Source organism: Corylus avellana, chromosome ca10 (assembly GCF_901000735.1).
Source record: "Corylus avellana chromosome ca10, CavTom2PMs-1.0".
NCBI classification, from domain to species: domain Eukaryota; kingdom Viridiplantae; phylum Streptophyta; class Magnoliopsida; order Fagales; family Betulaceae; genus Corylus; species Corylus avellana.
In genome coordinates, this window is record NC_081550.1 from 18,361,154 (window position 1) to 18,425,481 (window position 64,328).

A 64,328-nucleotide genomic window follows, 5' to 3' on the forward strand; every position below is an offset into this window, starting at 1 on the left:
AAGGCACAAACATTTGTTGCACATTAAAACAAACCAAATACTTTCCATTTCAACTATATAAATTAGTACAAAGCACTTCTTAAATGATATTTCATCATTCTATATAAACATTAAAATATTATAAGCTGCGGGCTACAATCTTTTGCAGCCGCTTCAGCCCTAATTTTACCCTACAACCTTCTCATTTTGCTTTTTACCTTAACCAGTTATACTACAGTTTCACACCCCCACTCAGTCACACACCCCCACCCCCCAAAAACCCATCAATCAAAAAAAGTCAACAAAAAAAAAGAAAAGAAAAAACTCCCACTCACCCACTCTTTTCCCTACCAAAATCCTCCCCAATCTCACTCTCTTATTATTAGCCCAATAATACTTTTACGTTCCCCAACAACCCAGTCAAAAACAACTTCCCAAAACTGGCGCTAATGAGGGTAAAAATGGAAAAGGGTCATGGCGGGACTTCTAAAATCTTGACTTTTTTTTTTTTTTCTTCGATTTCATCAAACCCTAAAGTTCTTTCCTGTGAAAGTTTGACCGAACTGCCAATTGGCTGGGGCGATGTTCCACGAGGTTGAGGTGCGCCTGTCGCTCCCCGTCACCCTAAATGACAATGGTTGTCCCACCAACACTGCGTTTGACTGCCAGTTTTGACCCCAGTTGCGGCTCATGGTCATCCAGCCAGTCTTGGACCCCTTCACCAGCACGCGCACGATATCCCCTGCACCCGCGACGTTGGAGACCAGGACCAGGTTGAAGTAGCGGAAGCCGTTGATTGTGAACCTGATCCCACCGTGCTTGCGGCATTGCACCCTGCGCAAATAAGTCGAAAACCGTCAGGCCATTTGGTCATTTAATAAAAGTAAATATATTTTGTTCTTTTTGTTAGCGTGGAACCCGGTGCGTGATTTTAGGGTGGGGCACAGTGGGGCGTGAATTAATCAGAAACCTTTTCCACATCGATCAACGAGTCTCATACGTTGGAGACTGTGCTTGGGTGTTGTGTTTGATTGATTGGGCATGGAAGACCACCCAACATGCTCATGGTCAAGTGTGCGTCTCTGATTTTGTTGTCAAAAAGTACGGAACGGTCCAGATCTTCTGAACAGATCAGACACGTCAATCGAGGGTCAAGGAAGGTGGGCGTCAGACACATGCCACGGGCCCACGACCATACCGTTCCATGAAACGGCAACGTTTTTGCTTCTTAGTGCAAATATAATTTTGGCGTGCATTTTAAAAGAATAATTGAAAGCTAGAATGGTTGTTGAACGTAGGGTTATAAAGTCGGAAAATGGATAATGGATTAGGGACCAGATGGGTACATACAATTATACAAACCACCGAAAGTGACCAAAATGACGCAGAAGCACCAAACGGTTATAACTAACCAAGTGAGGACAATTACAATTAAAGAAGGAATCAATATCTACACCTGGAGAGTACTAGGGGGGGTTTGGTAAATTTAAGGGACTGAGTAAAAGTCCCCACCAAATATCTGACAAAGGCAATAAAGATCCGCACCAGAATCCGGCCCATATGGACAAATAACCTGACCCACAAGCCACTACTAGCATAAAAGCACCATAAAGTGTTTTCAGTTTAGTTAGCTCCATTATTTATTTTCTCTAATACTTTATTTCTCATTACGAAAATGCAAGATTTATTATTATTATTATTATTTTATATGTTCACGTAAGAGGAGAATGAAAAATTTAAGCGTGGTCTCTTTAACGGATTAAATTACTTTTTGAAAATACAAGGTTTAATATTCTTCTACTTGACATGCATGTGCATATAATTAATATTTTTTTAATGACTGACGTGGCTTCAATTAACATGTGTCATCGAACTCTGAAAAAAATTATAAGCGTGATATTATTATTATTTTTTTTAAAAAAAAACTCAATTTGGGAAAAGGGAATATATTACAACAAAAAGTTGACTTGTAGGTAAATATATTACAAGTTATTTTACTACAATTATGTCATGCATGAATATTATGGCTGTTTATGTCAGTTAAGCACAGCACCTATCGAGGGCACAGTGTTCGAATTCATAGATAACGACTTTACTGTCACATGATATTTTTTCTATACTTTCAAGAGTTAGAAAAAAAGTAAAAAAATAAAAATAAAAAAGAAGAAAAAGGAAAAAGCTGGAGACATGAGTAGAGAAGAGGCTTACCGGCGGAAGGCGATGGGAACAATTCCGGCACGGTACTCGGCAATCTTGAGGAACATGGGCATGGCGAGGTCGAAGTGAGGGCGAGGAGGGTTGCACCAGCCGCCGTTGTCGCTGGGTTGGGCAAAGTTTGGCGGGCAAAAGTTAGTGGCCGTAATGAGGATTGATGGGCTGCCGGCGTGGCACCACCTTGGGTCATTTGCGCACTTGATCTCGAAGCAGGCACCGCAGCTCAGGCCATTGTTGAACAGTGCTGTGCTCAGGGCAGCCGTGTTCACGCCGTAGCCTTGGCTGTACAGGTTGCCGTATCCACAAGCTCCACCTGTAGAAGAGTGCACACTTCATGAGCTCTAAGCTTTCTATTTAGGAACATTAATAGTTTAATTGACAATGACACAAATTTTTTACAATTTTCAAGATGGGATTTCAAAGTTGGACCGTGGAATTATGGAATACAGATTTATTACACGTGGGGTCCTCCTGTTTCCTTGATTTCCTCGTCTAACAAGGAATTACTGTAGATTTCCTGGGTGAGTAGGAAGTTGTAGACAGAAAAAAACTTGCAAGAAGCAAAATGTGAACTTTCGATGCCAACCCGAGAACTAGAACAGCCTAAAGTAAGATAAACAGAGAGCAAAAACAGGGGGCTCTGTTTTCTCTTGGAAAATGAAATAATGTAGTGAAAATGGTTAACATTTTCCCGGAAAACTTGTGCTAGTTAGAAATGGAAAGGGAGAAAGAAAGACGGTGAGTTGGATTACATACCCATAGTGCCAGAGGCATCAGAGCCTCCATAGAAGGTAGCATGGGCGCTCTCCCACGCTCCCCCAGAGTAAACCCCAGGGATTCTGGCTTCAGCCATCCACATTAATGAGATCAGAGAGGCAATGCACACCACACTCACCACAGCCATTGTTTTCTTCTCTCTAACACTAGAAAACAAACTGAGAGCAAAAGAGAAAGTGAGAAAGATTGGGGATGAGGAGTTAGCGGGGAGGAAGGTGGACTACTTATTGAGGCCCGGTGGGGACTTCAGGGGCAACAATTGAAATTTTTAAACAAACCCATCATTTTCCCTTCTTTTGTTTTGTTTTGTTTTTTTTTTTTTTTGGGTAATGGTCAAAACGCATTGCTAATGTTCTCCTTGTGTGAAGTAAAAGTTCGATATTTAGTCCAAAAAAACAAAATCCTAAAAAGGATTGATGCTGTCCCATCCTCTTTCTGCAGCGCGTATATTTTACACTCCAATTGTATTAAATTTTGTACGGATAAGATGGGGTCCACGTGAAACAAACCAAATTGATGGAGGACATGTGTTGTGCACGCCGTCTAGGCGAGTGGAAGATGCGTTGCTCATTTTCCCTTTCATTAATTTAGTAGATCTTTTTTCTTTTTCTTTTTTTTTTTTTTCTAAAAAGGTTCCCAATTTTCTTTGTTCCACACCCAACGCCGAATACGCGTTTCACATTGTCGTTTAGCAGACGTAACGGCATTTAAAAAAAAAAATAAACTGGAATTAGGGAAATATATAAAAATAAAATCAGGACAAAACGACTTAGCAAATCCTCGAGGAATATCCATATTTCGCTCTAACTTTTTCCCTTCCGGACATAAATGCCCTTGGGAAGCAGCTGAGGTGATGTGACATCACATAATGGTTAAAGGGCAATACGTGGAAAGAGAAGTTAGAATTGTACGAGTCGGTACACAAAAAGATTGCAGGGAAAAACGCCAAAGCCTAAAGGGATTAGATCTAGAGAGTGAACTTTGCGTCAATCGAAAGTTAAGGCGTGATGAGCGGCTGTGATGCGAGCACACTTTGGTGGTCCGCGAAAGACTAAGATTTAATGGGGGTATGAGATGGATACGATCAAAGCCCCAGTAATCAGTTAACGCTTTTTTTTTTTTTTTGAAGTTGGTTCCCAGAGAAGCAAAGTAAGACTGGGGCAGCCAACTAGAAGACACTGAGAGAACGAGCATCCAACGTGGGTGTCGGGACCCACTTAACCCCGTAATCATCGGTCCATATGCCCCGCCCTGATTCAACTGTAAGTGGGCCACACTCACACGATCTCGAGCCACACGCGCAACACACAATCCCCTCTCTCTCTACCTTTTACTTTACCATTAATTACATGCATGCATGTTGTTTGAATCATTTTAACCTAACTTTCTTTTGGAGTGACTTCTCTTTACATTTTTCTACGTCTTCTACGCGTTTCGCTACGGTGGATGCATTGGATGCATTGGTCGCCTCCTTTGTTTTGTCTTCTTTTTCATCTAGGAACTTTCTTTGTTTGTCAACACATCATACTAATGTACAAGAAAAGTAAAGAGACTTGCTTTTTGTGCCACACAAATTAAGTTAGACCAAAATTCTAATTTGATTAGGCATCTCATATAGTCATATATGCTCATTTTGGGTGAGAAATTTGTATTTAGTAATACTATTCTTTACAACCATTTATCAGATTTGCTTACGTAATATGTTTTAAATAATTTTACATGTCAATCACTTTAAAAAACTAAAAAAAAAAAATTAAAAACACTTTACTTTATCGATATAAAATGAGTGACAGGTTAAAAGAGGTTGTCATTATAGCAGACATTGGTTTAGTATTAAAGTTGAGCTGAAAAATCAAGAAGTTCGGCAAATATGAATAAAGACAAAGTAAATATATATATATATAAAGAGAAAATTGTCGATTTAAGTAGTCAATTGGCTACTCAATCAAAGGGTAAAAAACTTCACGACGAGACAGGAATCGAATATATAAAATCTCTTCTTCAAAGCTCAATAAAGCAAGAACATTGGAGTATAATTAAACCACCCCCCCTCCTACACAAACTTGGAAAAACCAAATTATATCGGATATCACAATGGCGTTAAATCAAGTTATGGCGTTCAATCAAGTTATTTCATATCACAGAAAAGACTAAATTGGCATATATGGCACTAATGATGATTTTGATTTATAACCCCACTTCCACCCCGCAATGACTTTGAGGTGTGATTCGCAGATCTTGTTAGCTGTGACCCACTACTTTTTTAAAATTCTCCATTACTTGACCTTTGGCGCGCTCCAAGCTATTCTAACACAAGAGCATTGTTAGGGATATTGCAGGTCTTTTTTCACGTGTCTTATTATATAACACGACACTTTTTATTTTTTATTTTTTTTTGACATGTTCATACAAGAAGAATGATTCGAACTAGTGACATACGCTTCATAAGAAAAAGATCATCGATCTCCATTTCAAATTTTTTCAATTTCTTCCAGTTAGTGTATTTAAAATGACAAAATTGTCCAAATTTTTTTGAGGTTAAAATTTTAGACAACACTACTCTTCTAAATACACTAACTAGAGAAAATAGAAGGGATTTGAAATAGAAATGATCATTTTTTCGTTTTATAAGACGTGATCATAAGCCGATTGAGCTACCACCCCTTGGGACATTTATACTTAATATTAAAGAGTATTAAAATACAAACAAATAGGTGTAAATTTAATAAGGTATTAGTGCACGAGCTTTTATCAATATTGCCTATATACAAAAATTGCAGAGACAAATGCACGAGTAATAGTGTAATACAATAAAAAAAAAAGTGGGGATGCAATTTATACTTGTGAAAGAAGGTAGGTCATGCGTAAAGGACACCGAGCCAATCCGGTAAAAAGTGTGGGCCGCGTGACCCACGCAGCGCTGGCTTGTAACTTGTGACTGGTGAGGTTGTCAACATCCGTGAATCTCCAAACCCCCCATGTGCTCTCCACGCCACCGACCTTCTTAACAGATTTCTAAACAGAAATAGTACACGTGGCGAAGCGCGAAACCATCTCAGCGAAGCTTCGTTTTGTTTTTACAGGTTTTCACTGCATTGCTGCCACGTTGACAAGTTCGGGAAAAATAAAAAGATTAAAAAAAAATAATAATGTCAAAATAGAAATAATGCAGAGAGATTGTTACGACAGGTTGGTGAAAAAATTTGATGCAGGAGGGACCGTCATGATTGCTTCTGAATTCTGATCATCATCATAGAGGGCTCCTTGCGACCATGTGATCGTTAATCATTTCTCATTTGATTCATTGTTCTCCCAAGTCAAATACATTAAAAAGGAAAACATGTCAGGTCGGTCCATTTCAATATTGTCTTTGCTCTGTTGCCAGCTTCTCCCTCCTATTTATTTTTTTGGTGGTTAGGAGTTTTAAATAAATTAACCTATCCAATTTGCTAAGTATGAGTAATTTTTTTTTTCTTTTTGATAATGATTAATGAATAGAGCCAATTAATAAAGCACCCCACATGCATTTTTTTTTTTCTCAAATTTGAACCACCACGTTTAATAATTTTTTTTAGTTTGTAATCATGGCAATTTTCTTCTTTCATTATAATGCTTTATAAAGTTTTCTATTTCCAAACAAGGTAATCCCCCATTGATGATCAAGGTTTTGAACCTTGAACCTTCATCATCAATGGGGATAAACCATGGCACTAGTATTTGTCGTAAACAATTATAGGTTTAAGAAATTCACAATTTTGGTATTTGATTAAAAAAAAAAAAAAACTAATGTAATATGTGGAAATCCATAGACAACTCAAATTATATATATAAGAAAAATGATTTGTGTCAACAAATTAAATACCAAATTAAATAGATCAACCATTAGATTTGTGTGGTCAACATTGATTTATGTGGAGTCCACAAATCTAATGGTTGACAAAAAAAAAAAAAGTATTTACAACGATCATTTCTCTATATATAATGCCAGATGTAGATTCGATATCCATATATAAGAAAAGAAAGAAAAAAAAATCATTGTTTAAGTTCTTTATATTATTGCTCATATTTTGTGTCTGATTCAATCCAAGTCCTACCCGGTTGACCTTTAAATACTGCAAAAAAAATATTTGACCCCGATTATTATAGTCTTGGGTGCAATGAATATGATTTTGTCTTATAATATTGTTTTTCTAAGAAATTATTGTCACCCTAATCCGTGTTTATTAAAAAGTGTTTGATGTGCACCTACTCTTTTGGAATGCTCTATTTGGCTAGTAATAGATTTGAGCATTTCAGATATCATATTCTTTTAAATCGACTTCCTATTGTTGGTTCTTTCCTACTTTATTATCTTTGTTTTATTTATAAACTAGCTCGGGACAAATGTTCACAATGGGTTATTATATATGTTATTATGCTACAAAATCTCTTAACTTTTGAAGAATCAGTTGGTTGGATTCTGTATTTCATGCTTACGAAACATGCAATGAAAAAGACAATAAGCACATATGACTTTATTAGATGCACTGATGCCTAAATTAATATTTAGTAAGGAAAGAAGAATATAAAACCTTTTTTTTTTTTTCTTTTTCTTTTTTTAGTGGAGAAGAATATGAAACTTAGAAAAATTGTTTCATGGTGATAGAATGGATGATTTCATTCCTCTCGAGTCTCGATAGCTTGTTTTCTTCACATCACGAATTCTCTCTCTTTTACATTTGCTCCAATAGGTGTCTCCCTACTTTTGGGCAATTCTCCCACTGCGCGTGATGTTTGACAACTAACCTTGACGAATCACATCTTATGTCATGTTTAACATTTCAGTGTGATACTGTTATGGGAAAGTAATGGTGTCGAATTAAATGTCACTTGGTACTATTGCATGGAGCTCAGGTATGTCACATTTACAAATGTACTAAGGTATGACGTTGTCTAACATTCTGCCAAAAATATGATAGGTGATTAAAGTGACACAATGTAGCAGGATGACGCTCCTTAAAATTATTATGTATTGAGTTGTTGAGCTCTCCAGAAACCTGATTGGGTTTAACTTGCTTTTCGTATTACCTGTCGGGTAGGCCTTATTAAGTCGACCTCTGGCGGAATGGCCCACTAACTTCTATCAGTCTATGTCCTCGTCCGAAGGGAAAGTATGGTCAAGTTTAAAGACCTAAATCGCATTAATAGATCTGCCTTCATGTCAAAGTTAGCCTGATTTTCGAAATCTGTTTTGCAACTGGTTTTTAGGTTGCATTTATTTTGATGTATAAAATAATTTATTTTATGTTGTATAATTTAGACCTTGAAAATGATATTTCAATAATACACCAAAACAAATGGAGATAACACTAGAGCATTTAATATTGTATTTAGTGGGGGCAGTTTGCTCTTAAAGTAGTGTTTGAATTATGACAACAAACATGTAGTGGAAAATCATTATTGGCCAACCACAAAAATGCTACATTGACTCGCCCATGCACCTACCCATTGTATTCAAATTCTTCAAGATTGATATCAACTCTCACTAAGCATATGCAGTTTATATATATATATATAATTCTTTCATCCGAATTTTGAAAAAAACTTTGCCCATTTGACAATATTGACAGCCAAAGTAAATTAAAAAATTAAGTAATAGAAGTAATTATGATTTTCTTGAGGCGATTTAAACGAAAAGATCGAGGTGGGTATCCTGTCCTTGATCATCATAAAAATTGATATCCAAACCGGTAAAATATACCAATACATATACCTTTCTTGAAGTTGACTCCATATCACACGTTTAAATATTGCAAGTATTATGCCGTACCACATTGATTAAAGTTTAAGGAATACAATTTATACACGGATCACTTGGGTGACTAGAAGAATGAAAGTTGGATAAAAAGTATGGTGTGAAGAATGAAAGTTGGATAAAAAGTATGGTGTGTAAACTGTAGTGTTTCTCTTTTGACAGGTAGTAATGCCATGAAAATATGGTGACATAGTAGGGTGAGTAGCTGGGGTGTACGGGCATACCCTTTATATATATATATATATAATAAACACCAAAATGATGTCAGTTTGAATTAGGTAGGGAGTCATATTATATTTACATTGTTTTTTTTTACATGTTCACATAAGAGAAAGGGAAGGAGAATTCGACCTGGTGATCACCGCTTCATGAGACGTTGTTCACAACTGATTGAACTATTCCTTAAAGACTACATTGTTTTAATAACATTGTATTTGAAGTGTTATGTCAACATAATGAAACAGTGATGTAATTTATAATAGGGAAAAATATAAAAAAGCTCCACAAACTATCGGTCATTTTTGATTTAGCTCCCTAATGTTTCAAAAGTGATAAAGTAGCCTCCCAAACTATCAAACTATTGCATTTTGGCCACTCCGTTAGTCAAAACCATCAGTTTGGACGGAGATTGCAAAACGACGTCGTTTTGTTGGGGGGCTACGTTATCACTTTCTGAACATTATAGGGTTAAAATGAAAACAACTGATAGTTTGGAGGGCTTTTTTATATTTTTCTCAAAAAATTTTTTTTTTCATAAAAGGGCATTGTAGTAACTTACCCATAACAAAACGACGTCGTTTTGCAGTTTTCGTTCAAACTGACGGTTTTGACTAACAGAGTTGCCAAAATGCAATATTTTAGTAGTTTGAAAGTTACTTTATCACTTTTGAAACATTAGGGAGCTAAATCGCAAACGACTGATAGTTTGAGAGATTTTTTTTATATTTTTTCCTTTATAATATTTCTCATTTATCGTTAATATAATAATTGTACAAATCTAATAATAAATTTACGAAAGTTGAAAAGAGAAAGATGAATAACACGTATACTCTCTTAAATAAGAGGGAGAAAGATAATTATGTGGTGTGGTATATGACATTAGTTTTTTTTTAAATAAAAAAAAAAAATTAAAGGTTGTGAAATAGCCGGTCCCATCACTCCCATGTGCATAACTAAGACTAAAAGAGGACGGCTGATTAGGTAGAGACTAGAGATAATACTGTGTACCTGCTACTTTAATTTGCTGACTTTGATTTTTCCGTTTATTGGTAGACTAGACGACTTTGAATATTTTATGTTTGGTGAGTCTCATTCCACAACCACCTTACTCCACAGAATCGTGCATGGGGGATAAAAATGGCATGTCGGAGATCTAATGCCATTAAACTCGCCCTTGATTGTCGCAAAATATATATATATATATATATATATATATATATTGAGTTTAATAATTTTTTTTTTTATTTTTTATATTTTATATTCTTTTAAAACTTATGTGACGTAATTCTTTATAGCATTCAATGTATAAAAATTAATTTTTATTTTTTATAATTTATATTTTTTTATTGAAAAAATCACACCACAACTTTAAAAAGATAGCGGGTGTGAAAGGGGCTGAGAAGGGATCCTATAATTCCTATCACATGCCGTGTGACATATACGTGAGAGTGAGAGTGAGAGGGAGAGGGAGATCTAGAGAGGCCATAAAGCTGCCTTTGGAATACTGCATGTGGGCGAGAAGATTTAGAGATAAACGTACGTAGCCATATATATAAGCATGTGGCCTGTGGGTGGAAGAAAGCTTTGCCCACCATTTTCTAATCCTTATCCATCTTCCCTTCATTCCATGTGATCATCCTTAGTTAAATAATCCCTTTATACATCAAAGGTTTCTTCAAATTCTGAGGGCCATGCTCCATGGATGTGACCTCCTCATATATAATTATATAAATCAAGGTTGAAATAATTTTTTTTTTTTGTTCCTATAATTTTATATAATGAATAGGCATGCAACTCCGTTTATAAATATCTTTGTAGTAAAAGAATAAATGTTGTAGTACTCCAAGTATTTTTTGCAACTTAATTCACAATTGATGGAGAAAATAATGACCGTAATTAATTACCTCACTTTGAATTATTCAAATATCAAACTATTTTATTATTATTATTTTTAAAAAAAAAAAAGAAAACTAGACACAAAAGAGTACTTTAAGCCAAATTTCATATACCAAAAGTAATAAATTAGTAAACATGTCAAATAATGCAAGAAATTACATTTTTATCAAACTACAGAATAATTTGATTGGTCAGGTAAATATTATAGAATAATTAAAAAATAAAAATATAGTGCTAAGGCATTTCTCTAGAACATTTCTTGGGGCACATTGAAGAGATGAGAAGAAACAATGATGAGTTGTTTCCCATTGATGCACCACATAAAACCCACCATTATGCAGGTGTTCAGCTGATAGGCTGCAAAAGCCTCATCGAGTAATGAATTTTCTGCGTTAAAATCCAACAGTGCGGAATAAATAGACAGAGACTGAGCGACATGGGGGCTTTAAGCCTGTTTTTTTTTTTTTTTCTTTTACTAAAGAGAGGGGGACAAGGTTGTCAGCAAATTAAGTGGATATGTCATTGGTGAAAAAAATAAATAAAGTCATTATGGAATATGTTTTATTTCTTTCCGAAAGTAGATCTGTGACATAATCAGATTTGAGATTAAATTGATTCTAAAACTTAATGTTAATCAGTATCTAAAACGAAAATTAGAGTAAATGTTTCATCTGAGAAAACATGCTTTGTTTTATTTTTTTCTTTGCCATGATAAATTTATGCACAATGGTATATATTTTATCACCGGTTTTAAAATGATGATCATTTAATCGTTTAATTAATACAGTAAGTGAAGTCTAATACGTTAAATATGCAATTGGAATGATTCACACATGCATATTTAAAAATGAATATAAAATTTATATACTCCTTAAAATTTATTAGAAATGCATGTGAAAATTATATTATTTAATTAAAGAATTTTTTCCAATTCAATTTGAAGGAAACAATCTAAAAAAAAATTCACCAAACAAAAAAGAAAAGATAAGAAAAAGACGGATGGCAAGTTGGCAACTAACTTTTGGATTTTCTGTATTTGTGTTTCCACTCAAACAACTGAACATTAATTAGATTAGGGTTGATAGTTTTTAACACAACTCACGAATATAAAATGAAATTAATGGGTTAAGGTTGACGGATCTTACCAATTTAATTAAATGAGTCAGGATAGAATTTTTTTTTTTACATGTCCACACAAGAAAAGGGGAAAGGGGATTCGAACTAGTGACCTCTGCTTCATGAAGCGTAGTTCACAACCGATTGAACTACCTCTTGAGGACGAGTCAGGATAGATTTAAGCTATATAATTTTATACTTATACCTTAACACGATTCAAACCCGAGCTGCGAACACAAATTAACAGAGACTCCTAAATTAGACACAATAAGTCTGATTTGAAACAATAATGATTCTCAATATGATAATTAAGTGGGATGCGTGATGCGTGCGATCATCGAAAACCTTGCCGGTCTTTATCAAACCGTTGGTTGGGCGTAGGGACCAGTTTGAGGAGGAAGATGCACTCAGCACTCTTCTTTGATGAACCTCTGCATGCCTGCACAATATAGATTGCCACTTTACGCAATCCCCTGAAAGAAAAAATAAAAATTAATAAAAAAGATTTCAAGTTTCTTAAGCAATCATGCATGTCTGAGAACTTTCTTAATTTGCTTTATTGCACCCCCCAGCACCATCACTATATCAGTACTCCTGTGGTTAATTCTTTTGCCTTGCAATATTCCTACTCAAAGCCTGCCATATAAAGAGACCAACTACACCACCAACCGAACCAACTACCTTCCATATATAAAACCCTAATTATGGGGACACAGTTTTAAAAGATTGTAAGCTCCAAAAGAAAAATAACAAACGGAAAGTTCAAAGTATAATTTGGGGACAGAAATTTCTTTTAAACTGGTTTGAAGAAAATTTCTTTTAACTTATTTTAATAAGTGACAAGTATCATCTCCCACATGTTTTTTGTAATATTTTAACAGTCATTTATTGTCATTCTACTAATTTAAAAACCCAAATATTAATTTTTTAGAAATCCAAAAATGTTGAACGACATTTGTCGATTATTAAAATAGATTTAAAGAAATTTCATTCAAAAAAAATTTGTGCCCATAGTTTGGGCATTATGGGGGAGGGTGCAGTTGGAAAATTAGTTATAATGGAAATAGTGAGGGAAATCAACTACCGCATGCATGCAAAAGACACAGCCTGGTCCAACCCACCTTCCGGTTGTACCTTCATTAACGGTCCCCATTCATTTGAAAAACTTGATGAATTTTGACGAAATTTCGTGCCTTCACCCACCATACCAGGTGGAGAAGCTCCTTCAAATTATTGCATTTATTATTTCTGCTCCGTATTGGTATATAACAAGCAGCTTTTGGTTCACGGAATCTAATATTCTTACCAACATTCACATTTTGAGAAGTATGACATGTGTAAATAGAGTCTTGCTATGCGGCTGTTAAAATAATAATAATACTAATAATAATAATAAATTTTGTTATTTTTTTAAACAAAATTTATGAGTTAATATTTAGTTTTTAATGCCTTAAAATTTATTTTTGGATTTAAAACTAAAACATAGGATCCTTAAAGATTTTCGTTTTTAAAACGAAAATCTCTATTCGTATGATTGGGATTAGGAATTAAATAGGATCCTTGTAAATATAATATTCTTATGTTTGGTTTACTCCTACGCATAGTGTAGAAATCATTTATTCTTCTCAAAATATTCTTATGCTTCTCTCCCGTGCATAAGGCTGTTTAATACAAAATAATTTCAAAATTAAACCAAAAATATGACAAGAAAACACATACATAAACCGTGAGTTTTCCTTCATATATATATATATATATAATATATATATATGATTTATTTTCTTTATTTTTCATTGTAATAAAATAAAATCCGTTTATTTATTTTTTTTTTTTTTATGTAATAAAATAGTTATTCACTTTTATATACAAATTTTATCTTCATTTCTGTTTTTGTGGAATAAAATAGTTCCTCATTTTAGCTTCCCTTTCATAGTCTATGGGGCTTATAATATTCCAAGCCCGTTTCTTTTATAGCCTCCTTTTTCTAACTCTTGTCAATAGGCCATAAGACTCGGGAGTAAAGGATTAAGTTTTCATTTTTATTTTTATTATTCAAATAAGGGAAATAAGGAAAGTAAAATTACAAAAGAAGGTCATTGCCACTCCTAATATGAACAGAAAAAAGAAAGGAAGAACAAGTGAGAATGCTTTCATACACATGGAAAGAAGTGACCCATTTAGCTACATAATGTGAACCAAAGTTAGCACATTTAGAAATGTTCAAAGCTTTCCATTCCCAAATGGAGAGCAGATGTTGGATATCCTATATTTTTATCTCATTCTCATCTGATCACGAAAAAAGGATTAAGTTGAATCCTCTTACCTTCAACTTAAAGGAGGAATGCAATATACTATATTTTTATCTCATTCTCATCTAACCAAGTTAACGTAGCAATGATGTAACAATATATATAGGCTCAAATAAGTATTATTTAAAAAAAATAAATAAATAAAAAACTGTTGTACAAGCGTAGTATTTACCTTTACTCAATATATTAAAAATAAAAAAAATTAATGAGTAATGCTAGAATAAATCTATTCTTCACATTTATTTTGTCAATTAAAAGACCACTTAACATTACAAAACTTTTTCCCTCTATTCAGCTCATACCACTTCATTTCTTTGAATCTACCCCAAAAAAACAAACACAAGCATTTTGGATTATGTTCTTCCCCATACTATTCTACCAAAAATTGGTTTTAAAATTTGTTTATTTTCTTCAAAAATTTGACTTTCTTTTCTATCCTCGTAAAATCTTTGGTTAGAAAACGATCTAGCAAACTCTAAAAAGTATGAAGCCTTTTCTATAAAATTGGGTAGAAAAATGAAACTTAAAATTTTCATCTGCCAAATAGTTCAATTAGACAAACAACATAACATACAAATAACGGGTGAACTACGGATCTTCCCAGTTCTTGGCACTAAGCAATTAGACAAACAACACACAAATATCGGGTGAACTACGGATCTTCCCAGTTCTTGACACTAATCTAAGTATCGATACAGGGGTGGAAAGTGATCGTGTTCAGGTAGAGTGCCTACAACAGGACGAGAAATGTGCTGGTATTCAGGTAGAAGACCAGGGCGACCATACTCAACTGGTGGCTGTTGTGCAAGACGATAATCGATTGGTTCACCTGCAGAATACAATGGATCATGGTACAAAGGACGCTCCGTGTATAAATTGTAAGGATCACGATGTTCAATCCCAACTTGGTGCCTCAGTTCCAAATCCGAAAAACGTCGATCATGATACTCACTAAGTGGGTCGCGTCTGTAGGTATCCAATTCTGTGGCTCTCTCATAAGCATAAGACGGCAAAGCGAGTGTAGGGCGTGAAGGTTGAGGTAAAGGTGGGAGTAGAGTCGAAGGCAATACCGGAGATGCAAATACCTCCCTTTCATATGCAAGGGGTCTTTCTACATACCGGTCAACTCCAACAAACGCAGGGCGCCTCTCTCGCTCCCAACTCTGATGCCAATTTCTCTCTCGGTCTACAAATCTGCGAGCTTCTGCCCTGCGACTGTGCTGCCTTGATCTCTCTAGGTCAACAGATGTGTGAGTTTCTGCCCTGAGACTTCTGCCTAACTGCTTGGACTTGGGACCTTTGCTGGCAGCTCGGAAAAGCTTGCACAGGTTCTTCACCTATTGACCAGTATATGATGCAATCACTATCAACTAGCATAAAATACACAGAGATGAAGAGCGTCCTTCATTGATAACAAAATCAAACCTGTTCAGAGGTCAATTGACAATTGAACTTGTTCTTTGAGTAATAATTATCCTTGATGACCCCTTTAAACTTCTCCTCAGCAACTGGCAAGCAATCCTCCAAAACGGTGAAGCGCACCTACCGGAAGCAAATTTCAAAATTTCCCTCAAAAATTATTTTTTAAACTGGAGAATATGCTGACATGCAAGAAAAACAAAAATCATGGATATTTAGCAAGCTATGACATAAAACTAAACTTCGAGGGTACTTTTCCCTCTCTTTTAAATTTCTCGTCTTCATACTACCCCAGATCATGTCATCAAAAAGAAAATGAGAGGAAACAAAAAAAAGGGCAGCGTAAATATCCTAATATTTTCTCTCCAACTCCATAGTTTTTTGTATCCACCCATCCAATAACTAGTGGAAAGATGAAGAGTTATTTGCTTTCAAAATAAATTACAATGGCACCAATAAGACGTTGATCAAGTAAATAATGATGGAATCCCTCCAATCCCTCCAATCACTCCAATCATCCGTTAATGATGATCACCAAGGAAGCTATTGCAATTGCTATTCTAGATAAGAAACTTGAACTAAAAACGTTAAGGCAAGAAAAACTCTTCTCATTCAAACCCACCAAAAAAAGCAAAATGCAATTTTGACGAGAACAAAAAGAAAATATTGAGTGAAAGAATGTCCTAAGTCATTTAAAAAACCAAAGATGACACAAAAAGCAAGACAAATATCAAGAATTTAAACACACCAAGAAGAGGTTAAGAAAACCGAATTCTTATGACATAGGAGAAGGCAATGACAGAACCATGTTGAGACCAAGGGGGCCTAGGTCAATGCATGGCTTCTTAATTTCTTTGATTCTAACTTTTCTTATTCTCATTCTACTTTTTTCTTTTAATTTCTTGATGGCTGGCACAAGCCACCATCTTCCTTCTCAAGTCTACAGCGCAAGACATGTCCCACTTGTTTTCTCTACAGGTGCATGGGTTCTCCTTCGATTTTAGCTTCTCTGGTGTTGGTGGTTGCTTCGGTGGTATGGAATGAGATTGTAAATTATTAGGGCTAGCAATTTTTGATACAACCTGTAAACCTGACATGAACCTAGCATAAAATTAAAATATTAGGGTTGAGAAGTCTAACCTGTTTAATTAAATAGGTCGGGTTAAGATTGACCTATATAGTCTTATATCCATGCTTCGACATGATCCAAACCCGATACACAGCATAATGGCAAGCAATTTTTGACGTGGCCTATGAACCCAACACGAACCCAATACAAAATTAGAGGGTTAGGGTTTAGGGGTTTGACCAGTTTAATTAAATTGGTCGGATTATTGTTGACCTATATAGTCTATACATATGCCTTGACACAACCCAACACACAAACACGAATTGCCACCCCTATCAAAGGACAAGCATAACTAAAGTGGTGTTTGCATGGGGTCTATTCCATTGGCTTTGGTAGTGAGGTTCTCTCCATATGGTTCCTTGTTGAGGCTAACTCCTTCAAATTTGTCTGAATGGAGGGGGTTTCGGCTTTATGGGTGTATGAAAGATGTTGAGGGCTTTATGCTCTAGAGAAGATTAGTGTTGTGTGGTTGCTGGAAACCACGAGGGAGCTGCTTCAAGCAGAGAGCTCGAAAGAATTCTTGAGGCATTCAAAGGGTGAGGGTTAAGGCTTTCATTGCCCAATGTGGTTCAAATCATTTTGGACATTTTTTGGTAATCACGAAGTACGCCTATGGTGGAAAAGGGCCAATGCCAATAAGGTGTGAGCTGGCTATGATGGTTGATAAAAGATCGTTTGTAGAGGTGGTGGTTGGGCAAAGGCAGCACGAAGGTAGCTCCGCTTGTATTGGTGTGTCATCGTTGAAAGCCCAAATTAGCAACGGTCACGAGGCGTAAGAGATGAGGAACGAGGAGGCTCCCCAACATGTTGTTGAACGTGTCAGTGCTGCAAAGGATGTACGAGGTAGTGGCAATGAGGTTCGTACAATCCTTCAGTCCTTGAAGCCACAACTAGAGGATCTCAAAGGTGACGTGGATTGGTTAATTAGAGAGGTGGTTGTGGTTTTGGTTTTGGAGCAAGGTAGTTCATCGTAGTCTGAGAACTCTTCGCGAGCCAAAGAGTTTGCTTAAAGCCCAGCCCATTAGGGGAGGCCCAACTTTCTAAGGATTTGTGTTCTTCTAAATTGGGCCAATTGGCGAATGGCATTTTAAGTGATGAAGGCCCGCTCAATACTAAAGGCCCATGAACACAGGTTGTGCCCAACTTAAAACCCACGCTTAAATGGGTGCTAATACAATGCGCCAAGTCCTCTCGCAATTTCTGATTATGGTGTGGGTTTGGACTCCTAAGGGAATAAACATGTGTTTGGGTTAGCCTGCTGGCCCTTGATTAGGCCCGTCATAATGCCATGTTATCAATGACATCCCTCAGAAAGGAAACCATAACGATATGGGCAGCGGAGTAGTAGAGACCTCCATTGCCAGCAACTCCATTCTTTTTTCGCCATCTTGGGTCCCCTCCAATCACATGTCCCTGACCCTCTCTAAGCCAGATTCTCACCGACAATGAGGCTGGGCATGTTGTCCCCAAATCTGGTTCCTCTCTTGCTAGTCTCACGCTTAGCTTCGATGGGCTGTGGCGTAACCCCAGCCAAGGGACTTTAAATGCCGCCATGGCCACAGATGTTGAACATCTGAACCATGGAGATTCGGTGGCAAAAGCAATCAATTTTGATCTAAAAGTGAGGGATACTGAGTCTTTGGGCTTAGGTCTCACCACAGGTATTGATGGTAATGCTCCTTTGTTGGAATCTCAGGTGGGTGGTGCTGTTCGTGTGGATGTTCTAGAGGATTTGAGGTGGTCGATTCTTCTAAGGGAGAGGAAGAGGTGGCTGACAAGGGTGTGATTCCTTCTTTGGTTGTGCAAGGTAGGGAGACTAGTAGAAGGAAAAAGAATTGATTTTAGCTTCAAATTTGAGTGTTTGTGGAGGGTGGTGGGTAGGAGAGTGAGAAGATTTTGCCGGCCTTCGATTTATGTCCTTGGGGCAAGCCTATCTCTTGTGAGCCGATTAATGTTTTCCCATAATCCCCCAACAACTTTAGAAATGGGCCATCTAAAAAGATACATCAAAATGGGTAAGGAAGAAGATCAAAGGATTTAGAAAATATTTTGGTATGTCATATGATAAATTTGAAAAGACGATCGACCTTGTTCGCTTCCGTTGAAGCCAGCCATAGCAAGGATGTTTTGAGTAAGGGTTCTTCTAGATCTTCTCAATTGACTCTGAAAGGTAGCAAAGAGTTGAAAAGGCTAAATTGCACCATTAATTATGTCTCTAAAGGTTATTTGCCCAAGTTTGGCGGTAGAAGAGGGTGGTTGTCTTTTGTTGCTTCTTGAAGCCAAAAATCATTTCTTGAAATGTGAGAAGATTGCATGCAGTGAATAAATGTATGAGTATTAGAAATCTGTTCATGATGTGAAAGGCTGACATAGTAAACATTAAATGAACTAAATTTGTTAAACATAGAGGGGTTTGGCTATTTTCTTTCAGTAGCTCAACTTCGAATGAATAACCACCACGAGAAAAGTGATCAACATTTTTTTGTTTTTGTAAATGTGTCAGCTAGCTTAGCTATAAAGTCTATTAGCACCATGCTATAGATCTTATAGGTCAAACCCCGCCAACCTTAAGCTAAGAATGAGTGGCTTAAGGGATAAGAGGGTTAGGTTTGGTTTAGAAAAGTTTTGAGAAGTGTTTTAGAAAAAAAAAATTGAGAATTATTTTGGTGGGGGAACATGTGAAACTCTGTTGTTTAGAGTCCACAAAAAAAATTGTTTGATAAATTAAGAATTGTTTTTGAAAAGCAAAAAAATGAAAAATGTAACCCTAAAATAAAATATACAAACCAAAAAAAAGCTAAATTTTTTTGAGTATGCTAGAGTTAACTTCCACGGTTGGGTTGTATAAACGATTGCAGATGTGGTTATTAACTATTACCACATTTGCAACCCATTAGGTGATTATCACTTTTAGGTAACCGCATCCGCCCTCCTAGACGAGCAATTATTAATTGCTAACTGCATAGTTATTGAAGGCAAAACTATACCGCTAACCACTTATCGGGTAATGGGCTTTATGGGTAGGGGTGGGCAAAAAACCAGCTAATAGCCTCCACCCGCCCACCGGGTTTATGTGTTTTTTGTTAGCGGGTTGGTAGGATTCTTCCAATTAAATTCGCGGGGCCGGGTTTTGAGTTTTTTTAAATTTTGCCCCGGCCCGATCCGCCCGCCCAGCGTAGGTATAAAAAAATTAAAAGCCTAACCTAATCCTGTTTAGCCCTCTCTCTTTTCTATTGCTGCCGCCGTCCCATTTCTCTCCCTCTCAGCTCTAGTCTCCTTGCTCTCTCTCCGGTGTTCTCTCTCTCCGCCCTCTCACACCTTCTCTCTCTAGTTTACACCTTGGCTCCACCTCCTCAGACCATTGCTGCTGCGCCGCTCCCACCTCCACAAACCACGATCTTGTCAATCCAGGTTTTTTTTTCTCTCTCTAGACCTCTTTCATGAATCATTCTTTGGTTTTCTTTTCCATTGTTTATAGGTTTGATGTAGGGTTGTGTATGTTCGTTTGTTTCTCGGGGTTCTATGTTTATAGGTTTGAATCGTTTGATGTAGGGTTGTGTTTGTTTCTCGGGGTTCTGAGAGGATCTGACGAAAAGACGAAAATGGAGGAGAAGAAAGAGGAAAAGAAAGAAGAGAAGCTGGTGGAGGAAAGAAATGAGAGGATCTGGAAAAGAACCGGCACAACCTGCAATACCTGTAATACCCGCCCCGCAATACCCGAATCCGCGCGGATAGTTACTTGTGCTCGGGTGGCGGGTTGAAATTTCCAAACCCACAGGGTGCGGGGCGGGGTGGGGAAAAGGCCAATACCCGCCCCGCCCCGATCTGTGCCCACCCCTATTTATGGGCCTATTTTATTGTTTTGGGTGTTTTTTGGACATCTTTTTAGGGCCAATTGTAAACAATTCTAAAACTGTTTAGGACCTGTTTTAGTGTTTTTTGTTTCAAGTGTTAGTGTTTTAAGTGAAAATCATATCTTGATTCTACTTTACAAATTAAAAATAACAAAGGAAATACAAGCACCCCATGATGGGTTCATTCCGCATAAAATAACAAAGAAAGAACCTAAAATTCACTTCTATAAGAAACTACTTATTTTTATGTTATAGATTCTATGTTAATATTCAAACCAAGGAAAGTTATATATACAGGGTAATGGATGCAATTATTAACCGCACCAACCTACACTAAAACCGCTAACCGCATTCGCCAAGACAGTTAGTAGTTTTCTCCAACTACATACCAAAGCGGTTACGTGGATAGTGGTTAACGGTTAGTAGCAGTTAATAACCGCCCGCTTGTACAGTCATACTCCATGTGTAACAGTCATCACCCCAGTTAAGGCTGCCAGATATAACCAATGGTGCTTGCCAAACATAACTACGGGCTGCTAGACATAATCGACCTTCACGCATGGCTACCATGCAGATCTATTGGACACCACCAAACGGATTGATGGCCACTGCGATGACCGCTACTAGAAATGCATGGTGGCCTTGCAGCGACCACTGCCAGAACAGCATGGCGATTGCTGTGAGCCTCCAATGTTTTAATTTTTTATAAATAACAAGACCAAACTCTTCACTTGAAAAACAGGTGTATTTAAAAAATAAAAATTAAAAATTAAAAAAATAAATAAAAAAATCCTATATAAAGGTGTAGGAAGCTTTTAAAAAAGTGTTGTGTTTTGTTTTTTGGTATTTGTTTTAAATTGTGTTAATGGTAGGAGACACATCATAATCATAAAAGATCAAACATGTGTATCAAGTAGTCAATTTGAATATTAAAAAATTCACATTGCATGATTACTAACCTGAGCCGGGAACGTAGACTTGAAGGCTTTGGGCTCAATGTCATAACCCCCGGGTCCTGCAGCTTTGTAGATCCCATACATCAACTTCAAATCAAAATCAAACAAGAACAACTTCATGCCATTATAAATCTTTAGTACGATTTCTTTCTTGCTTGCAGGCAAACCTAAAACTTTGTAACGGTAGCAATCCTTCTTTGTCTTGGAACTACACATGAATATAATTCCTTCCATCTTATTCTTTTCTGACAATTTTAGCTTGCTCGAATCCTTAGAAACCTCTTCATTAGATCGCGTCAAAGCCATCTTCCCCTTCTTGCTCAATGATTTTGGCTCTTTTGCATCATTAGTAGCCATTGCATTGGTAACCCTCAAAGCCATCTTCTTTTTGCTAAATTTGTTTGAAGATTTTGGCTTCTCGGTACTCTTAAGAACCACTTCATTAGAATCACTTGAGGTCTTCTTCTTCTTGCCCTTCCGGTTCAGTGATTCTAGCTTATTTGCGTCTACCACATCATTAGAATCACTCGAGGTCTTATTCTTCTTGCCCTTTTGGTTCGGTGATTCTAGCTTATTTGCATCTTCAATAGTCATCACATCACTACCTCCCAAATCGTTCATCTTCCTTTTGCTAATTGTGTGATTTGTGTTTGTAGATTCAAGTTTCTCATTATCCTTGGTCATTTTCTTCGTCAAAGCCATTCTCTTCCTTTTACTCCTCATGGTCAACCTATTAACCCTTCCCTTAGAATCCCTTTCAATATTTGTTTCACTCTTTACCTCTTTATCCGTTTCTTCTTCTTCTTTCATTGCCTTTTCTTTCATATTCTCTTCATTATTTGCCTCCTTTATCGTTAGATCTTTCTCTTTCCCCCCAACCTCAGTAATAGTTGCGGATTCTTCACCATTCATCTTCACAGGCTGGCATGCATCCATCTCACCTTCAACCCTAAGTAACAATGATGAATAAAACTATCTCAGTGCTCCTTACGTGGCGTTTGGTTTAGAAATCTAACATTCTCCCAGCATCTACATCCCCAGGAAAGTGGAAAGTGGTGTCTGAGAATTTAGATTTCCAGAATGTGAATCTGATACGATTCCCAGGAATATGAGATTTCCATATTTGGTTTCAAGGCATCCTGTAGAAATTATTTATGCTTCCCAAAATATCCTTACGTTTCTATCTTCAGGTGCATAAGATTGTTTGATTCAAAAAAGTATTTAAAAATTATACAAAAAATTATAGGAAAAGACTGTATAAACCATAGTTTTCCTTTCATTTCCCAAAAAATGAACGGGATATACTGTAGGCGAGACAGCGATGGGTTCTCTACCCCTATGGGGATGGAGTGACAAAAGTTTTGAGAATTCAAGAGAACTATCTATTTCTATTTTTTGTATACAAGTTTTACAAATGGTCACAATCAAACCCAAAAAATAACCATAAAATATCTAATAAAAAAAATGGGGAAAGAGAAAACCAAATAGTAGTATCAAAAAGTTAAAAAGTTCGTCCACCAAGACCAATGTCAACTATTACACACATAATGGAGTCACCCCACATCTGTGAGAACTTGAATCATAAACATGCTTACAATCATCAAGCAATTTCCATCATGATCAGTAAGATCACGACTAGCACTTTCCTAAATCATTACAAACAGTATCAGAGCCATCTAGTAATGCCATGTGACACTAGAACATTGTATGACGTGGTCCTGACAAGGACGTTAAGAGTTTAAGAGAAGAAAAATCTGGTCTCATATTGGAGAGAGAGTAGCCCACATAGAATGGATAGTTTATAAAGACACTCATGGGTGCCAAGTTCCATATTGCTTACTTAGAAAGTGAAACTGAGTTTTATAAGTGATTATAGAGAAGTTCTAAATTGACTAGTCTTTTTGAAGTAATAACGCAAATTTAGCTAATGCTTTCCCTAAGTCATTACACCGCTTAAATGGAAAATGATAATATCACCAACTCTACCACCACCATCACCAAAGAATCCAAGCAAAAGCTTGAGGTTGATTTGAACGTACTTGTATCCTCGAAATTCACGAATCTTGTGAGGCCATCGTGGGAAGCAAAGATCCCGTACAAGATCCACATTGCAAAGCACCATGACATGAAGGAAATGCTGTCCGGAGGTGGCGAAGCTAGGATTATGCATCGTCAACCTTGGAAGCAAGGGACTTGGTGTGGCACGCCATGGTAGTAATGGTAGGCTTGAGAGCATGAATGACTACTTACATCCACCATCACGTGTATCTCATTGTGGTGGCATGCAAAAGTTGGAAATGTTGGTTTGGATGTGGGTATAAGTATGAGAAAAATTGAAAATACTGTGTTTAGGTGTTGGCATAACTAGAATAGAAAGAATTGTGTTAATAATTCAGATAGAAGTGGGATATAAGGGGCCCATTTGAATTGTCAAGTAATTCAAGGGTTGTGCTTAGAACAATTGAAAGATGAGGGGAGTGTGGTTAGAAACAATCCTAAACATAGGTGGTGTTTGTATGCTTTACCAAAATTGAATTATATGTAGTACAACTTGACTTCTACAAAGAAACTTAAAAGTAAGCTTACATAAAGGTTGAATTTGAAATCATCAAGAGAGAAATCAAGGGTTTAAACGTTTATTTGTCATCAACTCATTATCTCAAAGGGAACTTATTTTGGTACTTATTATCCTCCTAAGCTTCTTGTGATATGCCTTTACAAAAGTACTTTTTAACACTAACAGTCATCATCGACTTCCTTGATGTTCAAGGAATTAATGCAAGGATATGGACTCCAAAAAGAAGCAGGGCATCAATCATGAACTTGAGCAGTCATTCCAAATTATTTGATTAACTAAATTTGAGTAGTCATGAAAATTATTTCAATTTCTGGCCGACAATACCAAATAAAAATAAATACTACAATTAAAATTCCACTACTTGAAGAGGGGCATTGATTAGCTGACCATTATTGTTTTACATTATTAAAAGTTACCTTTTTTTTTTAGGAAAAATCCACATGCCTCTCTCAAACTTCCACCCCATTGTCAATGCCACCCCAAGTCAGCAAAAAGACAAAAATGACCTTAAAAACTTTTCAATGGCAAAAATAACCTTATAAAGTTGAAAAATTAAAACTAAAAACTAATTTAAAAAAGTGGGAGGTTTCAGGGGGGACTCGACCACCCCCTTTGGCCAAGGTGGGGTGGCTGAACCACCCACAAACCATGGAGTAGAGCGCCTACAAGACATGAAAAAGCTCAAACTGAAATTCTTTAACCGCCTTTTGACCCGAGCTGAGAAAATGGAGTCAAATTAGATCTTGAGAAGAATGCCCTGGGAAAGCTTGAGGAAGAAGCTTAGATATGCTACTTGGACGAAATTGAACTTAAAAGTGACACATTTGTCAAGGTGATGCTGATTCATGGCTGCTTCGTTGTTGAGCTCCTTAGAGAGGTATGGCAGCATATATCCGAACACCAAATACCTTTCATCCAAAGGTGGATGTAGCCAACTTTTCGTCGTGATCTGATCATTCTTGAAAACCAACTCCCATTCTTTGTTATGTCAAAATTATTTCAAATGACAAGTAGCAGTACTCCTGTTGAACCAGCACCATCATTGCAACAGCTTGCCCTTCACTTCTTTAATCCTTTGAACAAAGGGGGTAGCTGATCCACCCCCATTTGGCCTGGCGTGGCTGAAACCTCCTCTTCTTTTCTTTTTTCATTTTTAATTTTAGTTTTTAATTTTTAGTTTTTTTTTTTTTTTTTAAGATTTTTATTATATGAAGTGTTATTTTTGTAATTGGGAGGACATTGACAATTTTTGGTAGTTTGAGTGGATATTGACAATGGGGTGGTAATTTGAGGGATGTGTGTACTTTTCCCTATTTTTTAAAATAAAATTTCAAATTATTGTTTAACAGAAAAATTAAACCTGCTCCATACATCCATGGGTGCAGATTTAAAAACTAATAACATCTCCAATTCTTAGCAGGCTACTATGCCGTACCTATGCCAACTTTGCAAACTCATATCAAGGCTAAATGTAAACAGAAAATCCATACCAAGAAATGTAGAAAAACGCAGTTGGTATAACCATCACTAAACACCACAATGCGTTTATATGAAAATCAACAGAAATAGGAGAAAGGAAAACGAGCACTCTAATCTATGCAAGAAAATCAACCAGATCCAAGATAGTTTATAGAAGAGGCCAAACCTGAATATTGAATATTGCTAAGACAAAGAGAAAGAAACAATCTGTGGACCAATGGCTTTCTCTTTTCAAAGAGGGTGAAGAAAAAAGGCTGAGGATGCACTATCCCTATATTTGCTTGCTGAGAAAATAGAGGAAAATAACAGAAATACGGAATCAAAAATTTGTTGCATTGTCGGATCCGAATAATGAAAATCGCAACAGAGGAAAAGCAGTTTTCTTTTTCCTTTCGTTTTCCACTGCTTTCTCAGCGACCAAACAGCCCACATCACCCGAAAAAAAACTTCAACATGGATAATCTGTGAAATCTTATCAGCTAGCAAATGCTAATCAAATTAATCATCCAAAAAATCGCCGAGGTTAACAAAAACAACCTCCGCTTATTCAAACCCTAACCCAAAATTACCATATCCCTGAAAATATATACAATAATTTCGAGGCACTAATCAATGAGATAAGAGAACTGAGACTGACCTTCTTTGTTGATGAAAAATGCAAGGCGAACAAGCCGAGAGCGAGCGAGAAAGATATAGGACGATTACGAAAAAGATAGAAGTGTACGATACCACACAGAACAAATATATAGAGAGAGAAAGAGAGAAAGATTTGGAACAAATTCGATGCCTACGTTTTTTTGTAGCGGCGACCTTCAGTTTCTTAAGGCGATTGTTGCGAACTCGATTAATTTTTTTTGGCAAAAGCCCACTAGCCCAGTTTTGTTCCCCTTTTTTTTTTCTTTTTTTTTTTCTTTTTTTCTTTTTTCTTACGTGTCCGCACAAGAGGAGGAGGGAGATTCGACCTAATGACCTCCACTTCATTAGGCGTGGTCCCAATTTTGTTCATAATATTGGACTATTAACACAATTTGTCCACAGAATAAATAATAAATGACATAAATTTTCTCCTCCCGACTCATTTAAAATAGTGCTAAGTGTCTATAAATATTTAAATGTCCCTTTAAATATTTATAGACATTTTGTACTATTTTAAATGGGTTGGAGAATATTTCTTTTAAATCAGTTTAGAGAAAATTTTTGTCTATCCCAAAATAAAAGTAAGGATGGATTTGAAATTTAAAAACGTGATTTTTAAAAATGCAATTAATCGTTTAGGAAAATTGCAGTTTAACCTTTAAAATTGTTTGTTTTCAAAAAAAATTACCTATTTACTTGCCATTTGAAAACACATATTTTTTTATACTTTTCAATAACAATTTTTTAACAATCTCAAATAATTTATAATTTTATTTGTTACGTCTCATCTCCCAATCACATGCGTCTTGGTTTTTACCACACCCCCACCCCCCAAAAAAAAAAAAAAAAAAAAAAAAACTTCCATGCACTAAATATTGTAGAAACCACGCCACATGAGATTTCTAAATGAGTAAATGTTGTAGAAACCAAACCATGCCACATGAGCTCGGAGACGAGAGAAGATGTAAGGTGACAAATTGAAGTACTCACATAATAATGTCAATAGCGTTTGACTTTGCACTCGATTGAGGTGATTTCATTTATGTTACCATTTGAGATTTATTGAATGGAAAAATAAGTAGGACAAAATAAGTTTTGGCACAATTCGTAAATTTAAAACACATTTAATGGGAAATTAACATGTTAAGTTTAAAGTGTTTAACTCGTTTAATTAAATAGATTTGATCTAGATTGACCTAATAATTTAATACTCATGCCTTAATATCATCCAAACTCGACATGCACTAATTAAAAAAAATAAAAGACAGCAAAGTGGGATCAGTTTTGTTCCTAATAGATTGGGGAGGTGAAGGTCATTAGAAAATATCCCCCCGGCAAGGAAGAGAACAAAAAATTTGTTGTCATCTATCTCGACCAAATTGCCACCCCTAAAAAGAAAATAAAAAATATGAATAATATATATAAAAAAATTTAAATGTATGGTTTTTTTATTTGGCTTATATAACCTTTTTTTTTTATGTTAAATTTGAGTTAAAAAAAAATATTGATTGGAATATTTCTTTATAGCCTTTCCAAAATTTTGTTATAAGATTTGTTTTATATAATTGGACAATTAAAGAATTAAGAATAAAAATAAAATTTAAATTATTTATGAGAAATGCTACACACACTCCCACTTTCATACTCCCAAATGTACATTTTATGGCATTACTATTGAATTTTAGATATAATGATAATTTTTGGTGATACATCAAGGGTAAGAAGTATGCATTTAAAAGTATAGGAATGAGAGTGTAATATTTTTCTTATTTATTTATAATAAAAGCAAATTGGAATGAAGATTTCATAAATGCGTGACCGAAAATCATGTCACGATGAAGACATTTAAAAGATTTAGGAGAAGACTTGTAAGTAGTATCGTCAATCAACAATTAAAATTTTCTTTTCTTTTAACAAAAAATTATCTAAGAACGAGTTAACAATGCTACATCAGAATAGAGAGATAATAGTGGAATAGTGGTCTAATATATATGAGTAATGATATAAGGAAGATTAAAGTCATCATTGAGTTATCTTATAAATGCAATGTGACTTTTAAAATCACCATTGAATCTGAGATTATCATTATTGAATTTTAATCTATTAGTGATTTTAAGAGCCACATCACATTTGGGAGAACTCTAGTCCTCCTTATATCATTACTCAATATATAGCCCTGATTTATACCCCGGATTAAACACCAACTATTTGATCTCACTTGCTATCAATATACTTGTATCTGTGCCGAAACAACACATTTGAGCTACAAAAAATTGGAGCAAATCCTTCACAAAAGCAAAATAAATTGCAAAAATGAAAAATGGTAACCAGTTTTTGATGGATACAGAAAATTATTTACAGATTCAATGATGAATCATGTACACCGAGATGTTTAATGGAATGGGCTCAAGCAATCTTCTATCATCTTCTATAATCAATTGCAAAGCTGAGAACATAGCTGCTGAACCTGGGAATCATTAATATCAGACAACATATAGATGTTGCTTCTTCCATTGCCTAGGCATGTCATGTTCAGTTGGTTCCCCATTTGGCTTGACTGCAAAAACATTATATCAATATCAATAACAAAATCAATGTATTTCAAAGACTAAAAAAATTAAAAGAGAAAAAGAAGCCAGTAAGTCGGTAATCTTCTCAAATGTCACACGATTGCATTTTATTAGGCTGCCACATTTGCGCCAAGAAGATTGATACGTAACAAAAAAACAAGTTATATGCATCACTTTCAACGTTATAACATTTTTTTTTTTTGGTAAGTGTTCAGTAACATAGCACGGAAAATGTCAAGGGTTTACACCCTCAAAGCCAATTTCTTTGTATGACATCTTCAATTTATTAATAAAGTTGTTAATTATATATATATATAAATTAATAAAGTTGTTTATTTTCTGAATTTGTATGGTAACATCAGCCATATCGTTTTAAAAATGTGCATATTATTTTATATATACATGTAATCCTTAAGTTATATTGAACATGACTTAGGTGTGCTAATGAGATTATCATATCGAAGATCTAAGTCATAAACCTAGCAACTATTACATGAATGGGATTGAGCATTCTATTTGATAAACTATTACATATTAATCGTGATGATCTATCTTAATCATAGAAGTGGAAACTTCAAATTGATATGTTGGCGCGGATACAATGCATTGAATGAACCACGTGAGTTGTTATTCTATAAACTACTGGCAATTAAATAATTTGAACTCACGACAGCTTATAACATTGACTCTCAATTCTAAGAGGAATGTGAAGTGAATATCACTTAGATACATTTAAGCGTGAAATCTTTTACAGTGTGTTGGGTGATCACATGTAACATTATGGGAATACTACTCCCCCAGATAGAATCCATAATCCTTTGATCTTAATCAAATAGATATGAAATACCCCCTAGAGATAAATGGGAATTGATTATTCTAAATCTCTAGTTGTAGTCTTTTAGTAATAATTTCAAGAGTACAAGAATAATCAAGAGATTAAATCGAGAACTCAAGGGTTAAGAGATAGTGAATTAAAGTAACAATTAATTTTATGATTTTAATTCTACTATGGATATTTTAAGGGGGAATCAATTGCAATTATAAGATGTAATTGGAGTTTTAATTAATCAAAATAAATACTAGTGTGCAATTACAATTTTTTAGTGTAATAAATTGTAATTAATAGTAACCTAGAACAAGTCATAAGATAACAAGTATTCTAAGCTTATTGAAGCTAGTTTTATTTTCCCTTTATATCCTTTCTCAAGCTGATTATTATCCATTAAGAGCTTAACCTAATTACATAAGGACTTATCCCCCATGGCCATGTATTATAGTGGATGAGAATTAGGTTTTCCATGTCCTACTTTGACAAGGAAACCTAGTCGTACCTTCACGTGGAAATACAAGCTTATTTAAAGGGGTCTTGAGTAAGCAATAGAGCCCACACTAATAGAGCTTATTTGGAATTGCGTTTGAGGATCCTAAAAGTGTTTTTAACACTCAAAAAGCCCATTTGAAGAAAAAAGTACTCGTTTGGTAAAAAAAATAAAAGCGCTTTTAAGGGTCCAAAAAGCCTAAAAATGGTCAAAACACACTTTTAGTAAAATCTTAAACATAAAGCTTTTGCCTAAAAGCTCTTTTTAACTTAAAAGTTCTATTTTTCAAACGCAATCCCAAACAGGCTTTTAGTCATAATCAAAATTGAGGAGAAGTTTAAATGTCTCAAAACCCTAGCCTACACATGCAGGTTGAAGGAGGAGCAAGAGGATTCAATTCAGCCCTAAGAACACCAAATAGCTGACATTGTGAGGTAGTGTTCTTGTCTTCTAAATTTTTTATTTACATGATCTAATGGTATGCTCTCTTGATGCCTTTTCTTGGGAATTTTCCGCTGTAGCTTTTTAAATATATTCCCTACAGAAAACACACAAAAATGGAAGTTTTTGTATCCACTTCTTATTTTCAGTTCCATCACCACATGTTTCTTCCTCTAACTTTACAGTGGGAGTTACTTGCACTGAATTAGTCCGGCATGAGCAACACATGTATTACCGATAGAGATCTGAAGTGAATGAAAGCATACAAAAAGAAGAAGAGTAGAGCATCACTTACCTGACAAAGAACTTGTTCTGTTTTGCAGTTCCATTTTGAGGTAGGGACACAGCTTAAATAATGGCACCAGGAGCAGCGATCATTCAGATTAACCCCTCGAAGGAGAAAAATCAGCCCAGCTGTAAACCTGTCAAAATTACAAAACTTATGTTCAAAGAACTCCATGATCTAATGACACCAGGCACCTTAGAGATAAAAATTGAGAAGTGTTTTGGTCGGGGCCACATTTGAAAAAATGTCGTCTATGGGGTCCACATAAGACAATTCGTTTGGTAAACTGAAAAGTATTTTTAAAAAACAAAAAACTGAGTAGTGTTGTCAAAACATCAAATTAAGAAAAAAAAAAAAAACAACAAAAAAAAGAGAGGCAAAAACAAATGCTCGAGATTGACCTCCATAGGTGGTGGCTGCAGCCCCTTCACAGGAGGGGGGAGGTGGGTTTCCCTCCCTTCCGCGAGGCTCCAGCCAAAGAGTGTGGTGGGGGTGGAGACCCAACCCAACCCACACCCACAACCCCCACAAGAGGTGCAAGGGTGGACGACCCACCCCCCGCCTATGCGAGAGGCACAAAGGGAGTGAATCTCCAACCCCTCCCCGGTGGGGGTGGACACTGGGGGTGAGTCTCCACCTCGTAGGAGGCCAACCTCGTGTTTTCATTTTTTTAATAACAAGGTTTGTCTTCACGCTTGAAAAGTAGCACATATTTTCAAAACATTTCTATTACTATATTAAGGGGTGAGAAGATTTTTGAAAAGTGTTTTGTGATTTGTTTCGAAAAGTATATTAATAGTGAGGACCACATCTAAAAACTTGTTTGAATAACTATATAGTTTGATAAGTGTTTTTCAGTGTTTGAAATTGAGAAGAATTTTTCAAAACTTTGCCAAACAAACCCTAAACTTCCCGCAGGGCAGCCTATCTACCTGTTGTAAATCTCATATCATGCACATACTTCAGAAAACAAGAAATGTGCAAAGAATAAAATAAGAGACGCAAATTCAAAGGATTCCAAGGACATACCCGGCAATCAATAGTGTAAGAGAGAGAACCAACAGTACATACTGATATGTCTTGTGTTTAGATTTAACAGTAATTGCAATATATCCAGGAGAAATTCTCTGGTTAACCCATCCAAACTGGGGACGAATCAAAAACACAAATCCAAGAAGAAAGCCAGAAAGAAATCCTCCAATATGAGCAAAATTGTCCACGTGTGGTAGGATTCCAACTGCTAAATTTATTATGATGATGAAAAGAAGAGTCAACAGCGCTGCCAACTACGCATGAAAACTTCAAACTGTAAGATGATTGGGCCACATATATAGCTAACTGCAAAGAAGTCAAAATTTATTAAGAAGCTCTGTCAGAATCAGATCTCTTTATTTACCTTATTTGCATATATTGTCCAATTTGTAATCAGCTCTGAAAGCATGCCTCCTAGTAAACCAAAAAGTGCACCGGACGCACCAACAGAGATTCGCGATTGAATAAAAAGAGCTGACAACAAACTCCCTCCAAAACCAGATATGATATAAAGCAATCCAATTCGAACTGTAGGACAAAACTAGAAAGAAATTAGATTTCAAACTACAAAGGAAAAAGAACTTCATTGAATGACTAAAGCCGTTCCAAATAAAAGTTGAGAGATTCTACTTCATATATTCTTTTAGTTATCTTTCCAGCATGCTGCTTTTCTTATAAGAAAAAAAAAAAAAAAAAAAGAACGGCTGTGTCTTGGAATATTTCTTTTTTTTAGACAGTATATCTGCAGAATCTTCTGTTTATAAAAAAAAAAAAAAAAAAAATGCCCGCATCAGTGCTAGAATAAGTGGAACTAGATATGTGTGCATGTTTCAAGAAGTTTTCAACTGCAAAACAGAATTAGTGCAACAAAAGTCCATAAAGCCTGAAAACACACTCCACCTTGAATGCAATTTTTCCAAATCCTGCCTAGGTTAGCACACCACCTACACTCTCATTGTTGTTTGCAACCCTTGTATGTTGAAACCTATCAGATATCCACGGTCATAGTATATATGAGTTATAACCAAAACTAGGATCAATTGTCCACTCTTCTAAAATTAGAATCAAGTCAATTCACTTAGTCCAAAGAAATTATGAGTCTGTCTTCAGATTATCTCAAGTCATCGGTGTACAAATTGCAACTGAATTGATATAATAATAAGTGTTTCCATTGGTTTGGTTATAAATCAGCCACGTCTTTTATAAAATAGAATTATATTGTTGTCAAATTTATTGTCCATTCCACTTTTCCACGATATGGGACATTATTCAATAAGCCAAGCTCTGCAAAACTTAGCAACTTTGTTCTTAAGACAAATTTGCAAGGCCTTGTAGTCAATCCTTTTTGTGGTGTCCAAACATATAATTATAATTCCACAACTATAGAATAGAAGTTAAAATTGTAATTCAAAGCTTCATCTCCAATTCCACGTACCAATAAGACCGACAAAGAAATCAATGATTTGACAAGGGATATAAACTATGTAGCATCTTTAACAGACAGGCTCATACCTATAAATATATGCATGAGAACAAATGTTTTTTTTTTTTTGATAAGTATATGCATGAGAACAAATGTGAAGAAGCAAATGGATACATACCAAACCCAAATTCTTGCTCAAGCCGAATTCCAATAAATACAAGACTCAACATATTGGCGAGTATATGAAAAACCCCAGCATGTAACCATATACAAGAGATCAGACGCCATGCCTGGTGCCCATGGACAACTTTCTCCACTTCTAGAGCACCCATCTTCTGTAACCTGGAAAAAAAATCGGATTATGACCTACAAACATATTAGTACCACGTCAAGTCAAAGATAACTCCACCAAGAAGCCCCACCATCAGCAATTATCAACTTAAAGAAAACATATGTATAACCCTTGTCACAATAGAAACTAAAACACGTATTCTTTAGCATATCTTAACAGCATGATATCGCAAACATGATTGACAGATAATATTTTCAGTCTCATTAGCTAAAACCACGATTTGTTCTATACATGTATGTATGTATACATAGAACACGACCATCTTAGTTTTTCTTGCATCCGCATAAAGCCTATGCAATCAAAAAATTGACGAAACTTATTCGATTTTAACAACAAGGGAAAGAATTAGCCGTCCAAATGCACTCTTAAGTCTACGTTACTTGAATTCCAGGAGCACAAAAAACCAACTAACCAGAACCCAAAGCAGGTACTTTACATTGGTTTTGACAGCCAAAGCACAAACCAATATGCAATGCAACCAATGATTAAATCAAACAACCAATATCTAAAAAATGTACATTGATTGAGAAGGGGAAGGGGTTACGTGGACGAAGAGGGACCCAGAAGGGGGTTCTCCTTGAGGGTCTGGAAGGAGAACCTGCCCAAGAACCTGGCGATGCAGGAGGTGGAATTCTTGGGGCAGTTGTTCACGTACATGGTCACCACGAAGAACGCAATGTTCGCCACCACGAAGCTCGGCACTAGCCACGGCACCCATCGCCTGAACACCCTCAATGCCTCGTCGCTGCCGACCGCTCGAGGCGCTGACGACGTCGTTGCGGGAGCGGGACTCTCCGGGTGGACCTTGACCTCGATCTGGGCCGCCGATGAGGATGAGGCCCTCCGCATCACGGCCGTTGATGGATGTTGATGGCGATGGAAATATTAGTTATAATGACGCAGATTTGCTCAGAGATTTGTTAATGCGGAATTCCCATTCCTTTGAATGTAAATGTTGGTCGGAACTGGGAATTGAAAGTCTTTTCCGTAGGAATTGATTTAACAACGAATCACGGAAATCAGAGAGAGAGAGAGAGAATTGCGGAACAAATAAAGTGTGAGGCGTCGTTTTGCTTTTTCTTGGTTTGGACAGGAACGGTTTACCAGCTAAACAATGAGTGTTTTCGTTACTGTTGTTTGTGTTAGAGTCCGTTAATTAATCTGATTTTGCAGGTTAAAAAGTCTATTTGTTTAATAAAATTGCAAAAAAAAAAAAAAAAAACAGCAGTTTTAAAACAAATTGCAAGTAAAAGGGCACGTTTTTTGCATTTTAAAAAACACACAATTTTAAAGAACTGACTACAATTTTAAAGGCATGTCGTGATAGAAAATGTTAGGTGTTCTTCTAGTGTTCTTCCAGCTATAATGTGATTTTTAAAATTACGGTTGAACAACATCACAGCTAGAAAAATACTAGAATAACACCAAACATTTTCCTGTCGTAATTTTATCACACACTTAACTACATTGTTAAAAAATATTATTTTCATTAACTATATTTTGAAATCGTTATTTTTCAAATCCCAGGTTTTAAAACTACTAAAACAAATTCTTTACCATTTTTATTACAATTCTATGATTCTTCAAATCCAAATTATTATTTTTAAATTGAATATTCAATATATTATTATTTAAATATTTATTAATTTAATATTTTATTATGTGTCATATTTACAAATTATAAATATTAACATGATAAAATTTAAATTATTTAATTTTAATAAAATAACTAAGATATGAGAAAACAAACAATTATTCACTTCAAAGGGTATTTTATTATATTAAATTATGGACATCACCGAGGGACATTTGTATTTTTTATTTTTATTTTCAACATCGTGGTACATTTGTACCTAAACACCTTGTTAGGAAGACCTAATAATTTATTTTTAGATTATGGACATGACCTTTAGATCTATGATGATTCGAGTTCTATCATTTTAGGGGACACACAAAATATATATATATATATATAAAATTTTAAATGATGTAATAACACATATACCATTAATCTTGTAAAATATAATATTAAGCATTTGATTGCATAATGGTCCATTTAAACCAAGGTAAAGAAGTTTGTACAGTTTATAGTGCTTGTTTAGAATTTGGGTGAGACTAAAGCAAAAGCCAGCAAACTTGTTAATCATGTGCCATGGCATGTGATCTAAGGGTTCGTTTGGGATTGCGATTTTAAAATCGCAAAAGCGTTTGGTAAAACATGTTAAATTTTTTTTTTTTTTTTTTATCAAATATTTGTTATGCGAAATCGTAATTTTAGTTTAAAGTCACGTTTTTTCAAATAAGCACTCCCTACCTTGCTTATAAAAATCGCAAATTTTTTTTCTACTTTAAATTAAGAGCTTTTTAAATCACAATATCAAACGCCTTTTCGTTTTGTAATATCTTTTAAAAATAAAAATTATTATTGAGAAATTACAATTCCAAATGCATCTTAAGACAATAGCCCCACGTTGGATTGTGAGCTGCTTATTCCAAGATGTTATTCTTCCCCCCACACAGAGGGATTGCCTTTCTTGCAGGGTAAATCTTCCGTTATGGGAAGGATCCCCTTTTATATTCCTTTTCCTTTGTTGTATTTGTTAAAAACAAAAAAAAAAAACAAAAAACAAAGCAAAAAATAACAAATATCCAAAATTGTCCAACAATCTTGATAAAAGCTAAAATACCCGAGTGATAAGAATAAAAAAATGATAGTTGCTTGGAATGCCCCTTGTTGCTGGGTATTATTAGTTCACAATTTAACTTCTTTTTTTTTTTTTGTTATTGATGTTAGAATATTAATTAAATAACAAATTAATATTTTTAATTAACATAAAATTTTGAAAATAATTATAATTTATTTTAATTAAATATTTTATATATTAAATATTACTTATTAAATCAAGTATATTTTGATTTAAACTTTTAAAATAAATAATAATTTAACTACGAAAAGAAAGGACGGCTTTAACTTGATTGGTGCAATTGATTTGTAGTTTCCAGCTTTTGTTTTTGTCTGTCAAGAAACAAACCCCCAGAAGAAAAAGTTAAAAGGGAAAATATATAACTCGGAAAACTACGCATGGGAAATGAAATAGTCACAATCATGAGATTGTTTGGAAGGATCAAGGTTTGCCAAGGGTTAAACCGGAAGCAACAAAATAACAATGCACTTGACACTTGTCAAAGTCTAGTGCTTAATGGGTGCGATTATGAGTCATCATCACTTATATAATGCCAAAGAAAATAAAACAAAAGAAAGAGCTTGTGACAACCAGCTCTCTATAATTAGTAACGACCACGTGGAAAGAAAATGCTACATAGTAGTTTGACATTTCAACTTTGGGTTCATATATTCTTGGATTTATAACACTATAAACATTGGATTTCTTTAATTTTCTGTTTGAATTTCAAGAAATTCGGGCAAAGATGAGAGAGCGGTGTGGGGCTCAGAGTGTTCGAACGACTCAAGATGCAAAGTCTACTTATCCGAACACTTCTTAAACTCAAGAATATTTAAATTTTTTATGAAAAAAGTAAAAGATGTTATTTGGTAATGAAAAAGAAAAAAGAAAAAGGGGGGGTCTATTTTGAGTTAAATGTTGACCTTTAAGGCATTGACATCCATTAAATCACTAAATTTATTGATATTAGTAGAAATCATTGACAAAAATGGGAGTCATGGGTAATATATTTGGCCCTTGAAACTACATCATTCCTTGCTTTTATGCTAGATCTTCATTGAACTAATTATTGGAGGCTTAAATTATTTAAGCAATCTTGCTCCCACATAATTGGAGTAACTCTAGCTTATTTCTTCACAAACCCATTTTCTTACAAATCAATTGGTTCTCATCAGTTTGAATATTGTTGAAAATATAACTGTTTTAAGGGTTATAGATATATAATTACTAATTTACAAAAGGGGAAGGACAGAGTTTTCCTCCAAACTGGATTGGAGGAACATCCTCCAACTCATGTTTTTTTTAATAGTAAAGACAAAGTTGAAATAAATAATATTAAAACTCATGTGTGTGTCACATGTTATTAAAAAAAATGGACACATGTTATTTTTATACACTGAGTTTGAGGATGTTCCCCCAACGCAGTTTGAAGGAAAACTCTGTCCAAAGGGGAATGCTATACCATTTTTATTATATATATATATATATATATATATATATATAAATGCTAAAACTATTTCAACATCAACCTGCCGTTCCCAATTTAATTCAGGTAAATATAGAGACTTGTATTAAAGAAAGCCACGCTTGATGGGTAATATATATACCATTTGATGCTTCTTTCTATTCATAGGTATTACCATGCATTCCAAAATAGATTTAGAGGCTCAAATCTTGCCACCACATGAACGACTGCTCTAAATTTATTTATTTAATATATTTGTTTTTATTATAAGCATAATAGTTTAGTGTTATCTAGAGCTTGATTGGCATTCTATTTAAGCTCTAGCTATAGATGACGTAAGGCCAATTCATTAGAATGAAATGAAATACAAAATTAATTGGCTTAGGTATTTAGAGCTTATTCCCTTGAAGTGATGATTTGAAGGCTTGATTTATTATATTATATATATTTTTTTTCAAGAATCATGGAGCTCCGAATCCAAACCCAAAAGAGAAAAGATAACATACCCTCCAAAACTGATGATAATTTCATTTTTCCAAAATAACTCTATGACCATGTCAACAACAACCTGCGCACAAGAAAGATTAATCCTCTAGATCAATCAAATGTTGTGAATTGAAACAATTATTTCATTCTCTTCTCCTTAACTATGACACGGTTTGCATTTGTTGGATTGCTTGGGATGAAGGAGATGATGTTGCAGTAAAGGGTAGAAGGAGGTTTTTAAATGGAAGGTGAGCCGCTCATCCATCTAATTAACAAGGAATAAAAAGAGGTACGTGGCAATAGAGTTTGGCGGCTAAGGTATATTTAGAACGTTCCCTGGTAACATTAATTAGTGGACCAAAACCTTGATCGTTTCAACGTCCACCGTTTCTTCTCTCTCCTTCTCTTCCAAATTGTAAATCAACTTTGGCAGGCAATTCTTCTGTTGCTTTGCCAGCACTTCTTCCACCCCTTTCCATTTCATATTCTTAAACCCCATGTGTCTGTTCCTTTTCGTGCTCCTTGGTTTATATCGTAACATGTAACCTTTTTCTTGCGCTAGCTTCAAACATCAATTGGGTTCTTTTTTTTTTTTGTTTTCCTGACATGGGTTTCCATTCTTTTCTTCCATCATCGGCTGTGTAAAGATGTATCTTTGATAGGAGATATTTCGCGCTGAAAAATCAACTGCGTATCGGACGGAGGTCATGCATGGGAGTCTATCGGCTGGCGATGGACTGGCCAATCATTGGCAAGTGCCGCAACCGATTATGGTTAGTTGTCTTGGCCTCTTTTCTTCTGTGGCTCGTATTGTTTTGCTTCTATTATTCGGCTCCTATGGTTGGTGATAACTTTGTCAAATCTGTCAATTTTGGAGACTCTAATTCTGTATTTTCGCCTGGGAATTCCAATGAAAGCATTAACGAATTGCTTGGTACAAATTTTATTAGCGAAGAAACTGATTTTGTAAAGCCTGCAAAAGACAAGGATGCAGCAAAAAATTCGTACAACCCGTTTACCAATTTTTCAGCCGGGGATTATGGGCTTGAAAATTTTGATCATATAGTGACAAAAGTGTACCCCAACAATCAAACACACATTGCACAGAACGAAGTGGATCAGTCTGTTAATGGGGTTTCTAGTTTAGAGAATGCAGAAGAACCAGATCAGAAGAGGTTTAAACCCGATGAGAAAATCTCCAAAGATTCCTGTTCGGGTAGATACATTTATGTCCATCATCTTCCTCGCGGGTTCAACGAAGACATGCTCAGGCATTGCCGGTCACTTAGTAATTGGACAAATATGTGTCTTTTTACGGCAAACATGGGGCTTGGTCCCTCTCTTGCAGATTCTGAGAGGGTATTCTCAAAGACAAGTTGGTTTGCGACAAACCAATTCTTGCTGGAAGTCATCTTCCACAACAGAATGAAACAGTACAAGTGTCTGACAAATGACTCATCAATGGCTTCAGCAATCTTTGTACCGTATTATGCCGGCCTCGACGTTTCTCGCTTCCTCTGGTATTCAAACACATCGATGAGAGATGCTGCTTCCCTTGATCTTGTCAAGTGGCTCAGAAGAAAGCCAGAGTGGAAGAAAATGTGGGGCAGAGATCATTTCATGGTTGCCGGAAGAATTACATGGGATTTTAGGAGAGTAAGTGAGAAGGATTCTGATTGGGGTAATAAGCTAATGCTCTTGCCGGCGTCGAGGAATATGACGATGTTGGTGATTGAATCAAGCCCTTGGGACAACAACGACTTCGCCATTCCTTATCCGACATACTTCCACCCTTCAAGCGACAATGAAGTTTTCCGGTGGCAGAGCAGAATGAGGAGGCAGAAAAGGCGGTATTTCTTCTCTTTCGCCGGCGCCCCAAGACCCAATCTTCGAGATTCTATTCGTACTGAGATTATCGAACAGTGCCGGGCTTCTGCAGGGAGGAAATGTAGGCTGCTGGAATGCAGAGACCGCGCAAACAAGTGCTACAATCCATCTCACTTGATGAAAATGTTCCAATCTTCTGTGTTCTGCTTGCAGCCTCCAGGGGATTCATTCACCAGGCGCTCTGCTTTTGACTCGATTTTGGCAGGTTGTATCCCAGTTTTCTTTCATCCGGGGTCAGCTTATGTTCAATATCTATGGCATTTACCCAAAGATTATACCAAATATTCTGTGTTTATACCAGCAAACGATGTCAAAAGTGGGAAAGTCAGCATCCAAAAGATACTACTTCGGATTCCCAAAGAGAAGGTGCGGGCTATGAGAGAGGAAGTCATACGGCTGATTCCAAGAGTAATCTATGCACACCCAAGATCAAGATTGGAGACCCTTGAAGATGCTTTTGATATTACCGTTAAGGGTGTTCTTGAAAGAGTAGAGAGAATTAGGAGGGAGATGAGAGAGGGGAAGAATACTAGTTATGCTTTTGCAGAGGAATTTAGTTGGAAGTATAATTTGGTTGGGACGACGGTTGGGGAGCATGAATGGGATCCTCTCTTTGCCAGACTGTAGAACATAAATCCACATTTTTAGAGTACAAAAAACAGGGGAGCACAGACCTAAGAGAATGGCAAATTTGGTTTTGTTTGTTGTTGTATTTGGGCAAGAATTTTATCTTTTTAGTTTAGAAAACAAACAAAAAAAAGTGTTTTTACATCAAGTTTGAGAAGTATTTTTGATGTATGGTGAACTCCAAAGGTCCTTGATTTATAGTTACCCATGATAGAGTTTGCAGGCATAGTTGTCGAATTTATTTATTTATTTATTTTTTACAAGCGATGATTTAAGGATTGATTTTCGCTGCTACATTATCAAGTTGTATGACAATAGTATAGTAGTGTACTAAATATCATTACTCTAAAAATGATTGATTAATATAACATAATTTGGCTTTTAAATTGAGTGATTTTCCAAACAGAAATTGTGTTAAGGTGAATTGTACTTAGAGAATACAATGAATAGGAGAGGTTTGCTAAGAAAGATAAAAGAGATGCTGAGAATTAATCATTATGATAATTGATACAGTCCAATATAAAGAAAAGCCCTTGGATTTTAATTTTTTAATACACATGGTAGTAGAAGGCAAAACTAGAGAAAGAACAACAGAAGATACAGAGAAGGAAACAAACAGGACACATTGTTGTAGTACATGGGATTGTAGTCCATGTTCTTATTCAAATTTTGTACCTCATTTTTATATTTCAAAACATTACTTTTGAAATCTCTACATCTCATTCTTTTTTCTTTTTTTTTTTACTCATTTTTTTATTTTATTAAAATATTCAAGCTTTTGCAACTTTTGCATAGATGTGAGAGTAGGAAGAATTTTTGTTAGGCTTAAAGAGAGAGAATAAATGAAATAAAGGGTTAAATTCACTACATTCCGTCTAATTGGACGGAAATCATCCCACGTGTATCTTAGTGAGATTTTGATGCCCTTCTATTCCAATTTTACTCTTATTAAAATTTATAAAATTACGTAATTACCTTCAATTTCATAGGTTTTTAATTAGAGCAATTATGTAATTTCATATGTTTTAATGATGGTAAAATTGGAATAGAGGACATCAAAATCCCACGTGAGATGCACGTGAGATGATTTTCGTCCAATTAGACGAAAATTAGTAAGGGAATGTTTGAATTGAAAATTTTTAAAACATTAGGGGGAGTACATTGCCAATTTTTAAACATTAAAGTTCGAATTAAAAATTCATGAAATTTCAAGGGATAAAGTAAATTTTCCCTTAAATAAAAGATGAATGGTTTACAGTCATTCTTCCAGATTTAGGATGAGAAATATTCTATAATGCTAAAAATTACTTTTTTATTGTGCAATTATTTCACAATGTAAATGTGACATTTTCAACCAATTAGTGTTAAACAGAAAAACAATTTAAGAGCTAATTAAAATTGTCACAAATAACAAATAAATCTATGATGAGTCCCACGATAGGATGCTTTTTGCTGCCCTATATGGCAATATGCTGCCATCCGAAATGCATTGAGGGGGGAAAAATGTCCATAGCATTATTTATCACATTACTATAATGTAATTTTAAAAAATAATCCTTTTTAAAATAAAATAAAATTGAAGGACGGGATGTCTAAAGACTAAATACGACACAATGGGCAGCCTCAAGCCAATTGACCGACTACGCCACATCATTTTCGTAAGTCCACCCTCTCCCTCGGCATCAAAAAAACAATCTTTCTATGCTAAATTTCAATTTGTTGTTCTTAAGAAATAGTTTAATTAGTTAGGACTACGTCTAATGAAGCGGAGGTCATTAGTTTGAATTTCACTCTCTCCTCTAGTGCGGACATATAAAAAAAAAAAAAAATTCAATATGTTTCCCTTTTTATAATAAGAAACAATACAATTATGTATTTATATATATTTTTGCAATTTATTTAAATAAAAATATCGATAGAAATCTTAAGTTGCATTTTTTAATCTATATAACTCCAAAGTTGCCTTTTCAGTAGAATTTACATATTTTTTCACTTTAAAACATTTTCTCTGCGGCCAAACAAAAAAGACAACAAATACGGTAAGTAAAGTAGCAATGTCAACACATCGTTATGCTATTGAATGTCATAATACATCATAAATAAAACCTGTAACAAAAAAGAACAAAGAAAATGATTAACGATTCTTCTCTTTTTTCTTCAATAAATAAAAATAACGTATGATCCTTGTGCACATATATAAATAAGATAATAACTCTGACAAATGATCTTGCTTAAAGGATTAGTAAAGTAATTATAATTTTATTTGTTAAAACTTAGTACAAGCGCGTTTGTAGTCCAACGGTTAGGATAATTGCCTTCCAAGCAATAGACCCGGGTTCGACTCCCGGCAGACGCATCATTACTTTTTCCAAATTAAATAGTACGCAACGGCGTCGTTCTAAAATTCGTCGCGAAACTTTTTCTCTCTCGTCCCGCATAATCCACAGCCAATCATGAGGAAGAGATATTTCCCACACTTGTAGAAATTCTCTTCCCCACGGCTCCCCCACCCAAGATACTGACGCGGGAAAACGAACCGCAGCCTCAGAGGGTATTTTCGTCAAGCGACCTCCCTTACAAATTCGTGTCCCTCCATTCCTGTGGCCAAGAAAGACTCTTCGGCGTCTTCGCTCCCCACCGTAATATACAATCCCGACTGCACAATATTCGCTTTCACTCTGCAAACACAGACGCCTAGTCATCCACCACACACACGCACACCACGGTTCATGGCCGGCACGAGTGCCTCCTTGGCGCCGCACGTTATCGGGTCCACGGTCGTCGAACTATCCAGAACCAACCGCACCGGAGCCCCGTTTTCCAGTCGGATCTCCACGAAGGCCAGCGTAGCCCCCGCCCGCGACAACGCTCTCGCCGAGGGTCCCTCCTGCATCTTCGTAGGGCCCGTCGAGACGGCCAGCAAAGAAACCCTAGAAGCTCTCTATCTCCAAGTAGGTCACACCGCTTGATAGCATGTTTAATTAGTATGTGTTTTGCAATATGAATTGTGTGGATTTCATGTTTATGTGCATGATAGCATGTTTAAATGGCTGTGTCTGGTTGTGATTGTTGTAGGCACGGGATGCGTATTACAGCGGTAAACCTTTGATAGTTGATGATATGTTTGATAGAGTAGAGGTAACTTCGATTTACGCGTTTTTAGTCGAATCTGAGTTGAATTTATGTGATGTTTATGCACTGAGTTAACAATTTGTAACAGTTAAAGCTACGGTGGTTTGGTTCCAAATCGGTGGTCAAGTACCCGCGCTGTAGTCTTAGGCGGCAATCAGCCTATGCGGATGCAGAGGTAATTTTCTCTTTGGTACCATCCATTTGCGTTGTAGTCTTAGACTCCTTAATTGAATATCAGCAAGGTTTAGTAAGTATTGGGCATTTTCTTTTCTTTCCAAGAATCAAAGGAGCTTAGTGGCCTGCATTTTCTAATTTAGCTGACAAAATAAAAACCATGCTCCTTGGTGGCGGGTTGTGTTAGAATATAAATTAAATTATTAAATTAACTATTTTCTATTGGCTTTAGCTTTTGGATAAGTGGGTGGTTTAACATAGTATCAAAGTAAGCGTCATGAGTTCAAACATTGTCTTTGTCATTCTTTTCTTATTTCAATTAAATATTCTATGTGTTGAGCCTTACAAATTATGAAGTGTTTGAGCCTATACATGAGGGAGAGTGTTAGAATATTATAAATGATTAAATTAACACTTTCTATTAGCTTAATCTTTTGGAATCAGTGATGGTTTAACAGGTTGTGACCCATCTGGTTGATAGCAAACTATATATATAGGTATATTAATGGCATGTTGGGGTGCTTAATTTTCTTTATTTGGAGTTTTGGAAGCACTGTGTTTTCTTCACTTGAATATTTAGTGACATGGATGTAGGGCAGGAAGATCTATCACAGGTTTTTGCATTAGCGAGCATATGGGTCCTGTTTCTTGGATTTGGCAGTTCAGCATGTGTTTTGCCTATAATATACACCGTGGCCCTAGCTTATCAAGATGCATTCGGTTCGGGATTTTCCAATGGCAGTCAAGCATCTGTGGTAGAGTTGCTTACCACGGTGAATGGCATTCTCTTCATGGCATTGGGATCTGTGATTGGCTACCCAATTGCATCAGCTTCAGGTAATAAGCTATAGCTTACAAAGCCTTGCATAAGAATTCCAGAGAATAACATTAGAGTTTTTTCACCAGGGACATTAGTTTTTGTTTGGGTTTATGGATCAAATATGGAAACTGGAGAATAATACTTGTAATTTGGTTATTATTATTATTTCTTCAAATGTCATCATTACTTATTCATCCATTTTGACAGTTAAAGTGCTTCAAGGCCTGTGGAAGAATGACTTGGTAGCACTTAAAGGGGCATGCCCAAATTGTGGGGAGGAGGTCAGTCTATTGTACGATTGTATTAATCTGAAAGTCCCTAGAAGATTTCATTTCTTTTCTCTATAACGTAAGTCCCTAGTGTTGTATTGAAATATTCCAACATCTAGAAGATTTTATTTCTTTTCTTTCTAACTTGTGTCTGGACCTGTATTTCATCTTGTGCAACAAACAAAGTATGTTTCAACTTCCAGTTCATACATTCTCAATAACTTAAATAGCATTTTCCTCCAGGTGTTTGCATTTGTGAAACCAGATCACTCTAATAAGAGCCCCCATCGAGCAGATTGTCATGTTTGTGAATCCTTATTAGAATTCCGCACCAAGGTTGAGGTAATCCAGTTTGCTTCTTTTTCCACAATAGGAAATTTGCATCATACAATTGAATTTTTATTTTGCTATACATCTAATATGAAACGGAGAATAAGATTAATTGAGAGGATTCTTTGTGTAATGGGGAAAGTCAGACAGAACATCATAGTATTTTGGGGTTTAGAGGAATTGAAATGCTTGGAAAGAGCAGTCATAGTGAACATGCTATTACTTCTATATCAAACTATGTAGGTGGAGTTTTTAGACATACTAGTGTCTATGAGAGCTCATTGTAAATGCCTTTGTGAGTTCTGAAAGTTGTATTTCTTAGTTCATACAGTTTCCATGCGCTGTTGAAACTGCCTTCATAAGCTAGTGCAATTTTTGGGCTTTCCAACATTTGCTAATGATTGTGATCTTTTTGACTTTAGTAGATGGACAGAAAATAGATGTTTCTGCTATCTGTGTTGATGATATTTTACTCTTTTAATTTATGTCTCGTGAAATTTTATCCATACCAATTCATTTATTCTGCAGCCATCAGTTTCAAGACTTGGTAGAGGGTGGGTTTATGGCCGCATATATCTTGTTTCACGAAGAGGCGGAAACAGGCGTCAGAGATGGGTCTAAAATCTCTGCCTAGTACTTTGATCTCAGAAGATTTGTGTAAAGTATCACAATTCATTACTCCCTTTTTTTTTGGTCGGTGAATTAGTGGTAATCCTAACAAAAATTCATTTGCTACAAGTCAAAGGACAGCTGGCCTTTTTGTATTGTAGAATTAACAATGAGACTCCTGGGTTTAAGTTCTAGTAAAATATTGTATATTATCACTATATTTCCTGGTTCCCCCAGAAAAGCAACGGCTATATTTGGTTCTTGAAGTGTGTTTTCATGATGGGATTGTTAAGCTAGTTGGACAAGGGTATCATAGTCAAGCTTATGGAACCCATTGATGGACCTACTTAAATATGTCCTGCATTTGTTGTTGCTGTTTCTAAATATTCAAAAGAAGATAGAGCTTGCAGTTACGTTGCATTCATAGGTGTTGCTAATTCATAGAACAGGCCATCAACAATTCATTGCTCATTGCACAACTGTTAAATCCTGAATTTTCATGAAAAGGTCGGACTCGAATGCAATGACTGCAAAAACGAGGTACCAATATTCTTGTGGATATAAACCACTTTGTAGTCTTGAAGCCAGGAGTAAAATGGTTTTGGCTGTATTTTAACAACTGGGATTGTGTGGTCGAGATCAAATCTTCCTCGCATAATCTGCCTCGGGATGCTCAAATGACGTCCAAAATCCATTAATGGAGAAAAACATAACTCCAGCCCCGTTCTGACTAACTAAAACTATAAACCTTCATTACATAAAAACTGCAGAGGAAACTAGAGAGATAGAGGGAGCATTTCTGAAAACATAACGTTTCACAGGAAACCACCAGAATTTGCTCTTGTAATTCTTCTTTTCTCTTTTTTGTGGCTGTGGTAATCATCGGGTGTGTGGACCAGTAATTGCTACATTGAATGGGATGTTTATGAAGGAACCTTGACTGAAACATCTACATGCTATAAAGCAAAACTAAAATATTGCCATCCATAGTAGAAAGTAAATAAAAATGTCAGTAATAAATTTTCTTAAAAGAATTTTCAGGACACAAGCAACAGTGAGTTACGTAATCAAGTCAGACTGTTCATACATCAACATATAGATGGTAGCTGAATCGGTAGTAGCTAGCCAATCAGAAGTGTCCCAAGCTGTATACAAGAATCCACGCAAGCTGAAAAACAGAAATGGAGGGAATTGTAAGTTCAGGACTAACATGAGCCTTGTGTGTGTGTGTGTGTGTGTGAGAGAGAGAGCGAGAGAGAGAGAGAGAGCATAGAGATGTCAAGGTACCAGAAAAAGTGTTATGGAAGCAAAAAGTCCCTCCTGGAGGAGAGCTCCATGACCACCAAAATCTTCTTCATCAATCTTTAGTATCATCGCATAATAACCATAGATAATCCCAGAGGATATCAAAAGGAATCTGCAAACCCAAAATCAGCACATGAGGTCTTTCAATGATATAAGGGTAAGAAAATGGAGTGTGATTAAATTCAAGATCTGATGACCATACAAGTTGGCAACATAGCAAGATCAGAAAAGGATCCTCTCCATTTCAAATCCCTTCCATTTTTTCCCTTTAGTGCATTTTGAAGGGTAGTGTTGTCCAAAAATTTTAATGATGGTAGTGCATTACCCTTTAAAATGCATTAAATGGAGGGGATTTGAAATGGAGAGGATCCTTTTCCAGCAAGATCACCATCAACTTTAAATGAGATCTTTCAAGGTAAGTAGTTGGAAAGAAGGAGCATCAAACTCAAATCAAAGTTGGCAATATGAATCCAGCTAATCTGGATATAGAGGTACCAAAAGGTTGCAAATTGAAAATTCTATTATCAACACTACTCCACATCATGCGTAAAAAAGAGAAAAAAAGGATATGGGAAAAGACATTTCTTTCTTCTTAGAGAAACTCTATATCGCAAGAAATGACAATTTCACGATATATGACATTCTCCGTATCTTGATATTAGTGTCCAATTCATAGAGATTGGGTCATCAATTGTAAAAATCATTCAATCAAATAATAAAAGCCACTAGAAAAGAAAATTGTGATTTTAAAAGTAAGACCACCCACTGCCTCCATTATACACCAAACATATTTGTGGAATAATTTCACACCGGGATGGAACTAGAATTTCAGGTTTTTTTGGGGGGCTTAAAAAAAATCCCTTTAGGGGGGGGGGAGATGTAAAATTAATTTTAGAGGGTTTATCTCATAAAAATATATAATTTTGGGGGGATTTTTAAAATTTTGTGTGTAGTTTTGTCCCTGATTTCCCCTAAATGGAAAATATTCCATCACATAGGAGTCCCAAAGTCAATCATATGTATGAAAGACTCAACCTCCAATATTTACAGAGGTTCAGCAAAAAGTGGCAGCCAAGACATTTAAGAAATATGGGGCCTCATTATACCATCGTTGGTTCCAGATTTTCACCATAGCCCCTCACTTCACTTCAAATGTAATTACATTCTCATACATATAACCTACCTCATGTTTGACTATTCAAATAATACGTCCATAAAAATACCGTGCAGCTTCTTTTTCACACTGTATTTTTGCAGCAATCACCTTCCTCGCAGCTTCACAATCTAAAAGCTAAGTTCCAAGTCACTCACCAGAAAAGGTCCTGTTGACAGCAAAAATTGAATAGAGTCGCAAACCCAATTCGCATTTTAAGCAAATTTTAATCCAATCCACTAAACAAATATCTAAATCTAAATCCTTGCTGTCCAATATGTAAACTATAATTCACCGAGAAAGTCCCTCTAAAACCTTTATGTTTTCACTACAAGGATGGCATGAAATGAAGGAAAGAAAGTTATTATTGGCAGAAACTGAACTTCTTACCAAGAATGGTCTAGCACCCTCCAAGAAATCTCACACAGATGTTGCCTTGATCAAAGTTCATGAAGGCAAACCAACAATTAAGAGGGAAAACCACTCACTCCACAACCCACACAGGAACCCAGATGCTATCAATCCTTACCCCAAACAGCAAATCTAGGACATTATTATCCTAAGATATCTTCATGCATACAAGGTTCACATGAATCCCGTGCATCAGCAAACATACTTCACTTATTGCCAACTCTATAAATCCATCCACTGAAAAGCACAGTTTTGAATATGTATGCCTTTTGTTATATCATAAATACCCAATTAATTTTGTTTGTAATGCATCAATTATTATCTCTGAGACACCCTTTTGAATTTTGAGTGTCCATGCCACACTTTAGACAAGAAAAATATCAAAAATTCGAAAATAAATATGTTTCTCTTAACACGTGACCCAACAAAAGCACTTAGCTTAAATATGATGAACCATACTCTGTAGATTTGAAAATAGAATTCCTGTGACTATTTCTTAAACAGCACAACTCCTGCCTATAAACATGAACTAGAAGGATGCCAGGTCGAGTGCTTATGCCAAAGAGGCCAGGTAGGGAGAAAGCTGCATCCGTTTTCTTGCTGGATAATAAATAAACACTCTCAGGGCCTCCCGCATAATGAACCATGCTAGTATAAAATCCTCCTATCTATCATCAAGGTTCAATATGATACCACATAGCTACAAACTCAACAATAATATACAGTGGATATGTCATTTGCCAAAAAATTACCCCTCACAACGAACAAACTAAACAAGGGTACAACAGGTCTATATCTTGGAGTAAAATTCTACGAAAACGCCAAAACTCTGCCATTGGATCTTTTTACTCTTAAAATTGATAGCTATAACAAAAGCATGAAACATAATTTCCATTCACACAAATGCATGATAGCAAAGCTTCATCTACATGTACTAATTAGCTAAAACGAAAAACCAAGAGAGATAACTGCAATAGAAACAAATTAAGAGGCAACTGAATCTAAATGCATCCACTTTTTCCAATAAATAAAACAGCTTAAGTGCACGAGTATCAACTTACACGACCAGCCATATACCCCCGACCAAAGGTATAGCACCCCATAGCAACCCACATACAAGGGCCACCACTTGCCGAATCCAGTGCAACACATCTCCCAATTGATCCTGTGACAAACGAAGTGTAAGAGCTAAATCATCGAATTCCAAAATTCAAAGCTTTTAGGTGCCTATGACCACCAACACAACCATAAATTCATTGGCAAATAGTGATATCTATTTGAATCTAAATAAGCAAGCTGAAGCTACAAATAAAGCTTTGCTAGCAGTTTCTGCTCAGTCCACAGTACTTTCCACTGTAAGAAATCTTGATGACCATTTCACTCTTCCATTTCCATAATTCGAACACTCCCAGACGTGATTTCATATTAAATTCGATTAAATTGAAAACCCATATTCAAAAACGAAAAGCGAAGAATCACACAGCTCGGAATCTCCCACCAAACAGGCAAGATTCTAAACTTCCCATCCATTTCCGGCATTTTCTCGGCGCTACTAAACGTAGTCAACAAAAGAAACACAGTCAAAGCAAAATACCTTGTCCCAGGAGGCCTCCGGATCCAACAACTTCGCCAATTTGAACGGAGACAAGTGACCGTTCTGGTGTTGCTGCTGAAGATTGAACTTCACCGATTTCCCTTCTTTCATTCCGACAAATCAATTGGAACAATATTCAAAGAAAAGAGTGAGAAAAAAGTTAAAATCTCAACACTCAAAAGGCTTTGACACGGATTATGAGGAAAATCACTGTCTTTGTAGCTTTTGCTGCTGAGTACGGCGTTAGTAAGGAGCAGAGCACGTTAGGGTTTTGGATTTGGCGGAGAGAGAGAGAGAGAGAAAACACTGTGGGAATTATTAATTAATTGAAAAAAAAATAATAATAATATGAGAAATGCTTTTGCTGTAGATCTGAAATGATTGGGTGTGTGATTTGTAAAATGTTCAGCTCCACTGGGCGGCACGTGATCGTAATCGTGATCTGCGTGCTGTTCCATTAACTTGGCACTCTCCGTTGCACCCATTATTAAATTTTCGGAAAATAATAATTAAACACGGATTAATTACGAGTTTTGTTGGATGAGTCTAGGATGACATAATTTTTTTTTTTAATGTTTTATTCACTAAAAAATATGCATATCTAAATCAATAAATGATTTAAAAAATTGTTTATAAAAAAAAAATTCAATATTACAATAAGCTCGTAAGTCGTAACAAATAATAACAATTTAAATTTGTTATTTCGAATGAATACACTTATACACACCGTTAGAATATTGTGACTCCTCTTTTTGCTTGGTCTCTACTCTTGGCTTGGTTGTTAAGTTAATTTCCTTTTAGAGATTGGCTTGGTTGTTAAGTTAATTTTTTTTATTATTGTAAATATGCCGATTTTATATTATTTTATAATTATTGTATTTCCTTTTTTTAGAGTCTCATTCAATTATAAATAGATCATTTCATTGTACAATTAAAAACACATTAAAAATATAAATTTTTTCTCTACAATTATCTTTTTGTTGTCCTTTTTTACACACACAATGTATATTACACATTTCATAATAATGAAAGTACGATATATCACATGACTTCTTTTTAAGATATTTTATTAAGCTGTCTTTCAAGAAATAGTTCAATCGGTCGTGAACCACACCACATGAAGCGAATGTTATTAGTTCGAATTTTTCTCTTCATTTTCTTGTGTGAACATGTAAAATATATATATATATATATATAAGCGCTACCAAGAAATTAATTTTTAAAAATATATTTCATTTCGTTCTTAGTAGTCGTAATACCAAAAAAAAAAAAAAACTAATCATGTGCCTTATTAAGCCCGGACCAAGTTCAGAAACTCAGCTAACTAGCTGCGCACGTGCCAACAACAGCACACGAACGCCAGAACCCACACGACTATTTTAAATAAACATTTCCAACCGAAACCCGCTCTTTTAAGTAGCGCGTGTTGCATCGAGACTCTGCGTTTTCCATTGAACTCGAAGGCACAGCTAAAGCCTAAAACCGCCAGCGAATCCCACCTCTCGTCCTCGCTCTCTGAAATCACAGATCCTACCCCTCGCCTCCCCCCCCACCCCCTTCTATTTTAGCTCTTCCTCGCCACTCTCTCTCTCTCTCTCTCTCTCTCTGATCGTCGTTTTGTCTTCCATGCCCGAGTTTGCCATTTTCGGAAATTTCGCTCTCTCTCTCTCTCTCTCTCTCTCTGCCTCTCTGTGTTCGATCCTCTGTAGGCCTTTTCGAATCTTCGAATTAGGGCTTATATTGGAGAGAGATGGTTAGCCCTAAGAGGAACCAGAGTAAGGGCTTCTTCGCCACCATGACTTCTGGCTTGTCCATGTTCGGCAACGCCATGCACCGATCCGTCAACGGGTACTTACATTTCTTCGTAATTCTACCTAACTATATATCTGAATATGTATGTATTTGCTTATCTACAACTTATTTTCTTACTCATCTTTGTTTCTATAATGCAATTAGACGTTCAATTTGGCATTTCGATACACTAGTTATTTTTTTCTTCTTCACGCTAAACATTTTGATGGCAATAGTGATCTGTGGGTCTTACATGGAGTGCTGATTCGGTTTTTATGCTTGTGAGGCAAATAAAGGCAATGATATTTTACTTGATTTTGGCAAGTAAGCTGAGTTTGGGTGTAAAGTTAGAGCTACTTCTGTTGTTCACCAAACAAATGGTTTGGGGTTTTCAAATTTAGTGTTGAAATAGAAAAATGGATTTTGAGATGAGTCCCACGAAGCTGATTTTGGGTATAAGATTGGGATTACTTCTGCTCTAAACCAGAAAGGTTTGCGCATTTGTTAAATTTAGGGTTGGAATAGAGAAACAGGTTTGGCATGAGTCCCACTTTGTTTATCATGTCGGTTTCATGTGAGGGCTTGTGGTCCATTGATTATGAGTACTGCTACTTCATAAGGTGGTATTATCAACAAGAATTATGTGCCGGATCTTCATTACATGCTTGTTTAGGAGTGAGCAGCTCGAGAAACTGGCTCATTTGTATTTATCTACTTTTGTTTCTAGGTTGCTTGGCTATGAAGGGGTGGAAGTGATAAATCCAGAGGGAGGAAAAGAAGACGCAGAGGAGGAAGCTCAGAGAGGAAGATGGAAACAGGAGGTGTTCTTTCTCTCTTGTCTACTACAACACTCTGTTCTCTCATGTTAAGTGGGTTCCTTTGGTGGATTTGTTTCCTCCGCATTTTCTTTTTTCCATTGTATGGCTGTTGGTTTCCAGTTTCATTGACATTCAGACTGCTACTAAGAATAAGAATGTATTTCTTTTGTTTTGTGGTATCATTTGTTTCTATTGTGATCGATTAATATATTTTGATCAAGCAACTTTGTCTACATTGCACAATTATTTATCATAGATATTTAGTTATGTTTGTTAATATTTTTTGGGGAGTTTTTTGTTTTTGATACGAAAAAAGTGTTTTAATGTGATATAAAGGTAAACACAGTTTTGAGAAGAGAAGTGTCTTTTGGTTGGGGTTCACATTTAAGAAAATGTGGACCCCCACCAAAAGAGTGCATCCGTAAGTTATATTTTTCCACATTTACTAAAGTAACATAGCGTTGTTGCCTCTAAATAAGAAAAATACATATTTACTTTGTTACTTCTTTTTTTTTTGGGGAGGGGAGATAATTATTCCTTCTCTTATAAAGCTGATATTTTGAGTTGCTTGTTTTGCTTCAAAGGAAAGAGACAGTTACTGGAAAATGATGCACAAATATATAGGCTCGGACGTCACATCAATGGTCACACTTCCTGTCCTTATTTTTGAGCCGATGACTATGCTTCAGAAAATGGCAGAGGTTTGTGCTATTTCCTTTGCAGAATGCTTCTGTTCATTTTTATTCTTCTTATATTGTGTAATTTTATGGATTGTGCAATGGCTGTGACAGTTAATGGAGTACTCCTACTTGTTGGATCGGGCAGATGAATGCGAGGATCCTTATGTGCGGTTGGTCTATGCCAGTGAGTATTCTTTCACACTGAATTTTCACTTCGTGTGTGCAAAGTAATGCCTGATGATGGACAGAGTGTATGCCTCTGATTGCAGCATCATGGGCTATATCTGTCTACTATGCCTATCAACGAACCTGGAAGCCCTTTAATCCTATTCTTGGGGAGACTTATGAAATGACCAATCATGGAGGGATTACATTTATATCAGAGCAGGTGAGTTGTAAGGAAGTCAAATTATTGTTGACGTTTTTTCTCCTTTTTCATCTAGTTTCTTGCTTTCTGCTGCATGCTTTTATAGGAAATGCTAACCTATTCAACTGTCCTCCATCCTTCTTCCATCTGCTTGACCTGCAGAAGTAATTTTATGATTGGAGACTTTCTATTATCATCTAGGTGCAGCGTCATGAAAAAAAGTTAAGGGAAATTATGTCACGATCTCCTTGTGCCTTAGCATTTTTTAACATTGACTTTGATATTTTTAAGATCCATGCTTTGGGGTTTGGGCACTTGTTTATCAAGGCCCCTGCTAGATTATTTGTCAAATGACGGAAAGTTGTTTATGTGGGTCCCACATTGTCTGACACGTCATCTAATTAATTAAATAAAAAAAAGAAAAAAGAGTCAATTACTTTTTTGGTACCTATGTTAAGTTGCATTATCAAATGGCCACCTCAATTTCAAAAAGTATCACAGGTGATACTTGTCTTGAACCTAAATATTGAGATGGTATTTTCATCCATCTTCCGTCCATAAATTTAATGGAAAAACACGTCAATGTCTTTCAGAATGTGACACGTCCTATATGAATTATTAATATTTATTGAAAAAAAAAAAAAAAAAAACTTAAGACCAAAAAGAAAAGCCTGGAGCCACCCCTTTTGGTGGCCAAACCATCCCCAAATGGCCAAAATGGGGATAGTTTCAACCACTCCCCCTTTGGTCAAACCTTCAAAAAAAAAAAAAGAAGTCCTTTTGGTGCTGGCCAAAACCACTCCCTTGCTTCAGCCACCCCCAAGGGTTAGCCGACCATAGGAGGTGGCTCAAACCACCTTAGATCTTTTTTAAAAAAATAATAATGAGGCTAATGGGCTACGTGGTAGTTTCTGATTGGTTTGACGTATCTCCATTAAATTTATGGACAAAAATACTATCTCAGTATTTAGGCTCAAGATAGATACTACTTGTGATACTTTATGAAACCAAGGCGTATATTTGATAATGGACCTTTCCACAGGTATCTCAAAGGCGTTTTGCCCAAAAAATAAAAATAAAAAAAGACCATGGAGGTACTTGGCCTCTATGGCCACAACTAGCTATGGACCTCCATGGTTGTGGCCTTCCATGACTATTAACGGTCTTCAAGGCTAGACCTCCTCAACTATGGAGGCCATGGACCTCTGGGGATGTGGAGGACCACGACCAATCGTGGCCATGGCTCGTCATGGTTATGGAGGCCAAGGACCTCCACGGCTGTGGCCTTCCATAGCCCTGGTCATGGGCCTCCATCCCGTGGAGGTCTTCCTTGGTTTGTTTCCTATAATTAGTTAAATGACGCTTTAGACAATGTGGGGCCCACATAAGCAGCCTTCCATCAATAATTTGATAGGAAATCTAATTGAGGTCTCAATTTATAAATGTCCAAAGCAAGTGTATCAAATTTATTCAATTGATAGCTAGGGTCTCAATGTCACAAAGGTGATCAAGCACGAGCAGGTCATGATACAATTTCCCAAAAAAATCTTGTTGTCCAGTTTGCTATGTTATGTAGTCCATATTTTGAATTTTTGACCATATATTTCCATTTCAGGTGAGTCATCATCCCCCAATGGGTGCTGGGCATGCTGAAAACGAGCATTTTACTTATGATGTGACATCAAAGTTGAAAACTAAATTTTTAGGAAATTCTCTCGATGTTTACCCTGTTGGAAGGTAATACTAGTTTTGCCGTTCTCTATTAATTGTTAATTTTGTTCTAAATTCTCTATGTCATTTAATTTTGCAGTCATCATTATTGTTTATATGCAAGCAGGTTGCTGCATTTAGTTATCACCTGTTGCTTTTTTGTTTGTTTGCTTTTCCCATGCTAGTCCCTTGTTATTTAATTCATGGCTTGAATATCTTCCTCTATGGTAGATTGAGGCTTTATGGTGTTGAACTGATGTACACCACTATCCTTCTCCATCCTACTCTATTATGCTCTGCCCTGAAAAAGAAAAACAAACTGTAGGTCACTGTAGCCATTTTAAAATAGATTAGACAATCTATCCAGAGTCATTTATATATTTGGGCCTTCGTATTTCAATGGCTGTATAAGGTTGACTTTCTCCCAAAAATCTGTTTATCATAGTTTACCCAAAAACAAGAAAAAGAGATTCTTTACCATTGTTTTATTATTCGTTTTGTTCAGAACAACCCTTTATATGTTAATACACCTATATTGTTTGCAGAACACGTGTGTCTCTTAAAAGAGATGGTGTGGTCTTAGATTTGGTGCCACCCCCTACAAAGGTTAATAACCTAATATTTGGCCGTACTTGGGTAGATTCACCAGGGGAGATGATTATGACGAATTTGACTACAGGAGACAAAGCTGTTCTGTACTTTCAGCCATGTGGCTGGTTTGGGTACTCCACATATCTCTTTTGATTTTATACTTTTTGAATTTCATATCTATTGGTATATTTGATTTTTGAGTGTTCTAATGGATCTATTATTCAGTCAACTTGGTGGCATTCTTACCAATGGAACTTTTGACTTGGGATTAATTGAGGTGAACATGGTCTTATTGGAAATGTGTTTGGATTCCTCCGGTTCTTGTTTTCTTTTAAGTTTGTTTCTTGCTACATTCTTGTAAATCTATACAAGGTACAGTAGCAGATCCCGAAAATCCCCTTCCCCCCCACCCCCTAGTTGTAACAACCATCACAGCAATTGTTTTTAATCATTAGAGTAGGTTTCCTTTTGTTTTGTTCCCCAGGTACTGAGGTGTATTTGAGTGTATAGTTTCTGGTTGTATTTCTGGGATGTGTCCTAAGCTTTTGGTGATGTAGTTTCCGTTAGTCCTGTAGTTGTGTCTAGGATCTGCTGGTTGTGATTAGTCCTCTAGTCAACTAGAATTTTTTTTAGTGGGGGGGTTATACTCCTTTATTGTTGTTCTGGTTTTCCATGTTTTTAGTACATATCCAAAAATAAAATAAAAATTCATCGCAGCACTTGTATTATGTCTATTTATACTCCCCTTGCTTTCTCCTAGACATGTCTAATTAAAAGTTGTCTTTGTTGCAGAGCTGGTCGTTATGAAGTGGATGGATATGTTTATAATGCTGCTGAGGAACCTAAAATATTGATGACTGGGAAATGGAATGAGTCAATAAGTTATCAACCATGTGACTTGGAAGGAGAACCTCTTCCAGGCACAGAACTGAAGGAGGTTATTTTTCTTGGATTCTGCTTTAACTATATCTACTTTTCAGTTTATGAAATGCTTTAGATATTGATTTAATGGTGGGATGGGCACACATAAAGTATAAGTTGCCAAACAGTGCGAACATTAGGATATTAGAGCATTTAGCAAGAGTGGAAGTGGGAGAGGAACCAAGAGCTGAAATTTCCGAGAATCTTATGATCCAAAGTGCCCACACACGCACACATATGTTTTTTTTTTTTTAAGAATAATATTTAATTTTCTCTTGACATCAATTGGCTCAGTTGCTCACTGTGTGGGACTTGTGCTTTCATGCTAATGCTGCAAAAGGCCAGTCTAATTTGTTGCATAGCTTTGAAAGACTGAAATGCAAGATTTATTACTTTAAGATAAATCCAACTGAGAAAGAGCTCACGAGTTCTTTCTGCTTCATTAACTTATTTAGGAATTCCTGTTCTTTTAGACTTCTGCCTCCTCCTTTGATATGGACGTATGCTACAAGAGGATGATGATTACCCTACTTTCAAAGCATTGAATATTTTTTTTCTGGCAGACTGTTTTAGCTGGAAAATATCTGGTCTGACTGATTTGATTACTGTTGGGACGAAGCCAAGTTATATTTGCTTGGAAAGTTGCTGAATAATCATCTTAGGAAAAGTTTTTTTTTTGGGTGCACTTTAAACATGCATCTGGCAATCATTTCAGTGAGGGGTGGTCTTTGGTACAGGCATCAGCTCATGGCTCATGACAACATAAAGATGTTTACACTGTGTCCTATGATGGGTGTCTAATTTACAAACACACACTCACATTTTAAGTACGGGGATTTAATGCTTTGAAGTTTCCAAGTTTTGATATGTTTGTTCAAGTTTGCCCTTATATCATTTGTGCTTTTAAAGTTTTCCTAGAATTGGCAAATTTTAAGTCGGGAATAAAAGAAACTTGGAATTTTGAACATTTGATGTTTTGTAGTGGGCTCCCCCCATTATGGGACAGAAGTCAGTGGCAATTTAGCAACTCATTATTGGGCTAAAGGAGTATTTATTGCTTAATACCTAAAAAGTGTTGAAAGAAGTCAACTGCTTTTATTTTGGTCCATTGGAGGCTTCCTGGGTCTATAAGCCACAGAATAGGAGGGGAGCCTCTCATCATTTCTCCCTGAAAAAAATTGTAAACTCTGGTAAAATGGAATTTAATCCCAGGTCTACTTGTAAAACTCCCTGTGACTTTACAAATTGAACTAGTTGGCACATTTGACGAAGCTAAGTTTAGATAATGAGGACGTGACTTGGTTGCGGGTGCTCATATAAATCTGCATTGGTTATATACGTTCTTCTAAATGACTGGTTAGTTTTATTTGGGCTCTACTGATATTAGAGCTGGTAAAAAACCATTAGTTCCCAGACTACTTATTATTGGCAGCTGCCCTGTTGCTTTTCTCTCTGCAGGTTTGGCATATCGCTGATGTTCCAGAGAAAGACAAATTTCAATACACATTATTTGCACACAAAATAAACAGCTTTGACACTGCTCCTAGGAAGTTATTGGCATCAGATTCTCGCTTGCGCCCTGATAGATATGCACTTGAGAGGGGTGATCTATCCAAAGCTGGTGCAGAAAAGAGCAGGTCTCTTTCTCTCTCTCTCTCTCCAAAAAAAACACAAATCTATTTGTTGTTGTTGCTTTAAGTTTCCTGGGGGAAATAAGATCGGTAATAGATATGTTCTAATTGATTCTTACTTCAATGCATTTCTTTTATTAAATTTCAGCTTTTTTTATTTTTTTTAATGATGAGTTTTCTGGGTTTTCATTGTGATTCTAGTAATCTTGAACCACAATCAGAATAAACGCATCTCAAATTAATGTTGTTATAGAATGATTACAAGCATACAACAGTTCATGCAATTTACTTGAATAGAAATTTTCATCACTTCTCACAATTTCTATCAGAAAAGGTAGATTTCATGAGGTTGATTCTTCAACCTTAGGCGTTTACATTGTAAGTTTGTCCCATCTTTCAGTTTGGAGGAGAGGCAGCGAGCTGAAAAGAGAAACCGAGAGGCCAAGGAACATAACTTTACACCAAGATGGTTTGATTTAACTGATGAAGTTACACCTACACCTTGGGGTGATTTGGAACTCTATCAATACAATGGTAAATACACACACCATCGAGCTGCTGTAGATAACTCAGATAGCGTCAATGAGGTTGATGTTAAATCAACTGAATTCAACCCATGGCAGTATGGTAACTTGTCTGCCAAATGAGGTACCCTCATTCTATGTTTGCTTCTTGAGTTCTGCAGTTAGTTGATGGAGCGTTTTTTTGGTGTGATATTGGAATCTCTGTTATTTGTTGGCATGTTTATGTTGTATCACCATCTTATAATCCTTACCAATTGATAAAAGTTTGGTGTCTGTCCACCTTTTCAAAGAACCCTTATTTTCCCAGTGCATGAATTATTACCATACTATGGCCTCACTTGCTCGGGCAAGTGGGCTCCGTAGAAACTCTTTTATATCCATTAAAAAACTTAAACATAATTGTTGGGTTACTGTTATAACTTAACAGTAAGAAAGGCTAGTTTACTTTACTGGTGCAACTCTTGACTTTGTTAGCTCTCTTTAAAATAAAATATCATATTCTTGTTGCAGGTAATGTGTATTGTGTAATAGTCACATTAGTACAGGCTGTAGTTTTGTGCTAGGATGATAAAAATAAATAGATTAACACCTTTCATTCTGGATCAAAACTGTCATTGAAAATCAGCAGATAGTCTTGGCATGAAAGCTCGATTTGTTGGATTTTGCTTTCTTGGTATTCATGCAGGCCTGCAGGGTACGACTAACGTCTAGGCCTTGAGGCCTTGATCTGGTTCATGTTAGGTATTTTCTAGGCCCATACTAGTGAATATTCAATATTCGTGATAATTTTACCCCTTATTCTACTACACTAATCTCTCATTCCACGGTTTAAAAGGAAAAAGTACCCAGTATAATATAAAAAATTTAAAACAGAATAAAAAATATATATACAAATTTCAAAAAAAAAAAAAAAAAAAATTGTAATGGTCCACGGCATACCCACGGGCCACTGACGTTGTGGGTCATTTTTCTGATTTTTTTTATTTTTTGGTTTTTGGTTTTGAATTTTTTATCTTATGCAGGACATTTTTGTCATTTTGTATTTAAGGGGGACATTAGAACTCTAAAAGTAGATCGGCAGGAATATTACAAAAATGAAAAGATTGGGAAAATATTGTTAAGAAGGCGGTAGATTCAGGGAGTAGCTGTAGTATTTTTTTTGTTTCTTTTTTCTCTTTTTTTTTTTTTTTTGTCTTTTTTCAAGCCAATGGGCTATTATAAGCAAAGGATATAATCGTTTGGTTCCTTAAACTTCTATTGCTTTTCTTTTTTGTCTTTTTTCAAGCCAATGGCTATTATAAGCAAAGGATATTTATAATAGTTGTTTGGTTCCTTAAACTTCTATTGTTAAAGTCTCCTTCCACGGCTGAAGCTATACTTGACCTAAGGCTTCAAGTTCACTACGACAGCTATATCTGAAGCTGAGCGTATTGTACTTCCAACTGCTTCTTCTGGTGGGCGTTGGACTTTGAATATTCTCACACAAACATATTGTTGATTTGAGTAACGTGAACCGCTTTGATCACGCCAATTCCTTTCTGATTTTTTTGAAACCCTTTTGTCAATAGTGACGACGTGTAATTTTCCGTGAGTAAAAAGAGGGCCCTTTTTTAAATCCAAATAATAAGTTAATAACCGTTTACTTGAGACGTGGGTTGTCTTCGACAGATAAGAAAAGAATATTCACGTACCTCACAAACAGCTTAAGAATGCAGACAGGAAAGATGCTGTTGGAATATTGAAAATCCATCGTCTTGTCAAACAAAAGTGCATGGGCAGCTTGGCTCAGACTGATGCCTGGTAAGCCTTAAAAGGATTATGCTATTTTTCATGCATAATTTTTGTGACACCTTATTTCTACATATACGTGTGGTATTGATGGATGATGGCATTGTTGGCACCATTGGAAATCAGTCATCTTAACCTCCTACTCCTTTTTGTCGCCATTTCTTTTTAATGGGTTTCCATTAGTTATACACTTACTATTAGACTTATTTTAAACTGCATACTCTCTTCGGTCATTTATAGTATTAGTAACCCAAAACTAAAAGTGCGTTAAATGTCCATTATACCTTCAATTTGAAAATATCAACATGTGCTTTGGGGTGAGCAGATTATTACTAGTTACCAATCGTCTATTGACGGGCAATCGACTTCCGGTGGTCAATAGACAGAATAAAAATATTATTTCGACCTCGATTCAGTAGGCAATATAATTTTTTTTTTTTTTTATCGGTTACTGGTTTGTAATTGTCATTTTTGTTTGTATTTCATGTAATTACTTTTTCTTTTTATTTATAAAGCATAATAATTAACCGATTTAACCGACTGACTATTAACCGACTAACAAAAAAAGTTTAAAATATTTCTTGTCGATATCTCAGTAGACGAAAATGCTTCTACTGACACCAACCAAACCAATACCCACCATGCCCTCCACCCTCTTGAGCCGACAACTTTTTGTCATTTTGGGTCATGTATATCACAGGTGACTTTTTTTTTTTTTTTTTTGGTCTAATTTTACAAAAAAAAAATCTAAAACAAATGAGCTACATGAAAGGAGCCAATAATTTAAGAGATTAATTACAACTTAAAGTTTAAATCGAGACATTACAATTTAAGTGTAGTTTTTGTTTATTATTTTGACCGAGGGACAGAGAGTCTTATGGTACAATATGATAAATAAAACAAAAATCATTAACAAATAACCTAAAATACAAATTATTTACAATGTAAAAACAATTTTTAATTATATATAACGTTAAAACATATTTTCAAAAAGGAAAAAAAAAAAAAAAAAAACAAACAAACAAACATTTATTACTGTTGCCTTTTTAATTCTTAAAACTTAGAAAGTGATTCCCGAATATACTGTCAGAAGGAAACTGAACAGGTGCCTGATGCATCCTTTTTGTGGTGCCCTGTAAAGGTACTTTCAGCCTTTGTTATTTAAACCCATTCACCGCCAACAAAAACCAACTAATTAGGACATGAATCCGATTGCCAGATGTAAATCATCCGGGCCCTCAATTATTCTCTTTTCTTTTTTCTTCTTTTTATTTTTGCCTGGTGCAATTGGAAATTGTGAAAGAAAAAAAAAAAATATATATATATATATATATATATATATATATTGGGTTACGCTTTATTGAAATAAAAGCCTATTTCCCCTCTCCCTTACTCCTTTGCCTGTCTCGTCACCATCATCTCCCATATCTCTCACACTCATTGGCGATGCAACCAGTAACCACCACCATCTAAAAGCATTTTCAGTAGCATTAACTGAAATAGCTAATCAAAATGTGTAATTCTCTACTACTTAGAGTTTGTTTGGAATTGTATTTGAAAAGTTTAAAAGTGATTTTAATACCTAAAAAGCTTATTTAAAGAAAAAAGTACTCATTTAATAAACAAATTTAAAAGTGTTTTTAAGGATCTAAAAAGCATTGTTGACAAAAACTTCAAAATGAAGCTTTTGCCTGAAAGTTCTTTTTAACTTAAAAACTTTATTTCTCAAATGCAATCTCAAACAAACTTTTAGACTATTGTTTGAACGGTCATCTTTCATCTTTTGCATTCTAAATGATTTTTGTGATATGTGTTTATTATTGGAAGCTCGGGCGAGCTCGAATTTGTTGAGAATGTCATATGAGGTGAGTCGAATACTTGACAAGTTCAACTCAATTCAAGCTCGAACTGAGCTATTAATTTTGTTAATGTGTGATTCGAGTGAGGTTCAAGCTTTAATTTGTGAACAACCTCTATATATTTTATTTGTAGTGTAAATATATAACATGTAACTATATAAGACATATTATACAATATAGTGTACGTATAACTATATAGTTTTTATGTAACAAATTAGCAATATTTTATTATATATAACTAGAGAGTATAAACTATATAAAATATATGAAAGTAACTTATGATTGATTATAAAACATGTGTATACGTTTCAAATGAATGAAGTTATGTTTCTGATAGTGCTTTGTTGTCGATAATATGAGTTTGTGGTTTATTTTTCTTTTCTTTTTTTTTCTTTTTTTTGAAACAATGTAATTTTCCTTCCGTTATTTAAAGGTATTAGTAGTGATGCCAAGTGAATTATACAAATTATCACATTTATATTTGGCATGACATTATAACCACCCCTCACCCCCAAGGGTAGAACCATAATTTTAGATGGAAAAAAAAAAATTGTTTGTGGTAAAAAAGAATTAATTTTGTGCTCCAACACCCACGCCCCCCCCTTTTTTAAGAAAAAAAAAAACTTAGGGGGCTAGTGGCCCCCAAAGCTAAAATTAGTTTTAGCCTACCCTAATTGATCACTTCTCAAAAGTTAAAACGGTAGTTAACTATTCCTCAAAGACAGTGGTAGGCCATATTAAGACCTGAAGGAGTTGTGGCCATCTCAATTGTTTTTTTCTTTCTTTTTTTTTTAAATTGACTTCTTGGGTGAAATGAATAAACAAATCAATAGTTTTTCTTAATGACCCTTACAATTCTTTTGTCTTTATATGAACTTTCTTCTTTTTTTTTTCTTTTTTTTTTTTTCTTCTTCTTCCTTTTTT

General features: G+C 35.7%; 7 protein-coding genes and 1 non-coding gene across 11 annotated transcripts; 4 read left to right on the forward strand and 4 right to left on the reverse strand.

Annotated features, from left to right (window-relative positions):
• Positions 1–23: 23 nt before the first annotated feature.
• Positions 24–3,172, reverse strand: LOC132163422 (expansin-A6). Its single transcript, XM_059573705.1, has 3 exons — positions 2,950–3,172; positions 2,188–2,506; positions 24–813 (listed from the first exon to the last, which is right to left on the reverse strand). The coding sequence occupies exons 1-3, from the start codon at positions 3,095–3,097 to the stop codon at positions 504–506; spliced, it is 777 nt and encodes a 258-aa protein (XP_059429688.1). The 5' UTR covers positions 3,098–3,172; the 3' UTR covers positions 24–503.
• An 11,606-nt stretch (positions 3,173–14,778) lies between these two features.
• LOC132163423 (uncharacterized) lies at positions 14,779–26,461 on the reverse strand. The gene is made up of 4 exons (XM_059573706.1): positions 26,357–26,461; positions 21,666–22,611; positions 15,730–15,846; positions 14,779–15,641 (listed from the first exon to the last, which is right to left on the reverse strand). The coding sequence occupies exons 2-4, from the start codon at positions 22,596–22,598 to the stop codon at positions 14,982–14,984; spliced, it is 1,710 nt and encodes a 569-aa protein (XP_059429689.1). The 5' UTR covers positions 22,599–22,611; positions 26,357–26,461; the 3' UTR covers positions 14,779–14,981.
• A 2,242-nt stretch (positions 26,462–28,703) lies between these two features.
• LOC132163686 (RHOMBOID-like protein 1) lies at positions 28,704–34,858 on the reverse strand. The gene is made up of 6 exons (XM_059574053.1): positions 34,323–34,858; positions 33,605–33,768; positions 32,368–32,531; positions 32,001–32,257; positions 30,981–31,107; positions 28,704–28,912 (listed from the first exon to the last, which is right to left on the reverse strand). Exons 1-6 carry the CDS (start codon positions 34,625–34,627, stop codon positions 28,790–28,792), a joined length of 1,140 nt encoding a protein of 379 aa, XP_059430036.1. The 5' UTR covers positions 34,628–34,858; the 3' UTR covers positions 28,704–28,789.
• A 4,287-nt stretch (positions 34,859–39,145) lies between these two features.
• LOC132164398 (probable xyloglucan galactosyltransferase GT11) lies at positions 39,146–41,129 on the forward strand. 2 transcript variants are annotated; one of them, XM_059574908.1, is made up of 2 exons: positions 39,146–40,505; positions 40,602–41,129. In XM_059574908.1, exons 1-2 carry the CDS (start codon positions 39,146–39,148, stop codon positions 40,925–40,927), a joined length of 1,686 nt encoding a protein of 561 aa, XP_059430891.1. In that variant the 3' UTR covers positions 40,928–41,129. The 2 variants fall into 2 exon arrangements, with proteins under 2 accessions (XP_059430891.1, XP_059430890.1); XM_059574907.1 differs by having other exon boundaries at positions 39,146–41,129.
• Positions 41,130–43,211: 2,082 nt separating this feature from the next.
• TRNAG-UCC (transfer RNA glycine (anticodon UCC)) lies at positions 43,212–43,283 on the forward strand. The gene has a single exon. It is a non-coding gene; the product is annotated as a tRNA-Gly (tRNA).
• A 110-nt stretch (positions 43,284–43,393) lies between these two features.
• LOC132163473 (PGR5-like protein 1B, chloroplastic) lies at positions 43,394–46,522 on the forward strand. 2 transcript variants are annotated; one of them, XM_059573774.1, is made up of 7 exons: positions 43,398–43,878; positions 44,003–44,065; positions 44,148–44,234; positions 44,833–45,070; positions 45,261–45,334; positions 45,566–45,664; positions 46,181–46,522. In XM_059573774.1, exons 1-7 carry the CDS (start codon positions 43,657–43,659, stop codon positions 46,271–46,273), a joined length of 876 nt encoding a protein of 291 aa, XP_059429757.1. In that variant the 5' UTR covers positions 43,398–43,656; the 3' UTR covers positions 46,274–46,522. The 2 variants fall into 2 exon arrangements, with proteins under 2 accessions (XP_059429758.1, XP_059429757.1); XM_059573775.1 differs by lacking the exon at positions 46,181–46,522 and having other exon boundaries at positions 43,394–43,878; positions 45,261–45,401; positions 45,566–45,655.
• Positions 46,523–47,218: 696 nt separating this feature from the next.
• Positions 47,219–51,083, reverse strand: LOC132163474 (uncharacterized). The gene is made up of 4 exons (XM_059573776.1): positions 50,725–51,083; positions 50,192–50,295; positions 47,549–47,678; positions 47,219–47,429 (listed from the first exon to the last, which is right to left on the reverse strand). The coding sequence occupies exons 1-4, from the start codon at positions 50,833–50,835 to the stop codon at positions 47,391–47,393; spliced, it is 384 nt and encodes a 127-aa protein (XP_059429759.1). The 5' UTR covers positions 50,836–51,083; the 3' UTR covers positions 47,219–47,390.
• A 1,080-nt stretch (positions 51,084–52,163) lies between these two features.
• LOC132164110 (oxysterol-binding protein-related protein 3C) lies at positions 52,164–60,600 on the forward strand. 2 transcript variants are annotated; one of them, XM_059574534.1, is made up of 11 exons: positions 52,164–52,572; positions 53,243–53,336; positions 53,918–54,034; positions 54,125–54,197; positions 54,283–54,401; positions 55,996–56,117; positions 56,636–56,812; positions 57,474–57,618; positions 59,061–59,239; positions 59,634–59,881; positions 60,443–60,600. In XM_059574534.1, the coding sequence occupies exons 1-10, from the start codon at positions 52,475–52,477 to the stop codon at positions 59,878–59,880; spliced, it is 1,371 nt and encodes a 456-aa protein (XP_059430517.1). In that variant the 5' UTR covers positions 52,164–52,474; the 3' UTR covers position 59,881; positions 60,443–60,600. The 2 variants fall into 2 exon arrangements, with proteins under 2 accessions (XP_059430517.1, XP_059430516.1); XM_059574533.1 differs by lacking the exon at positions 60,443–60,600 and having other exon boundaries at positions 59,634–60,432.
• The last annotated feature ends 3,728 nt before the right edge of the window (positions 60,601–64,328 follow it).

Excerpts from the sequence above, each read along its gene's own strand:
- LOC132164398 (XM_059574907.1), top strand. The coding sequence starts at position 39,146 with ATGGACTGGCCAATCATTGGCAAGTGCCGCAACCGATTATGGTTAGTT.
- LOC132163422 (XM_059573705.1), bottom strand. The coding sequence starts at position 3,097 with ATGGCTGTGGTGAGTGTGGTGTGCATTGCCTCTCTGATCTCATTAATG. Across the intron at positions 2,507-2,949 it reads TGATGCCTCTGGCACTATGG|GTGGAGCTTGTGGATACGGC; the intron begins GTATGTAATCCA and ends ACTCTTCTACAG. Across the intron at positions 814-2,187 it reads GTTCCCATCGCCTTCCGCCG|GGTGCAATGCCGCAAGCACG; the intron begins GTAAGCCTCTTC and ends TTATTTGCGCAG.
- LOC132164110 (XM_059574534.1), top strand. The coding sequence starts at position 52,475 with ATGGTTAGCCCTAAGAGGAACCAGAGTAAGGGCTTCTTCGCCACCATG. Across the intron at positions 52,573-53,242 it reads ATGCACCGATCCGTCAACGG|GTTGCTTGGCTATGAAGGGG; the intron begins GTACTTACATTT and ends TTTTGTTTCTAG. Across the intron at positions 59,240-59,633 it reads GCTGGTGCAGAAAAGAGCAG|TTTGGAGGAGAGGCAGCGAG; the intron begins GTCTCTTTCTCT and ends CCCATCTTTCAG.
- LOC132163686 (XM_059574053.1), bottom strand. The coding sequence starts at position 34,627 with ATGCGGAGGGCCTCATCCTCATCGGCGGCCCAGATCGAGGTCAAGGTC. Across the intron at positions 32,532-33,604 it reads TGAGCAAGAATTTGGGTTTG|TTCGAATTGGATTGCTTTAT; the intron begins GTATGTATCCAT and ends TTTGTCCTACAG. Across the intron at positions 28,913-30,980 it reads CAGAACAAGTTCTTTGTCAG|TCAAGCCAAATGGGGAACCA; the intron begins GTAAGTGATGCT and ends ATGTTTTTGCAG.
- LOC132163423 (XM_059573706.1), bottom strand. The coding sequence starts at position 22,598 with ATGGATGCATGCCAGCCTGTGAAGATGAATGGTGAAGAATCCGCAACT. Across the intron at positions 15,847-21,665 it reads AGTCTACGTTCCCGGCTCAG|GTGCGCTTCACCGTTTTGGA; the intron begins GTTAGTAATCAT and ends TGCTTCCGGTAG. Across the intron at positions 15,642-15,729 it reads GTCAATTGACCTCTGAACAG|GTGAAGAACCTGTGCAAGCT; the intron begins GTTTGATTTTGT and ends ACTGGTCAATAG.
- LOC132163473 (XM_059573774.1), top strand. The coding sequence starts at position 43,657 with ATGGCCGGCACGAGTGCCTCCTTGGCGCCGCACGTTATCGGGTCCACG. Across the intron at positions 43,879-44,002 it reads TAGAAGCTCTCTATCTCCAA|GCACGGGATGCGTATTACAG; the intron begins GTAGGTCACACC and ends TGATTGTTGTAG. Across the intron at positions 45,665-46,180 it reads AATTCCGCACCAAGGTTGAG|CCATCAGTTTCAAGACTTGG; the intron begins GTAATCCAGTTT and ends TTTATTCTGCAG.
- LOC132163474 (XM_059573776.1), bottom strand. The coding sequence starts at position 50,835 with ATGAAAGAAGGGAAATCGGTGAAGTTCAATCTTCAGCAGCAACACCAG. Across the intron at positions 50,296-50,724 it reads CGGAGGCCTCCTGGGACAAG|GATCAATTGGGAGATGTGTT; the intron begins GTATTTTGCTTT and ends CGTTTGTCACAG. Across the intron at positions 47,430-47,548 it reads CTTCCATAACACTTTTTCTG|CTTGCGTGGATTCTTGTATA; the intron begins GTACCTTGACAT and ends TCTGTTTTTCAG.